The sequence below is a fragment of the Periplaneta americana genome, chromosome 4, assembly GCF_040183065.1.
Source record: "Periplaneta americana isolate PAMFEO1 chromosome 4, P.americana_PAMFEO1_priV1, whole genome shotgun sequence".
Taxonomy (NCBI): Eukaryota; Metazoa; Arthropoda; class Insecta; order Blattodea; family Blattidae; genus Periplaneta; species Periplaneta americana.
This window is the reverse complement of record NC_091120.1, coordinates 120,938,599-121,010,687: the sequence shown is the minus strand read 5'-3', so window position 1 is coordinate 121,010,687 and position 72,089 is coordinate 120,938,599. Positions and strand designations below refer to the sequence as shown.

The 72,089-nt window shown below is 35.3% G+C and overlaps 1 protein-coding gene across 2 annotated transcripts; it reads right to left on the bottom strand.

Moving 5' to 3' along the window:
- Window positions 1-22,987: 22,987 nt before the first annotated feature.
- Window positions 22,988-57,957, bottom strand: LOC138698161 (alpha-tocopherol transfer protein-like). Of its 2 annotated transcripts, XM_069823911.1 has the most exons (6): window positions 57,771-57,956; window positions 53,939-54,095; window positions 44,247-44,499; window positions 31,886-31,996; window positions 25,608-25,710; window positions 23,070-24,518 (listed from the first exon to the last, which is right to left on the bottom strand). In XM_069823911.1, the coding sequence occupies exons 1-6, from the start codon at window positions 57,883-57,885 to the stop codon at window positions 24,364-24,366; spliced, it is 894 nt and encodes a 297-aa protein (XP_069680012.1). In that variant the 5' UTR covers window positions 57,886-57,956; the 3' UTR covers window positions 23,070-24,363. The 2 variants fall into 2 exon arrangements, with proteins under 2 accessions (XP_069680013.1, XP_069680012.1); XM_069823912.1 differs by lacking the exon at window positions 31,886-31,996 and having other exon boundaries at window positions 22,988-24,518; window positions 57,771-57,957.
- Window positions 57,958-72,089: the final 14,132 nt, after the last annotated feature.

Sequence of the window (72,089 nt, the reverse complement as noted above, 5' to 3'; positions counted from 1 at the left end):
TTTGATTGTGTTTGTGTGACTATTGTGTATTAATTTATGATGTATGGTACGGAAAGCTGCATATTGGTATTCTAGATGTGTTACGTATTTGTGTTGTTAATATTTTTTTATGTTTCAAATTGATAACTGATATTTGTTTTGCAATCGCAATGCCTAATTTACGGATTGTTTATGTTTTGTTTACATCGCGTAAGTTAATTTAATTTTCTTTTCCATTTCTCTTTATGCTTATCTTTTTTGTGTATAAAACTATAGCCATAACATACATATGTAAAATAGGGCTAACCCCCATTGGAGATAGAATAATAATTATTATTATTCATATCGTTATAAAACGATAACAGAATAGAAATGATGACTTGAATTTTATTCATATCTCTAAAGAACGATAACAAAATGTAGATAACGTGATATCCATAAAGAACGATAACTGGATATAAATGATAATTTGAATATCATTTACATCGCTAAAGATCGATTAAAAAATAAAATGAAAACTTGAATAAGGCCCGAACCCACGACCTTTGAATCATTAAACAAGCACTCTACCGCTGGTCTACGAGGCGCAGAAATGGAACACTTTCATAGTTCCGGAACTGCTTGTACAAGCACATGCATCGTGTAACATCGCCGCGACCCGAAGTGGACTTTTAAAATATTCGCTGTTCACGAGTGCGGCCACTTTTTTTTTAGACAACTGTACGTTGCATTACTGTCTGCTGGAAAATAACTTGATTTAGGTCAAAATTACATAAATTGTTACTTAACAGATTGATTACTGATTAATATTTGTTACTTATAATGAAACTAACACCTGTCCTTTCTTATTATTACCATTAATTTCTCTAAATAGATTACAAAACCTCTAATGGCAATATTCTCATTATATATATATATATATATATATATATATATATATATATATATATATATATTAGTTTTACATTTTTTTCTCCCTGTAATTTAGTTCTAGTAAACTTATATTAAATTGACTTTCATTATTTTACTAGCTATTTCAAATTAATTATAATTGATTGAATTAAATTAGCTCATAATTTAAGTTAACACTTTATCTTATAGGTTTATCTAAATTTAAATAAACATGTACTAGTCGTTAAATCTTAACTGAAGAATATTGCTGGAGAATCTTTTAAATGTAGTGTAAATATTCGTAATTTAAATATGTATTGTATTGATTAAGGCTGGTTGAGTGGAAGAGAATGCCTTATGGCGTTAACTCTAGCCAGCGAAAATTAATCATTCTATTCTATTCTATTCTATTCTATTCTATTCTATTCTATTCTATTCTATTCTATTCTATTCTATTCTTCATAAAATGCCGTATGCTCATTTGAGATGTAGGGCCTACTGTTTCAGTTTTATTAATTCTTGCACTTCTTTCTGTTTTATTGGGACTTTTCCTGCTGGGCTTGTTTGTGGAGGAACAGGTTCTCGCAGAAGTGTCATGAAGAATGCATAGCTTAGGCTAATTCATTGATACTAATAGATACTTTGATGTACCCAATTCTGTCATTTGTATAATCAAATTGGAATAGGATACACATTGCAAAATGTATTATCTCACTTCTTTGTTTGTTCCTTCTTTCTACAGAAACAGCAGTCTTTCTATGATATTTATTCTGTTTTCAGCTGTTCGTACTTAGTCACCGCTGCCAATTGAAGAGTTTTAAAGCGATGAATTTCATTGACTATTAACCAATTAAAACAAATTGTGATTTTAACTTACTTCTAATAAGCCAACGAACAATGTTATTGGTATCCTCTTAAGCAAAAGCGATGGATTTATCAATGTACTTTCGAAACTACGATAGTAATGAAAGCCACCGGCGTGGCTCAGTCGGTTAAGGCGCTTGCCTGCCGGTTTGAAGTTGCTTTCGGGCGCGGATTCGATCCTCGCTTGGGCTGATTACCTGGTTGGGTTTTTCCCGAAGTTTTCCCCAACAGTAAGGCGAATCCTCGACCTTATCTCGCCAAAATACCATCTCGCTATCACCAATCTGATCGACGCTAAATAACCTCTTTGTTGATATAGCGTCGTTAAATAACCAAATTAAAAAAAAATAAAAAATAATAATGAAAATATCACAAATGATGACTTAAAAAATTCAGTTGAAATGAACGTTTGGGCTAACTTAAAACAACACTTTATTTTGAACTCTTTTATCACTGCTTATCTATAATTTTGAAGGTGTTCAATATTATTGGAAAGCATTTTACTTTTAATTAGGGCCCGGATATTTATGATTCTAAAAATAAAAAACACCTCTATAAAATTCAGAGAAAAGGAAGATGTAAAGCTCATTAAGGATAATGAGAAGACCATAAATAAGGCACTCATACCAAAGCAGCCACGCTTCCCAGCGGACATCGCGATGGAAACATGGGAGAAACACATGACGGGTGTTTTAGCATCCAAAGAGACTAGGCCAGAGTTAGATGAGAAAACGGCGGTAGAACATGCTATAAGCATCACCATTGAGGAAGTGAGGAAGATCATCATAACAGGCAAGGCAAAGAGGACTCCGGATGTGGACGGACTCTGCAATGAACATTTGAAAATATCGTTACCCTATCTTGAACCCATCTGGACAAAGCTAATGAATAAGTGCATAGAGACTGGAAATATCACCAGCATATGGCGCAAGTCAATTATTAAGCTATTTTATAAGGGTAAGGATGATGTGAGTAGACCCGAATCGTATAGGGGTATAGCTCTTGAATCCGTGGCGTTCAAATTACTTACCAAGCTCCTAACTCAGAGGATAGGTGCTGGTAGAGTAACTGCTGCTCTCTGAAAAGCAATTCGGTTTTTGGAAGGACAGATCAACTCTGATAGCTGCAGAATGTCTCTTAAAGGATATACAAGAGAAGCTATAAGCTCGCGGAAAGAAATATGTAATCTTCATCCATTACACTATAGCTTTTCACACTGTCAATAGAAGGAAATTAATTGGAAAACTGGAAAGCCTCATTGGATACTATGACATGACGGGGTTCATATATAATATTCTGACAGACAACCAAATACAGGTCTGTGACGGAATATCACAATCGGACTGGATAGGCCGAACAATAGGAGTGTTATAAGGAGACTCTTTGAGCTCGATAATTTTTAATATCTTGATATATCATGTTTCCACCAAAATCAAGGAGGGAGTAAAGAACCTAAATGTGTACATATTATATACAGACGATAAGGCCCTAACCTCCGATAACATAAATCATAAGGGATCTGCAGAAGGGAATGCATCTCATTACCCAATCGAAAGATGAAAACGAACTAGTCGTGAATGTATTGAACACCGAACTAATGATGTTTAGGAGAGGAGGACGAATGACTAAAGATGATTACATCGTCTGCGGAGGACATACGCTGACGCCGAAACGAAAATTTAAGCTACCTAAGGATTACAATGCAAGTAATCGTGTCAACATTCCCAGGCCATCTAAAGGAAAGACTTGCAGCCGTAATCAGAAGCATAAGCATCAGACATTTACAAAGAATGTCAATAAATATCGCTATGGAAATCTTTCGGGTTAAAGTACTCTCCTCACTTACATATGGGTTATAAGTCATATGGAAATAACTATCAAGCAGACAGCTACAAGAGCTCGAAAGCCTGAACTCAAGTTACAGTTCCCCTTAAAAAGAATGAGACGACTCTTGGTCGTCAGAAGCCAAAGTTCTACAGCGCTGTTCACTCGATATCGACGTAGCCAGGAAGACATTTGGTCGTGCATGCGTAGGCCTATTTTCACCCTACTCCAAAGTGCACATCAGTGCAAAATGTTATCAATTATCTGTGTATGTCTGGTGTAGGTCTCTTTTTACGTCCTTGTTCGTTTAATTTAACAAAAGGTTGAAATAAACCGTGTAACACGAAAGTTATTCGTCAAAGTGCAAAAACAATATTAATTTTGAAATGACAAATGTAGACATAGGGTATAGGAACATTGTAAGGACCACGACAAAGGCAACGACCACGACAAGGATAAAGATCAGAACCATGTTACCTACAAGAAACACGACAAACACCACGACAAGGGTTATGCCACGACATAGACCATCATAAGGATTAAAAGGACCAGGACCACGAAAAGGACTATTAGAAAGACAACAAGGACCGCGATAAGGACCAAAATCAGTACCATGATAATATACTACGATAAGAAACACGAAAAACACCTCGACAAGGATTACGATAAATACCATGACATGGACCATGATAAGGACTTCGAAATTTACCAAGATAAGGATTATGACAAAGACAATAATACATATTAAGGACCATGACAAAAGCAGCAAGGAGGACGATAAGGACTATTACAATGCCAACAATGAAACACAACATAGATCACGATAAGGGACATGTCAAATACAACAAGGACCACGACTAAGTAATAAGGATCACGATAAGGACCATGACAAGGAAAACAAGAACCAATATAAGAAACGCGATATGGATAAAGACAAGGGCCACCATAATAATTACGAATTAGACCACGATAAGGACAAGGTTCATGATAAGAGTCACGACATGAACCACGATAAGGACCAAGACCATGATAAGGATCATAACAAAGACAACAAATACCACGATGAGGACCACAACAAATACAAGGATTATAATAAGAAACATGACAAATACAATAGTGACCACGTTAAGGACCGTGGCAAAGACAACAAGGATCATTACAAGATCACAATGAAGACCATGACATACACCCGGAGTAATAACCATAAAGACTTTGTCAAAGACAAGGACGATATTAAGAACCATGACAACAACAAAACAAAGACAAGGACCACGATAAGAATAACGACGTGGGTCACGACAAATACTATGATAAGTATCACGATAAAGACCATGACAAACACTATGATAAGGTTCATGAAGACCAAGACAGCGATAAGAACTATGCGAAGAAGAATACGGACCACTATAAAAATCACGATAATGATAAGGACGAGGACTACGATAAGGATCACGACATGGTCCATGACACACACCACAAGGTTTAGGATGATAAGAACCATAATATGAACCACTTTAAGGACCGCGACACTGACTACGATAAGGATCACGACAAGGACTACGATAAGCACCAAGACCATGACAAAGACAAGGTGTAAGATAAGGGCTATTACAATGACAACAAAGATCACGACAAAGGCAAAAATTATCACGATAAATATACATGACAAAAAGAATGAGGATCACGATAAGGACTATTCTGGAGACAACAAGGTCCAATGTAAGAAGCGTCACATGGACTAAGACAAGAACCACGATAATAATCGCGACATGGACCACGATGAGCACCATGAAAAAACAGAAAGAATGATAAGGGCCATTATAATGACAACTAGGGCCACGACAAAGACGACAATGTTCACGATAGAAAAATACGACAAAGACAACAATTGTCACGACAAGAACCATATTAGAGACAACTAGGACCAATATAAGGACGCGAAATTGACAAAGATAGAGAAAACTATAATAATCACGACATGGATCACGATAAGGACCAAGGCCATAATAGGGACCATGACAAAAAAGGCCATTACAATGGCAACAATCATTGTGATAATTACCCCAACAAAGCAGAGAATAACCACAACAGGACAACAATGACCACGATAAAGACCATGGCAAAGACATCAAGGACTACTATAAGGACGTCGATAAGGACAAGGAACACGATAAATATCATGACATGCACCACGACAATGATCGCAATAAAACACCATGACTTGAACAACAATAATGACCACGACAAGTATTACGACAAAGAAACAACGACCATTATAGGACCACGAAACAAACACAAAGACAAGAATAACAACCGCAGTAAGGATCAGAACAAGCATCGCGATACGGATAACCATCAGGACTACGACATGGACACAAGGACAATGACAGGCATTACGACAAGCACCAAGGCCACGATTAGAACCATGACAAAGACAACAAGGACCATGATTAGGACCACAACAAAGACAACAAGATAACGATAAGAATCACGAGAAAAACGATAAGGACTACCATAATGATGACGACATGGACAACGGAAAGCACCACGACATTACAATAACGACTACGATATTGTTTAGAAATACGAAAGAACCACGATAAGTACCATGACAAATACAACAAGAATTGTTACAAGGACCACAACAACGACAAGGACCAGAAGAATGATCACGTAGAAGAAGCAATTTAAGGCCACGATTTCACAACATAGCTCGGGTCACAAAGTATCATTGCTTCTCTGTACCGAATGGCAAATGCCTGCTGTGGGATCTAAACTCTGGACTACTGCTAATGTCACTGTCTTGTCTCGGTAGCTCATACAGTAGCTTGTCGGTTCCGCTGTATAACCAAAACGTCTCGTGTTTTTAACGTCTTATAGTATATATTACATAAATATTATTGACAACTTACACATTCAAGATTTTGCAAAAGATACTGCAATTCGTTATTTAACAGATTCATTTAATAATTAGTGTTAATATATCTAATTAGTCAGTAACTGCAACAGTGCTTTTTCATTCAATCATAACATGAATACAATGGAATGCACATTAAATGAAACACTATTGCAAACACGTAGATAAAATATTTAAAATCAACTGAAGGGGTGAGAATGAAATAGTCCAAAGCCACACTTTTTAACAATAATTGTTTCGTGCGAGTGCATTTCTTACACATATGGGAAAGCTACTTATAAAATATTGTAATAATTACTCAACAAATGGCATAGGCCTAAGGACTCTAAACCTGTGGAAAAGTTTGTCTGTGTGGCTTAGGAATATTTTTTTTAATTTCATTCTAATTGTTAATCTTTAATATATATATATATATATATATATATATATATATATATATATATATATATATGGTGTAAATACATTCATTACCTAGAGTAACGTTTATAATATTACAATTAATTGTAATTTTGTATTGTTTGCGATCATTAACACTTAATCACAGGACTTTTTGAAACTCTATTTCAACGTTATTTATGTAGCTATTTCAACGTTATTTAGACAAAAAAGTCGTTGTGTAGACTAAGAATCAAACTCGCATTCTTCTACACAACACGCAGAAATCTTAGCGTTTGAGCTATTGAAACGACATGAAAGCTTTTCTTTCTATGCGGAGTGTCGATCTAGTCATGAAGGTACAATGTCGATTTAAGTACACGATTTATGTAAATAATTATCATTTACGTCATATTCCCATATTTTTTTGCAGTTTCTGAAGTGAATTTCGGAACGATGCTAGTAACAAACCAAATAACCTGAATTCAAGTAACTCAATATTCGTTATCTTGTGTATCAGTGCTCTGGTCTCCAATCATGCGCAGTGTCTTACATAATATTCAATTGTCTCATTCTTTTCTAGGGAAACTGTACCTGTAAAGGGTGCTTGGGGTTTCAAAACTCACTTTATCAAGATACGCATATTATGTTTTAGCTAGGTAAACTTTCTTGGTTGAAGACCTCAGACTGCGAATGCACCTGCCATCTACACCAGCATGTGAGGAACTGTTACAATACTGATGACACGGTAAATAGGGAATGGATGCGAGCCAGGGGCGGTTATTCAGGTGAAGTAGGTGAAGTGCCACTTCACCTATTTACGTGTAAAACACAATTTTATCTCATATTAATAATTAATTCTAGTTATTACTGATACCGTATTTCTAAAATAAAAAAAATGTTTTCTTTTCAGTCTTTATGAACAGTATTTAGTTGTATAAATAGTACCTGTAACCGTCCGCTGAATAGAATGTCAACTGTTACGAGCGCCGAGCGATGTCTATTGGAACTTACAATATTGTAGAGGTGAAATTATTATAGCACTTGGTGTCCATGCTAACGTGACGTCACGCACTAAAGAAAGATTGTATGAATGAAGTGCGTTTCTGAGATTTTTAGTTACGGAGAACTGCCAGACTTGTTTAAGTGGAGTACTCAGTTTCCAGATCTAACGATAGAGAAGGGTTGAAGCTGGTCTCCAAGGTCGGGGGTTATTGTTTAACGGCTGTAAAATTTTACAGTGTGTACTACCTGACTCGAGAATAGCATCCTCATTCCTTGTATCCAAGCAGCCACTCCTGCAGTGGTAAATTAGCTGGCTATATGTCATTTTATCAGGAATACACCCCATATACATTCGCAAAGTTTAAAAGTTGTTTTCCGCGCCATGTATTACTTTTTATCGTAAGCTCATGACCTTGCCAATTTTGTTCCAACTCTTGTATTTGAAAGTTTAACGCGCGCGTAAATGTACACATGTAGTTTAATATTGTGTACGTATATATTAACTTATTATTTAATGTATTTAGAGTGTATTAGTGATAAGTGTATATAATCCTACATCATAGTGTATATTATATGTTTAATCACTATAGTGCTATTATACAAATACTTGGGTACCAATACATAGGAAATGTTGATAAATGAGTGCGAAATATGTATCCCGAAAATTACACGGTTTGTAATTTATTATAAATGCATTTTTGTAGACTTAAATATGAGTATAAAAAAGGTGTTTTAAATTCTGGACGACCTACAGTTTCATTTGTTATTTGTTTTACAAAGTGCTAAAAAAATAGAGAAGTTGTATATAATAACTTTGAAAAATTCTTCCGATGAAAGAAGCTTTTCTGTTTGAAAAGATTGAAAATTTCTCTCTGAATGCTACATCACAGGAGAAATTTTCATCATTAGTCCTATAGGTTTGCATAGATATTCTGCCCACCCTCAGTTAAACTCAGACATCATCGACAGGTTTGCTGCTTTAAAATATAGGAGGATTCACTTGGTATGCAAGAAATTGGGAATCCGGAAATAAATTGATTTTCCTTTTTGCATGTATTCTAGAACTAGTAAAATTGTACGTAGTTTACGAATAGTAGGCCCTACTCATATATTGGTAATACTGTTCATGCATTTGTGTATCTCAATCCCACACCACATGCTTCTGCAGTCGTTTCTTGCCCGTTGGCAACGTTGCAGTCAGCATCAAGATGGCTGGCAGCGTTCTGCTCGTCAACGTTTGTAAAATAATTATATACCTTGAACACTATTTTCCACGCCTGTCTTTGCAATAATTGTCTCTTTTTTTACAGTCTCTTCTTCCATTTATTTATCCTACACATACACAGTAAATGTTGAGTTTTACTTATTCAAAGTATTGAAACACTCACACGTGAACAAACGAACTCTGGAAGTAGTTATTATAGACTGATTCTGATTGATTCTACTGTACAAGTTTGTGACGTCACATACCAGAAATTCTACGGCCCATGTAGCAACTGACCGCCTTCTGAAATGCCGTCTAGTCTAGAGTTATATAGACATTCTTCCCAGTGTATTGTTTAGTGAACAGTATGACACGTATTGTATCTCTAACTCAACTTTGTCCAGACTAGAGTCATATAGACTTTCGCCCAGTGGCGGCTCCTGCATATTTCTTAAGAGGAGGAAAGAAATTAACAGCAGTAAATGACACCTTCTTGAATGAAACATTCTACAAATTAGCCTACATGCATTCATGTAAGACCAGGTAGTGTTGGGGTTGGCCTTCCCTTCTGTATAGGAATAATCTGTCTTGTAAACTGAGTTTCCTAAATTGTCCAAAATATATTATGATTTCACTTCCATTCATTGTTGAATAATTGCACAAATTAACAATTACAAGGAAATTCACAACCTCGTAGCATTTTTCGAGCACACTACAGCATCACACGGGTTGGAAGAGACTAGCTACTAACTCGTAACCGGAACCGTTTTACGAAAAATGGAAATGGGAATGGGAAATAATCTGAGGAAAGCGAGAACACTGCGTCCACCCACGTGGTCTATGTTGCCACATGTACATTTTACAAGTTCAGTATCACATACTTTTGAAGAATGTCAGTTCTTGTAAAGTCATACCATCATTATTGTTCAAAGCTGCTGGTGGCCGATTAATATTTTATGTTAAAAATGATGTAGTTTGGAGTACCTACTTTCAGTTTCAAATATATTTGTGCAAACCTGACAAATTTGCTGTTGCCCTGTCTAGTAAACTATGAATAAAAGTGAATTTCAGGGGTCAACTACGTAAAACTACTTCCTCTTTGTTTTACATAAAGCCGACTTTAACTTTCAAATATCCACGAAAGTTTCAAACCATGAATAGTAGCCTATATAATGTGCAATGTATAATATTTTTTATTTATAATTTCAAAAAAAAGTTTACATGGTGTCTTTCATAGCGTTGCGTTAAAACTGTTTTTATTTTGCCTCCTCCTAGATGTGTTATAGTCCGGTGAATGCAACATCGTTAAGTGGCAGCGGTAGCGAGCTTGCTGCACGACCAGTCGGTTTCTATTTCCCGCCCATATACTGTTTCGGAGGAGGATCTCCTCCCTCTCCGTTCATTTACTTGCTTTAAAACTCTGCTTCTTTCTCTGGCCGCTAGTGCGCTGTTGTCTATGTGTGTTAACTGCAGTAGAGGAGGAATGGAGTGCCTTTCCTCTACACAGACAATCTCGCATCTTTGTCACAGTTTTCTACAGCATATAAGCGTGCGTCGTTTAAAACTCGATCAACCGAGTTTTTCTTATAGCTGTGAACTTAAAAACTATCGAATCTTCCTCGAATTTCAAGGCACATATTTTATTTGGTATTTACTTTCAAAAGAAGAAAATGTGAGGAGGACGTTCCTCCCTTCCCTCCCCCGAGGAACCGCCACTATTTTCGCCCATTAGTCGCTTTACATATTACTCCGAGTATCATTATTATTATTATTATTATTATTATTATTATTATTATTATTATTATTATTATTATTATAAAATTCCCCTAAAATCTCTTAAAATAATCGAAACCAGTAACAAAATGACCGATTAAAAATTATTATCAATAACTAGTAACTGTATTGTAAAACAAGCTTTTGTAGTATTATTTATTGAAATAATAACAATCTCTAGGCCACTTCTATTAAAATAAAATGAAACAATAAATAACTAACACACCACAGTTAGCATTGCAATACACCATCATAGTTATTTTTAAAAAATGTCGGCGGTTGTATGCCAATACTGTTTTGTACTTAAGAAACTTCTTTCTACTTCCACAGGTGTAATGGGAGGATATTTAAAAAAACACTATGTCACTGGCTGTTAAGTCCTTTTCAAAAATGTCAATTCTGAAGTCTTCTCATGACAAAATACTCACTGTTTGGCACAAGGTATGACACTCTTTATTTTTATCCAACACATGTTTTATTTTCTGTCTCACTATGTCTCCAATGTCACTTTTTACGTTTTTTTGTATAAAATCTTCAGAGTTCCTTACTAACTCTATCGATTTGTCCAATGCGATGGCACTTTCGTCTGGTCGGGTTACGATTTTTAGCACAAAAATGCCATAATTGATTTAATGCAAGTCAATTTACCTTTCATTTGAGTAGCTATCAGAAAACAGGTCCTGTGCACTCCCTATTGCCTTAACACCTGCCTTATCGAAGTTATTCACTATTTCCCTCACTATCTGAAAATTGCCACAGTGCCGCAGTGGACTAGAATGCGTTCTAGCGAGAAAAAATTAATTTACATAAAATGTTAACTCAATAGGCGACAAAATAATTAAACAATGAAAATTAAACATAATAGATTACAGAAACGCCAAAAGAATGTCCATGAACTCAGTGGAGGCTAGATAGATACCACAAACAAATATTTTAGTAATATTAGAGCTTACCTATTCGGAATTGTAATCAGCGTTTGATGAGATACTAGAATCATATGTAGAATTATCAACGCATTCATCCGTGTCGTCTTCATCATCATCGTCACCATCACCTCGGAAGTTTGCTTTCCTTTTCATAAGAAGCTCCAGTTACTCTTGGTTCCAAGAGCAAACAACTATCATCTAAGGATAATGGTCCCTTCTTTTTATTCCTCGATGCTGTATTCAACTGAACAATCACAGGGTCCGAAGTTACGAGTAAGAGATTAAAAACATCCTTTATAGTAGCCCTACGAGAAAACTTTCTAGCATGGCTTTCCCTATATTTTCTTAAGTGCTTATTAATCTTGCTTCTAGGCCCTCTTCTGATAACATTCCAATTGGCAAGATAGCGGACTGTATAATTTTTGCACCATGAACTAGTATCTTATGGGCAGAAGGAGGCATCAAATTTCATGAATACAGATCCATACACAATTTCGCTGTATTCAGTGCATATTTGTCGAAAGCATCAACATTTATTTCATAGTCACTTGAAATAATCCGCAGTATTGTGAAAAAGCGTTTGATTAATTCTTCACTGACACCTGTAATTTCAGAAGAAAACGCATGCTTCTCGAAAAAACGACGAGCCGTTTCGCCGTCGTTCGAGGTTCCACTGCCTCCTGACCGTGGTTCATCAATTAAGAGTCTCATTTCTGAACGAAACTTGTGTTTAATAGTACCTTTCCTTTCTGCGACCATTAATTTTTCTTCGGGTTTTCTGGCTTGCCACTTTTTAACGACAATCCTGTATACAACATGGAAGATACATTCAAAAAATCTGATCCAGGCATTCAATGAAGAAAGTCCAAAAGAATACCTCATTGAGTCATGGTTACTGCTGTCCACTACTGTCAGTCCACCATCGTCATTACTAAATGATGACCTATTTCTGTTTCGTTATTATCTATCACCACTTTTGTAGGAATGCGATTTTCTATCTGCCTTTCCATCAAATTAACTTCTGTTCCATCCAATGAATTTCTCTCCTTACAGAACAGTAAATTAATAGGTCTACAAATTTTACGGGATGAAGGCGTTAAATTTTGCCAAAAGATTTTCTTGATCTCGTCACTTTGAGAAATATAGTATAACTGTAGTGACACTATGAAGTTGGAAAAATATCCGAATCACTGTATGGACCTGAAAATGTCTGTTTATAATTTATTGTGTCCTTCATGCATACTTTGCTTAATTCTCATTATTATTATTATTATTATTATTATTATTATTATTATTATTATTATTATTATTATTATTGTTATTACTATTATTATTATTATTATTCTATTGTGCCCACTGCTGCCGTCACGACTCCACTTATAACTCATGTAAATAGGTTGAAGAATGTCTTAGTAATGCTTAAAAACACTTTTTTTCTGGACTAACAAAAGTCGTTCAATTATGTGATATAACAATGACTGTAAATCTACTTTGGCGGAATATTCTGTAATTTTTATACTTTCTTTTGGTGGATAACATCTTAATTTTGCTTCTCTGATAATATTATGTGATGGATATATATTACTGTGAATTGCTTAGCTCCCATCGTATATTATTATATTGAATTTTAGATAAATTATTGTCTACAAGAAATGAAAAATATTCTTCTGGAGAATATAGAATGGGTAATGGGTGAGATGACTCGTATCTAGTAGCTCTGCGAGGGGTAGTTTCGGTAATGTTCTTAATAATTTTTGCTACGTCCCTTTTACCGGAAGCTCGAAGGGAGATTTGAGCAGCCACTGTCAATTCTTGTTGCGATCGCTGTTTAATTTAAGCTTCTAACCTTTTCTGTTTAGTTTTCATTCCGTTTTCTTCAAAGAATATTAAAAAATTTCTTTAAAGAGTTTTCTAGCACGAAGTGTTATGGGAGGTCGCGGCGAAACGCGCGCCTCTGCAGAGAAAATAAAATTTCTAATAATTGGGCAAATTTGGGCACATACTGAAACTTTACCCTCAATCGTTATGAGTCTCTTTACATTTTGGTATTCAAAGGTAAAGGGATACATTTGTATACATTTTGAAATTACTGTGTACATTTGGAAAATGAGATTACATCAGCTTGTTAACAACTTCAGTACAAATGATTGATGAAAAAATGAGAATTTTAACAAAACTGATTTGCAAATACATACCTGTAGCTTTCTTTTGCATACTTCACATATTCACAATAATGCACTGACACCAAACTAACAACCAAGAAAATTCACTCCTAACACACAACTAGCGATGAGACGAAACGCTCCCTCAAAGAAGTGCAAATGAGAGTTGTTATATGTAAACACGTCCGTTTGTTTCGTCTCTAGGGTTGATTTTCTTAAGCTATGATTATCTGTTAACAAATCCAGAAGGAAAAGAATGGGGAATAGAGTAAGTTGAGTTTTTATTTTTTTCCTGATAGATTCGAATTGTGGCCCCACTGTGAGTCAAAGGTATATGCATGCAGTCAACCACATACCCCAACGTGTTAAAACGGATACTGGGGGCAAAGCTATGTCTGGGGCTTTGCCTTTGGAATGTTTAATTCGGGACAGAGCTTTCACAAAGTTTTCTTTACTGTAGAAATTAATCTATCTACTTCTGAAAATTTATTCTCACCTCCTCCACGATTCGATGAAACACCTCCTCCGCTATTTGATGAAGGACGTAAGCCAGACAAGTAACATACACCTTCTTAATGTAAAATTATTTGATAGATTTCTCTCTGTTAAGAAGAGGAGTACGTTCTTATGTTTTACTTCATTAGGCCAAAGTAATGACATGGATTTGCCGAACATTTTGCATATCTGAATATGATAATCGGCTTCAAAACTTGTGAGATTACAAGAAAAATTTGTCCGGGATTCTTTGTTTCTAGGGTCCCTAACACTACATTAGCTACATAATGGTCCCCTGAATCAGCAGTCTCGTCAATTGATACAAATTTTCCCCCGTTCATACATTCACGTAGGGGAGAGTTGCCGAATTTGGACCGTTGCCTAAATTGGACCGCAGTTGTATGTCCATATATATATAAGTATTTCTAACATTTCAGTTGGCACCACTGCTTACTGACGCTGCCTAAGGTACTCATCTTGAAGTTCAGTGAGCTGCAACCATCTTAGCAAATAGGGTTGCCGTTAATGTGTTTTGGTGTTTTCTCTTACAATTTTGACGCTACGGATCTTAAGCTTCTGTATACAATAGGAGTAAGTAATACCAATTTATATACTATACGTTACAAGTATTTTTCATTAGCTACTATCTGCGTGTTTTAAAACTAGTTTTTAATTTCATGTGTTTGTTTAGTGTCGTCTGTTTTCATAAGTGAACAAGTTGCCTAGGTTGGACCTCTGCGCGTTGTCTGGATTGGACTGTTCCAATTTAGGAAACTGTTAGTATTTTTTTTCAACATGAATATAAAGCATTATATTATGGTCAACGTTAAGAAAAAGTAGTATATTGGGGGATTCTGTGCCTTTATGTTTTCAAGATGTCAAAAAAGGAAAACCTACCACAAATGAAATGGTACTTTGAAGATGGCGGTAGTAGCATAAAGGAATGGTGACTATGGACTCAACGAGTGTGCTCGCGTACATGGAGTGCCATAGACTACAGCAAAGATAGGCCTATATGCTGATTGCAAAAATGCTTTCCAATGAAGTCCTTCGGAAAGCAAACAACCTTAAATTGAGATATGGAAACAATTATTACCGACCACATTCTCTTGTTTGAAGAAAGGTTTTATGGGTTCACAATCAAAGATAGTATGCATATGCTTGCTTTTGATGTCGCAGGAAAATATTATGCTCCCTACACTTTTAACAAGGAGAAAAAAATGGCCGGAAGGAAGTGGTTCTGTGCTTCTATGAAGCGAAACTCAAAACTTTCTTTCCGTCACCCAGAAGGGACATAAATGGCCCAAGCTAAGGGGTTCAATAGGGACAGTGTTATCCAGTTTTCCGACCTGCTGAAAAAAAAACTATGTCGGTGAGAATGGTATCACAGCAAATACTGTGTTCAACGTTGACGAATTTGGATTTACAACGGTGCAAAAGAGGCAACAGAAAGTTATAGCTCAGAAAAACACCAAGTTGGAGCCGTAAGTGGTGAAAGAGGTTTAAACACCACAGTAGTCTGTGTTGTCAATGCGGCGGGGTTCTTTATACTGCCACTGGTAACTTTCAAACGCAAGAGGAAATCATGTCATCTTTTTATTTTTTATGTCTACGTTTTCTTATTCACAGGAGTTTCGTAGCCAAACAGGGACTTTCCAATTCTATGTAACATTTTTTCTCTTTTTTTTTATTTTTATTTTTTTTTTAACTTTTCTATGAGTCTTCCTGTAATTTCGAAATAGGCTGTGTAACCGAGACAAGCAACTAATATAAAACTAATTCAATTGAAAGAGAAATATTCTGAGTGTAACAATCAGATTGAATGCAATAGTGTTTCTGTAATTAATTTATCTTGTTTTTCTTTAACTTTTCATCAAAGTTCAGGGAATTGTGTAACTTCTTTCACCAAATGTTAATATCTGATACATTTTAAAGTAAAATTTGGTGAATTAAAGATATTTATAATTAATAACCTTCTTCTACTTATTTGTTTACTATTACAAATGTATTTTTGCGAGGTCTAAATTGGGACACTATGAGTCAAAACTAGGCAACCGTTTTCCCAATTTGGACCATTTCCATGATTTTGGTTTTACCTTTTTATATTTATTAGGAATTGTGTAATTTAAACTATAACACTATAGGATGAGAGTACATAGAATGTAGAATGTACTAGAACATATTTTGATTTAATTTAATCATTATTAAAGACGTGGGATTAAAACACAAAAAACTGGTCCAAAATAGGCAACCTTGCCCTATTCGGTTTAATGTGTCTTCATAACACTTTACAGGTAGTTTTTACGCAATGCTGATTCGTCTGGAATAGTATGACCAATGTGGTGCCAAGGAAATAATGTAATTTAAACTTGCTTAGTTTTTACTAGCAGAATATTCGCACTAAAATACTAGATCTATAAGGAAAATGCTAACTTATAAATATAGATGACTACACTACAACTAAATAAAATAGATACTTAAAAATGAAAACTTAACCACAGATAACATAAAAATGATCTTTAAATCTGCAAAGTGAAGAAAATAACCTAAACTGCACCTTGTGTTAAAAATGATTTTAATCTCGAAAACAGGGAAGAATGCATTTTGATGACCTATAAAAACTCCATAGATCGAATAAATTTCTTGGCGAATGCACTTAATTTCCACTATGCATCGTTTACGACTACTCACAAAAAAAGACGACTTTTCATCAAATCGGGACCCTACTTATAACACTCGTGCAAATATTGTAATTAATTATTGTTGCATGTTGAGACAGCGAGTCTGACGTAATCGTTTGATTGCTGACATATTGAAGCAGACTATACAAATAAAACAAATTGAACGTAGGAAGGAAAAAACTATCACGCATTAATTTTTAGCAGCATAATTTTAACTATCAATGTAATTCGATTCTCAGTGATCCGTCTAGCGTCAAGGAACTTGTTCATTGGGTTACCAAACGTTCACGTGGAATTATCGTTGAAGTAATATCCTGTAACACATTGATTTCCCAAGGGTAATTTATCTGTATGGTATTGACTACTCTATTGAAAATTAGATACCTAATTACTTCTGTATTTCGGAGAGAGCTAATTGCATTCATTTAAAATGCAAGATTATGAACCCACCCATTCATAGAAGTACACCACTGTTACAAAAACACTCAGTATCTCCAAAAACATGGTTACAGACTTTAACGGTAGATTATTATTTATCAAAATAAATAACTTTGGAAATCAAAATTGGTAAATATCAGTGTTTGATGTGCACAATAAAAAAAATTCACGAAAAATACAAACACAAACAATATTGAAATTTCATAAAACAATGGCATTCCAGTGTTGACATATGAAGAGTTCGCGGGAAAAACGATGAATGTCACATTTCTGTTAAGGATTAGATAATGATCTAATTGAGTCTATAACTGCAAGATGTAGTGCTGTTTCTATAGAAAATAAAGGAAAGGATTACTGCATTCGTGGTGATAATTCTCCTTTTTACATTTTTCTTAAGAACAACATTAAATTTCGCAGTGATCCATTGAATTAGATAATGACATCAACCTTAAGAAAACTGTGACATTCATCGTTTTACCTGCGAAATCTTCATATGGTTCTGAAATTTGGACATTAGCTAATCAGAAATTAAAACGATGGGAAACAACAGAAATGAAATTACTTCGCCATTTGGTTGGCTACAGTTTATCAGGTCATCAGACAAACGAAAGCATACGAAATAAATTAAATATGAATGATATACTGTACATCTTTCAGAACTGGTTGTTGCCGGTCTTGGCGCCTTTTGTTTGTGTTTCCTGTGGGGTTGTGCTTGTGTAGTGTAATGTGGAGTCAATGAGTGTGTGTGTGTGTGTTCTGAAATTGAGTTGCGCGTTGAGAATTTCATTTCGATGTGTTTTTGTGTGTCTATATAGGCCTACTTCGTATTTTTCTAGTGTGTTTAGTTTCTGGCTTTTTTGTTGCCTGTGTAGAATTTCCATGTCTGTGTTGTGTAGGTGTGGTTAGCATTTGTGATATGTTCCGCATATGTGAAGTGTTTCGTAGTTTTGTAGTGGTTGTGATGTGTTCTTTGTAACGTGTTTGAAATGATCTGCCTGTCTGTCCTATGTAGAAGTTGTTGCATTTGAGTTTGTATACGCTGTGTGGTTGTATTTGTTTGTTTGTTTTTTTTTTTTTTTGTGTTGAGATGTTTTTGTATACTATTATTTTTTCTGTATGCGATATTGTAATTTAATTTCTTGAATGAGGTTACAATCTTGTGTGTGTTTTTGCTTTCGTATGTTAGTGTGATGTATTTTTTGTGTTTTTGTGTTTGTGTTGTATTCTTATGCTTTCTGTGATAATGTTTTGTCTTTCTTATTATGTTGTCTTTTATGTTGGGGTTGTATCCGTTTTCTTGTGCTATGTATTTGATTGTGTTTAGCTCTTCTTTGTAGTCATATTGGTTCATTGGTATGGTTCATTGGTATTGGTTGAGAAATCTGTGTACGATTGTCCGGAATGAAGTTTGTTTGTGTTGTGTTTGGTGATTGAATGTGTTGTGTATGTATATTGTTGTTGTAGGTTTTCTGTAGACTTTGAATGTGTGTTTGTTGTCGACTTTGGTTATTGTGATGTCTAGAAAATTTATGGATTTGTTGTTTTCAATTCCTTACGTGTAGTGTAGCTTTGGGTGTATTTTGTTTATGTGTTGATGCAGGTTTTGGATATGTCTTTTGTTTCCTTTGTATAGTATTAGTACGTCACCTATGTATCTGTGCCAATATATGATGATGTCTGCGTGTTTGTTGTTATCTTTCTTTAGTATACATGTCTGTTCTATGTGGTGTATGAATATTTATGCTAGTATGTTGGAAATGGGTGATCCCATGGGTACACCTACTTTTGAGTATAATATTTGTTATTGTATGTGAAGTAGTTTTGTTTTGTGATGGTGTCTGTGATGTGGATGATTTTTGAATGTGTTCTTGTGGTGTGCTGTTGTTTTTAAGCATCTATTCTAATGTCTGTAGTGCATCTGAAGGTCAGCGCTATATTGACTTCGCTACCCAGATCGAAATTATGGAAGAAAAACGCCTCTGTTGCTAATAATCTTTCAAGAGTTCCACGTGTAGGCATTAAAACAGCTAAAGTGAAAGATGTCACTGATTTGCTAAAATATGTAAATGATGATGACCGTGATAGCTAAATGGGTATTTTCAGGGAAGCACAGTCTGTCGACGCGTCAGGAAGTGAAACAGACTTCGAAGTGGATTGATATTGTCCATTCATTTATATTTATTTTTTATGTATGAGAAGGCCAATTATGTCAATATTTTTCTATAGGTCTACTAGAAGAATTATTTTTTTTTGTTTTTAGTTATAATTTGTGTAACACATTTCTATTATCAGTATTCCGGTATTGAACCATGAATTTTTAGAATATGGACGTAACTTCAATTTTTTTTAATAATCTAAGATTAAGTGTATCTAATATATTCATAGGACCCATATACAAGGTAATTCAAAAAGGATGGTACAAAAGTAAACTTGATTTATTCATAACTGAATGAACTTAACACAACTATATGAACATGAAAAGACGTGTTAACTTCCAAGTTTTACCTGTGCACTACAAAAGCTCGATATGAGCCCTGTTGATGACGGTAGATGTCGAGACAGTACTTCAGTTCTGTCCACACTCATGCCAGCATGTCCTCTGATATTGACTCCACTGTTTTTGTGATGCATCACCTCAGGTATTTGGTATACTCCCACATAAAGAAGTCGCAGGTTAAGTCTGGCGATCGCGGGGGTCAGAGTGACATTGGCGATTCGTTGTATTCTGCATGGCCGATCCAACTTCTAGAAGGATATTATTACGCTTCCATAAGATACTCTATACCGTGGGCTATGGTATCTGTAGTTCCCTACTAGTCCGCCTCGTTGACTTGCTAGGATTAGTTCGTACACGGCTCGTATGGTGTTTACTGTATCTTCCGAAGTCTGGTCTGTCCACAGACATTTCCTAGGACATAAATAGCAACTCGTTTCGAATTACGTCACAGAGCGCGCAATGAAGTTCCTATGTGCTGCATTCTTATGAAATTCAATTCTAAAGTTTCACTGTCCTGTTACAAAGGCGAATTCTATTACGCAAAACTCCTCTTGCTTGCTTTGATGCCACTATCTTCTATATAGCACTACGCTACGTCTCTGGTGGTGATGACATGAACTAGCAAATAAACACACAATAACTTGAAACCTGTCGCTTTCGCTATTTTGAATAATTTACCGTTTACCATTGTTGTCACTCTCGCTAAAGGTCCATACTTTTGCACCATCCTTTTTAAATTACGGTGTACAATATAAGAATATATACTTAAGTTGAGAATGTATCTGCAACATACAAATTTATTTCAGTCGTAATACAACATGTGTGATGTACAGATAGTTTTTCTTCTTTACCTCAAAACAAAACTTTTTTAATTATGTCCGTCTTCCAACCACCCTCTCAATTGTGATTCCGGAAAGGGTAATCAGGCCGAAGTTGTGTACAATATGATGATGATTGAATTTCGACACTTAGTAAACAACTCTGCAGATCAAAATGTCGTTAAACAAAATACTACTACTACTACTGATGCTGCTGCTGCTTCTGCTGCTGCTACTGCTCCTGCTACTGCTGCTGCTACTACTACTACTACTACTACTACTACTACTACTACTACTACTACTACTACTACTACTACGTTGATATTGATCTTTAATACACCAGAATCTTTAAAAATCTGGTTAAAACCAGGGATCCGTGTAGGTAAATAGGGTAGAGTAGCGTAAATCGCACCGCTTTCTAAATGGCACCACTGCTAGTTTAAAACAAGTTACTGTAGTATTGTGGCATCTAGTGGTATTGTTACAATCTACCATATGAACTACCACCATGCCATTTGATTTCTGCCACTTCTTTGTGCTAGCAACGTGGTGATAGAGTATTTAATATAATCGCTCCGGTGTATGAATATTTAGCTAACATTTTGTAACTAAATAACGGATTTGTATGCAAAGGAATCCATAATCTTAAGATGTTATTGATTAAAAGAAATATTAAAGAACATTTAACTTAGTACGATTTTTGAACATGTGGTGATTATAGGCTAGAATGTAGGAAATAATTACTTATGACGTAGTTTCTTAATTTGCACCACTTTGTAGGTGCCTAATTCGCACCGGTGCGATATGAGCAACTGTAACAATTCTAGCCGTACAAAAGAAGGCCAAACAATTTTAACTGAACGAGGAATGCATCAGGTGGGTGCAATATCAAGTGGTGAAAAGGGCATTAATACATTAAGTGTGTGTTGTACAAGCGCACCAGATATTTTGTGCCACCTATGAAAATTTTTAAACGTCAAACAGTGCATCCTACATTATCAGCTGGTGTTCTTCCAGGATAGTTATTTGTTTGCTCTGATTCAGGTTACATCAACAGTGAACTACTTGTCGAATAGCTCAAACATTTTACTGTATTTGCCACTCAAACCTACCATAGACAAAAGTGCTGTTTCTGTATGTCCACCTATGCGAACCGTTCCAAAAATTTAGAAGCTAGATTATCTCGGGAAAATGATGTGCTCCTATTTCAGCTTCCTCGTCATAATACTCAGAGGCCCAGCCTTTAGATGTTTCTATCTTCAAACCATTTCAGACAGCTAAATAATGAAGCTTCGAGATAATCGTGGAGAAAAGGTGACGCAGTTTACAGTCTGAACTGCCTGGCGAAGCACATGACAAATGTGTAACAAGAAAAAACGCATTCAGGAAGTTTAAATGTTAGGTAATTTATGCTCTATTTTTCAATTTCATTTGAAGATGAGTTACTCTCTTTCATTAATTTCAATAAACTTGTAATTTGCATTTATTACATTATTCGTATTAAATGCTGTTCAATATGTTCAATATTAAAAGCTTTCCTTCATCCTGTTCCCTGCAGCTAAAGAGGTGCAATTTAAGAAACCGCAGGTGCTATTTAGGAAACTAGTTGCCTAAATGGCACCACTGACAAGTGTTTCAAAAATGTCATTCTACTTAAAAAATATTAAATCAAATCCAAGGGTTCTTTTTTACATGAAAGGTAAATGTTCTGGAAATGTATTTCTGTAAAGGAATGCAGAAAATAAAAACTGTATTGTGCAATAAAAATTATAAATGCTAAAGTGGTGCGATATACGCAACCTTATCCTATTGACTGAATCTCTCTAACGTGAGGCACTCCGAAGAGATTGCAAGATTGCTACAGGTACCTTTGGAAAGATGAGAAATGGAGTCCAAAGGCTTCTTCTGTCAATAGAGTGAAATGTAAGCACATTTTCTAACATTTTTTTTTTGTTCTATAAATATATTAAAACTTTGGTGACAAACGGCAGCCTTCTTACGTTTATTATGTAATTCAAATTTGCTAAGTTAATGTATTTGTAACACTCTTGAGGCATTGTATAATGTTTTATATATCCAATGAAATATAACTAAAAAGCAACACACATCAGTTAATAGTGATGTAAGAATAACAGAAATGCGTTCTTCACAATTTTATAACACTATTTTATTCAATGCACCTGATGATTAGAACATGTCAACTAGAAGTCAAACCCAATAGAACATACAGCAGCCCTCCTTTATTGGAATCTTATATAGCCTATTAGTTACAAACAGTAGAGCTAGAAGTTAAATAGACGCGAAGGTGGTAATATGGCACAGTCTTTTTCCGCAGTCTCTAATTTGAAAACAACGAAGTTAAAAATGCGATTTGAGGTGATCCGTTATAGGAATATCATTTCTCCTTATGTGTGCAAAGTCATAAGATGGTTATATCAAGAAATGACGTGCTATGTTTTAGAAAGTTCTCATGCCGCATAATTGGAATTCCACAAATTAAGGCTGCAATATGCGACAAAAAAACTGCCGGCATAAGTTATAAAAATTAATCCTCGAATCATATATACTGTCTAAGACATGAAAACTGGTAACACATTAGACACAGAATTCATATGGAAATCAATTTCTTAATAGTTGTGTCAAAAATATGAAGTTGTCCGTTTTCCATAGGTACATTTCATGCACGTTTATCAGTAGACCTACCTTACACACAAATTAGAAGGTTCTAAGACAAGTTTTGTCCTGAACATCTATTTTCCTCATAAGAATGTGATTTATAATATGGAACAACCCTGTCCCATAATAACATTAGCGCCACCGGCATAGCTCTGTCAGCTAAGGCGTTTGCCTGCAGCGTTCGGGCATCGGTTCGATTCCCACTTGGGCTCATTATTTGGTTGAGTTTTTTTCCGAGGTTTTCTCCAACCTTAAGACAAATGTCAGGTAATCTATGGCGAATCCTCGGCCTCACCGAGCCAAATATCATCTCGCGATCACCAATCCCATCGACGCTAAATAACCTCGTAGTTCATACAGCGTCGTTAAATAACCAAGTAAAAAAATAGTAATAATACCACTACTCATACCGTAGCATAAAACGTTGAATATATTTAATTTACAATGGCACTTGATTTCCATGATGCTGGTCATTACAAATCTATACCTCCTAATTTGTTAATTTGTTACTGCGTAACAGCCGAGAAAAGCAACCTCTGCAAAAACTTTTATGAACATGATCCCCTGTCATGCACTCTTACTCGAGACAAAGACTAACCGAGGAGGAAAATATGCCGCTGTACGTAACAGATAGCGTCACTAATTTCAGAAAAACAGCCAAATTTCATTTTACAACCCCGTCCCATATTACCAACTTCTCCTCTATATGTATTTGAGAGTTTTAAATTTTAATTGATGCTTAACCAATTACTTGGTATACAAATTAAGGGAGTGTCATTAGAGATTTGCAGACAATTTTTTATAGCTATCTTCCATTGAATGTAGCTTACAGACAAAATTAGTCAATGTCCAGTTTACGAAATGAACCTTCAGCACCACCCATTGTTTCAGAAAACGGATGCTTTTTACCCTGACGCTTGCTTTCATCCACCTTCAATTCTTCCTCTTCTTGAAACCAAGCGGAGTATTCAGTCATCAGTGCCTTTACTTTAGCTGAAAAGGAAACATTTTTGTTACATATGAGAGAGTCAAAAGCAAAGGGATACAGTGACATTTCTAAGAACATGAGTTAAGTGCATCCAAGTTAAGTTAAAGCATCTAAAATTTTAATGGCGAAGAGATATATCTGTTAATCATATCACATACTAAAACTGAAAAAAAAGCATGAATTTACGAGAGTTTAAGTGCTTTCAACCACATATTCTCAAAAATAACTTAAGTGCTCTTATATCGTTTTGCTTCTGACCCTCTCATATGTGATAAGAAAACATTTAGCGAACTGAATGATTGACCCTAAATGCAGAGTATTTCAGTGACAAAAGAGATACCAAGAAATTTTGTGAACCGCCAGGTCTTGTTGCAGTATTTCACTATCCGTTTCAAGAACATGTAGGAAAAATGTTAACTGTGCATATAATTAATTATTAAGGACTTTTATGTTGAAAGTTTGTAATTTTAACTATGTAATATAGGTTCGTTTCGTAAAAAAATTTAGTCTCATTATTTAGAAAGCATATTGTGTACACTTTTCCGAAGACGAAAGTAATATCGTATTTGTCTTGTAATGTAAGTAAATGTCTCAGTTTATATACAGTGTATCTTTGAACACACTGCTTGTATTATACATAAATCTTAGAAAAAAACTAATTTTACTAACAAAGAACACATCCTTGTGAAACTCCTGTCGGGAAGTTTGGCCGGTTCAAGTGGCCGAATATTAGATTAATACAGACCCCGGGACACTTACTGATTAACTTTTTGGATAATTTATCAGTTTATCTTATTTATTTATACGTAAAAAGATATATTAGGCTAGACAATGTAGTTAAGGTGTTCAGATAGGACTACTATTATTACCGTTCTCATTCAGCCTCTGCGACATTACACAATTATTTTTACTACATTAGTAAAAGGTTAATAGACGCTAGATCTTCCTGGAAATAATATTTCAGACGATAATATTGCACTATGTACGGAAATTCACAGGTAAGCGTCACTTTCCTGGTTTCAATTAATGTCATACCCCAACCTGTACCGTTTAATTGTTCTCTATCATAATGTAAATGTAGCCTACTTGCTTACCATGAGCAGTACCTGCACTTTCTGTCTTCCCTCCACATTCCTCGGGAAGAATTTCTAGAGGTATGAACTTTGCAATTTCTTCAGGTGGACCATGAAAATGTAGCTGAAAAAGGGGGATTCAGTATACAATAAAATATAATATGCAGTTTCATAATATCCATATTAATTTATTTCAGTATATTTAAATCATCTCTGTATAATATATATTATATATATTTTTAATATATATATTTATATATATAAAAATATATATAAATATATATAAAATATATAATATATAAAATATATAAAAATATATATGATATGCATAATAAATCACTTTGTGATTTAAGACGGCGCCCATACCGTCGGATCCCGGCCAACCAGTCACTCATTCGAGTGCACCTCAACACATGTATGGACTTCGGTCCTGCGTTCATAGACATCTATGACGTAGTGGAGAGGGCGGCCACTAGAGGGAACCCAAGAGATGGAGCTTAATCTGAGACGATTCTAACCGGCGTCGGGGTTGTATCCGGCGTGGCTTAGTGGATAAAGCATCAGCACGTAGAGCTGAAAACCCGGGTTCAAATCCCGGCGCCGGAGAGAATTTTTCTCCGTTCCATCACTCTTTCATCTCTGTATAAATTTCTAAATGATGCCTCTACGTCAAGGGTAATAAGTATATGTGTGTACACGTCCGTGTACATATAGGCTATATTGTATTTATGTACTAGTATTTATGTGTAATCTAATGAGAAAGCATTATACTTGATTTGAATATATGTGGGCCATGGGAACCGACGATCTTAACATACAAAATTAACAATACAAGATACAAATTAAAATTTTAATGCTATTATATAGCATAGTTATTGAATATCATTTGGGAACATGACCTCATTTTCTAAATAATATACCTCTTAAATGGCCCTCATCACTTAAGGTACATTTTTCTGCAGTCTGTCACGCAGATTCTGCATCGCTGATTGCACCATGTTGTTTGGTATGGCTGTGATTTCCTCCTGTATAGCATCCGTGAATCCATTAATGTCCCTTGAGATCGATTCCACGATAATGTAGCTCTGGAGTAAGAAAGTCCCCTAACATCTTTATGTGTCGATCAGAAGTCACTGTGACAGCTCTATCATTCTATTCAAAGAAATAAGGACCTATAATTCCAAAACTGACAACACACCAAACTACTACTATACATGTGGACTATGAAGAGGGTGCATATGAAACTGCTGTGGATTTTTATCAGACCAATCGCGGGCTCAGAATGACAAGGTTCTATCTGACATTTTTAACAAAATTGAAATTTTTGTTGCAATGAATACTGCTACTTCACAGCTATCTACCATATGAATTGTATGTTGATATCTCAATTATTGTTTGTGACAAAGTTAGTTTGAAAAGGTTCTAATCACGCACCGAGTTCTTTCATGAGAGTGACAAGATTCTATTTGCATGTTTCTGCTTGAATTAGGTGAACCAACATAATCGAAATTATACTTTTAAAATATTATGTAATGGTCAAGTATGAAATTTATCATTCATTACCGTCAATCAATTTTGATTGTTATGTGATGGTATTTGGGTAATTACACAATATAAATATAGACTAGGTATACTTTGAAACCACAATATTGTTGTATGAATAATTTTATTGATTTTGATTGTCCTGGTACTGGTACATTTCGTCGTGTTACGTTACCTGCTACTCTTTTTTTTTATTGTTTATTAACGTACCAGGCCATTTCTTTATAACGTGTATATGTTATTTTCTCGTCATAACAATAACATGTCGAGAGGTAAGTGCAGAAATGGTGTTATCGAACCATTGCAATAATTCAAATTCAGACGAGATTATGTACCAGAATACAGTGATTTATCAAGCAACAATATAGATATTCCAGAGCATTTTTCTGTAAGCATGAGTTCCAAAAGAGAAGATCAGGAAGGTCTCAGCAATTTATTATCAAATACAGTAATTCAGCGGATATATTAATTCTTAATTTTCATCCTGGTTGTCAAAAAAACAGAATGATCCTAGTTTTAGCCTGTTTTAAGGTTATGAGAGACATCATGGCTAGTCGTGTAAATATAACACAAATTGGCTTTGCAGCACATTGGTGAATAATATGAATTTTTCTTAAGAGGATAATAATAATAATAATAATAATAATAATAATAATAATAGTGTTATTTTCGTGAATAAATCTTTTTACATTGCTTTTAGCTTATTTGCAGAGAATGATCAAGGTCATTCTTTCCCCTCCGCTTCTGGCCTAAACAATATAGAAACTATGGGAAATAATACTGTTACTCAATACCGGTATGTAGGAGATGCCGGTGTTCAACTTGTTCTAAACACCCACTAAAAACCAAGAACAAAGAAGACTCAATCAATTGATTTTCGAACAAGATTTCCCATTCAAAATTTGGTATAAGCTTTCTCATGGAGATTCTGAATTTCATGTTGTTAATTTGGCGTATGCAGTAAAACACGTCAACCAAATGTGGTTAAAATTACACAGATACACAATCTATTAACAGGTCTAAACTTTTGAAAGGAAAACTAGCTGACATTCAGTCAATGTGTAAGTGGATGTCAGATTGACAAAAATATTTAAAAAACCTCTTCAAACAGTAATAATTTTCTCTACAAGGAAATGCTATCCAGCATTAAGAAGAACATGTGACAGCGTTTTATGTTAATATTAATGCTACGAGTTATTAAAAAAATATATATGAAATTAAAACAGAAATAATAGAAACATTAATGCTAATATTGTACTGAATGCAAATTGTTTAACGTTGGAAGAATTTAGCCTCTTAGAAAACAGTGGTTAGCATTGAACTTGTTAATCCTTATTCTGTTTTATTCCTATACTAGCCGTACCCGCGCGCTTCGCTGCACTTGTTATAAATAAATATCATTGAATTAAATCTGTTATATTTCCAAATACAGCTTTGTTATTGTTAGGTAATAATTAATTTATTATCAATTATAAATCGTTTGCTCCTGAATTAATTTCAAAGTTATATTTGGAATTATGAATGTAACTGTTATTACAATGCAATATATTCTGGAGTTGTTCGATTAATTCTACTTTTAAGCTTGGTATTATGTTAGACCTAACAGCGTCTGAAATATAATATATTTGTAAGAACTGAAAGTTGTTACTCTCAGCTGGAAGAAGACTTTGTCACCAAACGATACCATTTGAAATAAGGTTTTGATAACGGATGTACTTCTATAAGTACCTACCTAAGTTTCTAATTGTTTGTGGAAGCTCTTAAACCTCAGGAAGACTAATTTACAAACATGTTAAAGGAATTATTCTTGCAACGAAAACGGATGCTCCCTAGACCAAATAATCGTATTTAAATTATGTAATTACTTCATAGTTTCATCTGGTATTGTATGACGTTATGAATGAAATACCTATGCTGTTAATTGTTTTTATTGTAATATTCGGCCATAACTGACCGAGTATATAAGATCTCGCGCTGAGAGGGGTGGAGTTTCGGGTTTGAGTTGGCCTATAAACCACAAGTCATGCTAAAGATGTTGGTTTGTTAATTATTCAATATGGAATATTGTGCACTACATAGAACTGTTACCTATTAAGTATATATTACCGTAGCTCAACCAAATACGTAATTAAGCACTAAATATATGTAGTTATGTTACTGAATAATTAATACTTAATATGTGTCACGTGTATATCTGTAAAATTATTCCATCTCTGACTTTCAATCTTTCATAAAAAAAAAACGCAACGCAAATCAGACATCTAATTTCAGCACGGTACCTCCAAATAGCATTAAATTTAACTCCAGTACATAAAGCTAATTATCATTTTCGATATTATATAAAGTTTTCTGTCCGTAAGGTTCTGTCTAGTCCTACCTTATATGCATTTGTGCCCAGTCCTCGATTCACTCATGAGCTTCTGTAATGACATAAAGCCTACGCCCATCTAAAGGAACTACACTTTCAAATGAGGAAAGATTTAAATCTATTTAATAGTTTCTTGAGATTGCCTCATACAAACACACAAACATTATCTCTTTATAAATTTAAGAAGACATTAACAGTAAATGTAACTGTGTAAAAAATATATGCTGATCTCTTTTGTTTTGTGTGATAATGAAACTAGAAAAATCAGTTTGGAAGCACAAGTTTCTATTTGAGAATAAATAATAACAATTTGGAAACACAAGATTCTATTTGAGAAAAATCATTTTCTTTTTATATCATTTCAGAGTAAATAATTTAATTATAAACATTTTACTATCAGTATATGTTAAACAATGACTTTAACTACCTAGAAGTCCAGAAATCTTTTTAAAATTTATTTTCTTTTACTTTATTAACAACCAAACGTTTGAAATGCTCCCCTTTAAAATTTACTAAAAGCTAGATAGAACCTTGTCATTCTGAACCAGCACAATAACGAAAATGTTGTTTGTTCACTATGCCATTTAAATTCAAGTGTTCTTCATCATTCAATAACAGGACTGTTTCATCAATAAATGTGTTCAGAAAGTTTTCACAGAATGTCATTCAAGATGATTTAACTCTTGAACCACTACTATCTTGTAGGGATGAAAATTTAAATCTTTATGCAGAATTCTTCTCAAACTGGTACGTGATAAACCTAAGGCAGTAGCGTGTTCTCTCGTTGAGCGACAAGGACTCCATACCATTGCCTGACTGATTCTTACGATATTTCCCGTTATTCTTACAGTGTACAGGACCTGGTAATTTCTTCTATGTTGCAGAAACAGTTGATCTGAAATTCTAAATCCATAACTTTATAGTGTACCTGCTATGAACGGCACCATGACAACAGCCAGCTTTTTTTAATACTTCCACCAGAAAAGCACGATATTCAGCATTCCATAGCGCCATTTTTACAACAATGGCACACATTACGCGTGCGCATAATAATTCACGTGCTCAATTTGTCATTGTTACCAAATTATTGTATGTTATAGTCAGATTCCCATGTTCCACTCTTTATATGAAGACACAAGAAGAATTCCATTCCAAATAAAAGTGAAATTAAGATGTATACAACTCTCTTTTTTTTTTTTTCGTTGTTGGTAACTCTATTGAATCTATTAGTTGCTTTATGGTTGTACTAACAGATGGAGTTACTTGTCAACAATGTGACTCTGAAACGTGTGTTCAGGTTACTGCCCAGCGACAGTCCTGATGTTTATACAAATTTACACTCATTATTATGGAACAGGTATTATCTCAATTTTAAATATATCATACTGCCTAAAAGAGGAGATTGAAATAAAATTTACAAGAGCAGACTGAAATAAAATTAAGTAATTTTGAAAGAAAATATGTAAAATTTTATAAGGTGTTTCTGGAGACTGTCGACTTATGCAACGAAAATTTGACATTAAATTGAACAAATAAGTAAAAAATCAAGAGAATGAAGCAAAACTGTCATGGTATACACACATCTAATTGAAGGGAGAAGTTTAAGTGTACAAGTATAAACGGAACTGGCATATTCAACTTAATGGAGAAGACGGAAAAGGGGAATTAAGATTGGTACGAATACATTTAAGAACATTAACAGAGTGACTCTGCAATATAAAACTACGCTTAAATGAACAAATCAAATGATACCGAGATTTTTTACCCTTTTGGCAAGATGGGAGAATGATCTCCATTGAAGCTGGAAAAAAATCAACAGATATAGAGTGAATGGCAAAATGTTTATTTTACTGTCTCTCATTAAACCAAAGTTTAGCCGCATCTGTGGCTCAGCGCTAGCTTACTTATTTTGCGGACCGAGTTCGATCTCTGGGCTGATTGTAATTAAATTTGTGGTAGACGTTGCAGGTGGTTTTTGTTTGGATATTCCATCTTTCATTGCATTAATACTCTCTACTTTGTCCTCATTTCATCTATCATCTGGAATAATTAAAAAAAGACTGGGGTAAAGGGTATCTGATGCTGTAGAGGATTTGGGGTTTTGGGCCCTGGATTTATCAGCTACCCATCTGTTCTATCAGGATTAAGGCTGAATTGCCACCTGTCAACATCGCATTCATGAATGTCACTCAGGTGACCAGTCGAAATCATTCATCACATAGGATACGAATGTAAACCTACGTGCATGGATCCACCTCTAGTGCGGGCCTGTAAAGGCCAGTCAGGCAACCCACATTTGCTTGCGCACATTTGCATATTGTATACTAAGAGGAAAATTGAACAACTTTTGTTGAATATTGTACATGTCTTTGAAGAAACATACACTTACCAGTTGTTTGAGTTCACTTTTCAAAAATGGTTTTACTAGAAGCATCACTTTGTCTATGAATGAAACAGTGTTGATGATATGAACAGCTTTCAATGCTGCAGGTTGACAGTCCTTGAAACAGATTGAATGTTAATTAATTTCTACAGACTTTTTAAAATCGATTACTGGCGGTATATCAAGACTAGTTGGTTCAATAAATAACCATAAAATTAATTATGCAATCAAATCTTGGAACAGTTTACAGAAAAAAATACAATAAATGAAATTCCTATGGAAAACACATTTGAGGGGTCCAGTCAGAGAAAGAAACAAGTCACAAATCCTGATATATAGAATACCTTCTTATTTGACTGGACTGTGAAGAATTAATATCTTCAGAATAAACTCTATGACGACATAGTATTCCAATGATTTAATTAAAATCTGTAAAATTTTGGATTTATGACCACAGATGGCAGAACATTCCCATCTATATAGGTATTTTAATTATGGCTTAACCCCTGATCTGACTGGATCCCTCATTAAGTGAGAATCGAAGATAGCAGATTTTGGAGAGAGCCTGGAATTATACAGAAAATGCAAACGTGATCGAGGAAGACTAGAAAGACAGACGCCGAAGCAGCCAGCTAGTTTTATTAGAGTTAAAGAGAAGATGAAAACCAAGAGAGAATGGTTGTCCTCAAGATAACACATACAGCCCCTATCAAAAATTTAAGGACAATCCTTCATAAATGACGTTTCACTCATGTCGTAGGCCTACTTATATGAAACACTCTGATGTTTATAAAAGGACCAAATGTCTGTGAAAAGTGTAGTTTTTACTGAAATCCCATTCTATCTATCTTCCAAACTGTAGATTATATAGCATTTTCTTCTGTTATTGAAAAATTACATATTTTGAAGGAAAAAAATTAATTACTTCAGAATGGGTTGACTTAGATCAGTAACTTTTGGGAGAGAGTTAGACTTATCTGAAAGACTTCTTGTGCAATTACTATTTTTTGTTTAGAAAAATCTGTGACAGCTCGTACAGCTATTGTAATCCAGATTGCTTTTTTTTTCTCTAGGAAAAATTACCATTATCTAAAAATTTTTTTGAGCTTGAAATTCGTGACAAATGGACCCGGGTCAGCCAATGTCACTTACATAATACCATTAGGAGTTGGTAACATTAGTAAATCAGCTTATTTTCTTCATGTTTTAGTAATCAGCTCTGTAGTTTTGTTTACTACAAGTGTGGAAAGGTTGGATTTCATCCTTAAAAAAATTAAAATATTTCGAAATTCAGTGAGTGTAAACGTGAAGTTGCAGATTTTTGGGATTTGGAAGAATGACTGGAGATAATATCTAATTGCAAAATTCATTGATTTAAGCCAACCCATTCTGAAGTAATTAATTTTTTCTACAAAATATGTAACTTTTCATTAATTTTCATAACAGTAAATCTGGTCAACATGATTTTTATCTCACGAGTACCAATAGTTGTACTTAATGCAGTTTTTTTATCGTGTTTCCAAATATGTATTCGGAATTTCTCCATCACCCACAGATTTTTTTATTTCAACTTCAATTTTGTAAAATAAACGTTTTTTCGTCAATTTGTCCATTGTCAAATAAAATCTCCTAGAGCATTATAAATATGATGGAACCAATGGTACCGTTGCTGCTCTTGTACAGGTTCAGACATATAAAGACATGTACAGACAACCGCCTGCAGAATACGCATCCACAGACATTTACAGACATGCAAAAAAGTGAACTAGTGTAGCACGCTTTCATCAGAACGATGCCAGTTGTGAGATAGCAGAGAACCAGTAAATACGTCATTGTGAGTGCTTTGTGTGTCTGAATTATTGTGTATTACGTATTTACATATTTATTTCTTTAATTAGTCGTTAGTTACAAAATGCCTAGAGTTAGAGTTTGTTTAAATCATCTTAACAACTTTTGTTATATATGTGGTAAAATGACGCTCAACTCCCAAAGGCGAAACTTACTCCATTACTCTGGGTGTAAAGTGGGGGACCAAACACGATAAACAACAGGTATGTGGGACCCACCACATACCTGTTGTTTATCGTGTTCTAGGCTTCTCACTGCATGGAAGGATTTCACATGTCATATGCCATTTGCTATTCCTATGATTTGGAGGGAACCCAAAGATCATTCCTCTGACTGTTATTTCTGCTTAACAAACATTAAAGGGATTATGTCAAAATCAAAGCATACAGTGGTGTACTGTAACTTGCAATCTGCAATGAGACCAGTTCCACATTGCGAAGAATTGCCCATACGAAAACATACAGAACATGTGACATTATATGAAGAGAACTCAGGTTCTGATGAAAGTAAGGTAGGAAAAGAAACAGACTTTAGTGATACAACTTTTGAACAAGCTGTTCATCTGAGCCTCATTTATTGTCTCAAGAAGATCTTAACGATCACATACGAGATTTACAGTTATCCAAATCATAGTCTGAAATGCTTGCTTCCCGGCTAAAGGGATGGAATCTTCTTCATAAGAATACAAAGATATGTAGGCCTATATGTATCGTAATTGTCATTCTAAATTTAAAGACCATTTTAGTTTAAAAGCTGTGCTTCTGCATAATGGTAATAAATTCCCATCAGTACCTGTGGCTCACTCTGCTAGTTTGAAAGAAACATACGAAAACTTTAAATTCATATTGGAAAAGTTTCACTATGCAGTGTACGAATGGCATATTTTTGGTGATTTGAAGGTAATTGCACTTATTCTTTGTCTGCACTGGGTTATACAAAGTACTGTTCTTTTTGTGTCACTGACATAGTGCCTAAACGCGAACCATTCATTCCTGGACATAAAAATGTGAAACATGACGCATTGTGTAATCCTAAAAATGGTTATCTATCTCCATTACATATCAAACTAGGATAATGAAGAATTTCGTCAAAGCTATGGACAATACTCCTGGTTTCATGTGCTCAAAACAGAAGTTTTCTAAAATTACTGAAGCAAAAATTGAATAAGAAATATTGGTGGGTCCACAAATACGATTACTAATGCGTGAAGAAAAGTTTGAGGAACTATTGAATACACTGGAGAAAGCTGCTTGACAAGCATTCAAAAAATTTACTCAGTTTTTTTGGGAAATTGAAGGACGGAAAATTACCGTAATATTGTCAACGATCTTATAATATCTTATAAATATTTGGGTTGTAATATGTCCTTAAAATTACACTTTCTGCACTCGCATCTAGATTTCATTCCGGAAAATCTTTGTGCAGTGAACGATGAGCACGGGGAATACTTTCATCTGGAGATTTCAGCTATGGAAAAGAGGTATAAAGGCAAATGAAATCCTATATGCTAGCCGATTGTTGTTGGACTATCAAGAGGGATGCGCCACAGGCGAAATGTAGCAGAAAACAGGAAATACTGCACATCCAACCAAAAAGCCAGAAACTCAACACACTAGAACAATATGAAATATACAGACACACGAAAACACACCCCAACGATATTCTCAACACAACTCAATTTCAAAATACATACACTCTTTGACTCTACACTACGAACGCACCCATACAGAAAACAAGAGGCGCCAAGACCAACAATGACCAGTTCCGAAGATGACCGAAAATAGGTCGAAACATGTTAATAAGGTACGTTAGTAATATTTATCACAAAAAAGTTCTTAACATACATATTCCGAAGAAAATCGTCATTTCTTACTTTATAGGTGAGTTACAATGTTTGAATATTGTGTAGTTAAGAATGTAGAAAATATTAAAGTGTTTGGAATTATAGGTAAACGCCTGCCTCTCGGAAACCTTGTGTGATAGGGAAAAACCGATATCATTTTGAATTCAGGAGAAAAAATACTTTCAGAATCGTATATTTTTCTTTCTGAGACAGAAAAAAAAACATTTTTTGTTCCTCAGTGAAGATAGACGGATTGGATTTGCAGTAAACACTTCACTTTTCACAGGCATTTGGTCCCAGTATAAGCATCAGGTGGTTTCATATACGTAGGTGTAAGGACAAGAGTGAAACTTCACTTATGGAGCGGTGTCCTTAAACTTGTGGTAGGCGTTGTAGTTTATTTTACTTTACTTTGACAACTTAGGAACGAAAAAAATTGCCTCTTTAGTATTCATTGCAGATTTATTTGTAATTTATTTCATAAAATATAATGTCGAGAGGTAATTAATCAGAATCTTACTCGAATAATAATAATAATAATAATAATAATAATAATAATAATAATAATAATAATAATAATAATAGTGGATCTATTCCGCTTACCCTATATCTAAGCACATTTCCAACTACACCAGCTGCCTGTACGAAGGATCACTGAGTATTGAGATTTCGAGCAGGCAATCCCACTCATCCCTAGACCACCCTTTCTGTGCGTTGCTAATTGCGATCAAGGAATGCTATGCGATGGTAATACAACGAATAGTGCAATCCAAAAGCGTAAAAAGCATAAATACTATAACAGTACTTTAAACATGTGGTTGCTACACCAAACATGATTTTGGTTATCAAACTGTCTCGATGAAACAAAAGTTAGAAGCACAATAAAGCATAAGTAAGAAAAATAAAGCATAAAAGCTTAATATTTAAAATAGAGCATAATTCTTGGAAAATGAACTGCCTGCTTCAATGCACTATTTTTAACAATTATGACCAACAATTAATATTGAAAATACTCACATTAACAATGAGAAGCTAGTTTTTATACAATGGAAATTTCAAACTTCAAAATTTAAGTTAAATTTTAAATTCTTACCTACTGTATAGTTATATTTGTAGTTCAGTGAGGAACAGGACAATAATTAAATCATTACAGATTACACTCTGTATGGCCAGTTCACACTCTGAATCAGAAGGGTTCATATCTATTTGATACTAGCATGCCGAAAATATCTGTAACTGCGATACAAAGGGTTCGCGAATTTCCTACAGACAATTTTGTGGCTCAATAGGGGAAAATTTGTGTAACTTATATTCAGAGTGTATTAATTTCGAAAGAAAAACCCATTGTGCGGAAACATGTAGAAAGTTTTAAGCATAGGTCTCGGAAACAGAGTGATGGACAGGGTTCAATTTCTGGTGGTCCTAGCAGCATACGTGCCAGTACGATACATCAAGTATGGCAGTGTATGGAAAATTCCAAGGATAATATGAAAGATCTTGTGAAAGTATTCACTTCCGCTGATATTCCATTGCATGTCTTTCCTAACCAACGATTTCGTCAGTGGATAGCAACAGCGACATGTATGTAGCCGGCTCCCAATGAAACCCCCTAAGAAGGTATCTTGCAAAGTGTGCTGAAGACGACTTTTAGGAAACTAAATGCGAGGGAAATTCTGTCTATCTAGTGGTTGATGAAGCAACAGATATAAAGAATCGTAAGGTGGTGAATGTACTTGTTGCTCCAATGGGTGTTGTGAATGAAAAACCCCGTCTTGTGAAAACCAAAATTGCTGAATGCCAATGTTATAGTAAATTTAATACTTGATACACTAGATCTTACTGGTATTCACAGAAGCAAATGTATTGTTTTAATGTCAGACATTGCACCATATATGCTTTCTGCTGGCAGATGATTGGCTGGAGTTGCAACTCAGCTTTTACATTCTACTTGTGGGGCTCACGTATTGCATCTTTGTGATGAACAGATTAGATTTTCATTAAAAATTGCTGATGAATTCATTGCAGTTGTTAAAGCTGCTTTAGCGAAAACTCCAGCCAGAAGAGAGAGACTGCTGGACTGCCTAAAAGAAGCAGATACATTTATTCTACCTTCAGTTCCTGTAATAACTCGCTGGGGGACATGGCTGAAGGCAGGAAAATATCATTGCATCAATTATAATGTAGTCAAACATTCAATTGATTTGAAAGATGGTGAAGGTAGTGCTGCTGTAACAAACTTGAAACGACTGGTTGAAAATAAAAAACTTGTACTTCAACTCAGAGCTATATCTAAAATTTCTGATGGACTCTGCAATCAAATGCAGGTTTTGGAATCTGATAATCAAGATGCAACAAAGGTCTGGCTTCTTCTATCATCAGTTCTTCAGATGGTTCAAAGTTCAGGTGCAACGTATAAAAAATTGACAGTATATATGAATGAACGTCATCCTGTTCTAAATTTTTGGAAGGAAGTTCAGATTTTAGATCCAACATTAGCTGTTCCTGAGAAGATTTCTTCGGTTTTTACTTCAGGTGAACTGAAACGTTTCTCTGTCATTGAGGTTCCAGTGGAAGAAATATCAACATATGCAGTAATTGTACATGAAGAAAATTTGTTTTCAACTTCCGACTTATTCTTCTGGCAGAAACATTCCACCAACATGCCTATCCTAAATAAGCTAGCAATGAAGGCAATTATGGTTCCTCCATCATCTGCTTCAGTTGAGAGAAGCTTTTCTATTTGTCTGACAGAAGAAAATTTACAGTCTCACTTACAACTTGCAATTAATCAAAATCAACTTCAACAGGGTGTTGTTCATCTGGAGAGTGCGAGTGACAGTGACAAGGATGACTAGATTTTCATTCATTTGAACCATTATAACTGGTTACCATGTACAAATACCAATTTTGTACTACTCGTGAGATCGTAAACGTGCATTGAGCCGATCGGTGGGCGCAGTGGAAGCTAAGTACATAGGGCAATCGAATAATTACAATAATAAATGCATATTTTCGGTAACGAACAATATAATTGACTGAATGGTGAATCTTTAGACAAATTACAAATGAATAGATAAGGTATAACTAACAATAATGAGGTTAACATAAAAGGACGATTACAAAGAAAATCTGAAATACAAATAAAGATATGTGTTGAAAATCTGCATATAACAAATAGTTAAAGTCAATCCCGCATGCTATCTCTGCTATATGATACAATCAAAATTAAGTGTCATCCCCTAACAAATATCTCAATCACTTCAAATGTACCCATACATAAATGTCATAGAAAATGTTCCATTAAACCTCAGATTTAACTGAACATTAATCCCTATTGCAGAAGGCAATATGCGGCACGCCAACACAGAATTACTTTAATACAGAATTCAAACGCAGATTGAATTAAACCCAGCTACTATATCACAATAAAACATAATTAATGAATTACAATATGAAACTCAAACATCAAACACACATCCACACAACATATCAGCACACTAATAATAATAATTAACGCAGAGACGGAGAAAGAAAGAGAAACACTATCATGGAAATAAACTAGGCAAGAAGTCAATTTAACGTTACTGAACTTAATGGTAGATGTGATACGATAACCAACTAGTCGCAATGTTTCTCAAGTAAACCCCCAAATATTACGACGTTCTGTAAACACGGATGTATAACCCACGCAATCCGACATAACTAACTTCAAAACTCGCGTATCCTCATACACGTGAACGCGTAGCCTAACTCAAATCCATTCTCAAAATCCCATAGAACCACAGGCGGAGTTATGGGATGCATGGGGAGCACTGCCCCCCTCCAAACTTGCCGAAATCTTTTTTTTTTTCTATTAACGTTAGAAAGTATTGAATTCAAAAGATTTTTCTTGCTTTTGTTTATGATTAACTTTCTGTGCTTAAATTGACAAATTAATGTTCAGATCATTTATCTGGACTATAATATTTATAATAAAATTTTTGAATGTATAAGAATTTCTATACCTCATTTGAGGAATGGACGCACTTTAATGTCTTTATAACAGCCTATACTGATGTGTTAAAACTCTGCAAGTGTTCAAGCAGCCACTTGGAGAAATATTAATGACATACTGCACAACAATGTAGAAAATATAAAAGTGACCCCGGTATAATATGTAGAATTTACATTTCATATATCTTGCTTTTTTAAATAAACAGATAAAGTAAATGTAAAATTGGTCCACCGCTAAGTCTGGCCATGAAACGAGCGGGCCCAGGTTCAAATCTTGGTTGGGACAAGTTACCTGGTTGGGGTTTTTCCTCAACAGACTGGAGCAGAACTGCTGAGTAATTTTCGGTGTTGGATTTTTTTTTATTTTAGTAGGTTATTTTACGACGCTTTATCAACAGCTCAGGTTATTTAGCGTCTGAATGAAATGAAGGTGATAATGTCGGTGATATTAGTCCGGGGTTCAACACCGAAAGTTACCCAGCATTTGCTCATATTGGATTGAGGGAAAACCTCGTAAAAAACCTCAACCAGGTAACTTGTTCCGGCCAGGAATCGAACCCGGGCCACCTGGTTTCGCGGCTAGACGCGCTAACCGTTACTCCACAGGTGTGGACTCGGTGTTGGACCTCGACCTCATTTCGCCATCATTAATTCACATTCCATTATCCATACAAAGCCCGGGTTAATTTCATGGTGCGGCGTGCTGTACTTGTACAAAAGCGCGGTCTTTCGACTACCCACTCTTTCACAGAATAGGAGTGGTAAGCACAATAGGCCTCAGGCTGCAGTGCAAGCCTTCGGGTCCCTCCTCTGTACAAGAGGAAAGAAAAAAAGTAAAATTGCCCGTATATTTTGTTGCTATTTTATTTTACACACGTTATCATTTCTTTTCTTAATAATAAAGAATTATTGTATCTAAAATGCAAAGTAAAATTATTAAAAATATTAAACCATCTCGAGAACTTAACGCTTCATAAATAAATAAGGAATATTCCTCATATAAACGATAGGTAAAGAATAAAATGTTCAATGTATGCAACTTCAAATGATTTTTTTCTTAACATGGCGTGAAGCGTTCCAATCACGGAATTTGGGGTGCAAAGATAAAATGTATCTTCTTCCAGTCCAGTTACCAAGGAATCAATCCTTCAACAAGCTACGGATATGAAATGGAACCTACGTATACATTGAAACAGAATTGTGAGATAAAACGCGGCTCGTTTGACAGAGCGTAATGGTAACAAGCCTAAACATGTTACTTTTTATGGGTATACATTACATGAAAAATTATAGTTATAAGTAGTGTTAGCATAGACTTGTCTTAATGTACAATAATTTCGTGAACTTTGTACATTAGTCGCAATTTTTTGTGTAACTAAATCACATCTGGGGCTTCTTTTCATGAAAGTTACAAAACTACAAGCAACAAATTAATAGTGTAAGGGATACAAGCAACAAGTCCCTATGATTTCTGTTTCATAAAAATTCACATAAACTTGTATGACTAGAGCCGTCTCACAACTCCCGTGACGTCATTTGACAAGTAAGCAGCAGTTATTAGTAGTTTCATTAATTTTATACTGACATTATGGCTAATACATAAGGTGCAGTCAAATGAAAAAGGGTCATCATGCCTATATCTCACGGCAGACAAGTTGGTACCACTGGAATTGGATTGCTGAACTGACATCTGGTGGTGACTCCCGTAAGCACAGATACAACCTCTGCTTATATACTAGTCGTTCGTTTATTGTGCTGGAAGTGAGGTTACAGATACGTGTGTTCGTCCAACATCACTAAAGGAGGCAGATAAAGCAGAACAGCGAGGTGTAATGAGATTTTTGACTACTGAAGGAGTAGGAGGATGACAGATCCATCGTCGAATGCTGCTGTTCACGGCGAACACGCACGTTATGTTCGTATGTACTGGAATGGCACACGAGATTCCGAGAGGGACGCGTGCAACTGCAAGACGATGCTCGCCTAGGACAGGCTCATTGTCCCATGACTCCTAGTGTTATTTCTGGGGTTGATGATCTTATACGGGGAAATCGACGGATCACTGTGGAAGAATTTCATCGTTTGGTGGGAATAAGTCACGGTTCCGTACACGTCATTCCGACGAAGCACCTACATTTCTGAAAAATCTGCGCGCAATGAGTTCCACATCACTTCGCGTAGGAACAAAAACAAACAGAATGGCTGCATCACTGGATCACTTGCAACGATGCCACGAGGAAGAGTATGCATTTCTGTCCCGTATTGTCACTGGGGACGAATCATGGTATCACCATTTTGAGCCGGAGAGCAAACGGCAGACCCAACAATGGAAACACATAGATTCTTCCCCACCGAAAAAAAGTCCAAAGCAGTATACATATGTTCCGGTAAAGTCATGTTGACATTCTTCTTCGATTCTATTGGACCTATGCTTCTTGAATTTCTCGAGCATGGGACCACAATTAATGCACAGAGTTATGAAGAAACTTTACAGAAACTGAGACGTGCCATTAGGTCAGAACACCCTGGAGTGCTATCGAACGGTGTTATCCTTCTTCATGATAATGCCCGTCCACATACTGCCAACTCCGCGAGGAATACGATTCAGAGATTTGGTTGGCAAACGCTTCAACAACCCCCTACAGCCCAGATCCCTCCACATGCTATTTTCATAGTTTTGGAGAGTTGAAGAAAGACATTCATGGACTTCGTTTTGAATCTGACGAAGACGAGTGAGACTGTGTAAAGAACTGATTTGTTAAAAACATAAAATTTACTTTGTCATACGTCAAAAGTGTTAAAATTGTTAAAAAAAAAAAGGTATATACCTTCGACAGACGGCCAGTTTCGACGCTATGTGTTGTCGTCCTCAGTGTCTCTTGAACCACTGGTGATCTTGACTCTGCGATGTGCAGTTGTCGATGGTAGGGGTGGGGGTGTGTTGCTCCTATGGTGGGGGTTGGCTGTTTGTATGTTATGATGTATTATGACGTCAAATAATGTGTGCGTATCGAACTGCAGTTGTGTGTTAATTATATATTGTGGGTATGCTATTGTATTCTTATATATTTCGTACTGTTCTAGGATGTTTAACTGTGAACTTTTTGGTGTGATGTGTAAAATTTCCATATCCGTTTCTATATTATTGTAGTCATGATTATTGGTGATAATGTGATCTGCATAATTTGATGTGATGTAGGGCTTGGTTATAGCTTTAATATGTTCATTATACCTTGACAGGAAGATCCTTTCATACAAGATATTGTTGATAATGTGATCTGCATAATTTGATGTGATGTAGGGTTTGGTTATAGCTTTAATATGTTCATTATATCTTGACAGGAAGATCCTTTCATACAACCTCCGTTCCTCACTCAAAGTCAGATTCCAAATTTCACAATCATACGGAACAACCGGTAATATAACTGTTTCATAAATTCTAACTTCCAGCTTTTTGAAGAGCAGACTGGATGATAAAAGCTTCTCAATATTATAACAGACATTATTCATTCTGCATTTAATTTCCTTTCGAGTATCATTTATATTACTTATTGTTGCTGCAAGATACTTGAATTGTTCCATCTTTGCAAAGGATGCATTTCCAATTTTTATATTTCCATTTCGTACTATGTTCTGGTCACGATATATCATCATACTTTTTTTTGACGGGGAGGTTTAATTCCACGTCTATCTCCTTACTTGCTTCAAGTAAAATTCCCGTATTTTCCTAATCGTTTGTGGATTTTCTCCTAACATATTCACGTCCACAAATACACATACAAATTGAAAATAAAAAATGGTAGTTGCTTATAAGTTTTTAATTCATTGCTTATTTGCTGCAATTGCAATCTGTATAATGTCGAAACACATTTTCTTAAATTACAAGAATTCATTTTTCTCACTTCAAGGGTCTGCTGCAAACATTTTACACTTCACTTTTTATATAACATACTCTATATCTGGCAGTATTACGTTAACAGTTGCAATCCTTATAACTGAATATAAATTATTGTCTATCAGTCGAATCCTTAGCCTAGATTTGTTAAGGTTCACGAAAAAAAAAAACTGTTTATGTCTGTACATACTGCAGAACACTGATATTATTTCTGAGGCAATTTTTTATTTTATTATTTAATATAAAAATATAAATTGAACTAGCTGAGAATATTGTGACGATCAGAGAGTGAATTTTCGGTCCCTACACAGCGACAGGACGTTACGTCCCTTGGCATATGGAGGAAGTGTATCGATGGGTTCAATGCTTTCCCTGCAACTGACGGACAACTAAAGTTCAGTATCAAGACCGAAAATCCGCTGTCTGGTATTGATGACTTAAATGCTTTTTACTCTTTGGCATGAGATCGAGTGATGCACTCTGTTATATTTGTACTCCCCTATGACGTCTAGCATAAGACTGCAGGTAGGAAAGGGATATTAGGGGAGGTAAGGTTTGAACGCGTGCTGTAGCTAGAACGAAATGAAGAACAGAACGGGATGACGTCGCTGGAGTACGATCTCCGCTCTTTACCCCACTCCAGTGGCCCTTATTTTGCCACAATTTGCTATTTCAGTAACACAGCTTTTGTTCCTGAGTATTAAATTCCAGAAATGGTTCAGTATTTTTAACAACTCTCTAGTGTGTCGTACTTATTTATTAATATTAATGTAAGTATTTTTAAATACCTGAATATAATTCATAAATGTCTTAACAGCAGATATGCTTGCTCTAGCAAGGTGACCTAAGGTTGCACCTTTCATGTCGAATACTGCAATGTAGCCAGGACGTAATCCATCTTCTGCTAGATACATGTCAAGGAACATGAACATCATTTTGAGAGCTTCTACGAAGTGGAACTTTGATGCATCAAAATCTACCAGTCGAAAGAGTACTACTTTGTATCCTTCAGGTGAAGTCCAGTTAATTGGAACCATATTGCTGCAGTGAAATATTCGTATTTATTACAAGTATGTTACTATACAATGTGCAGACAGAATATATTGGAAAACGGTTTATGACCTGCGATTCTATCATTAAACCTCAGCATGAGTCACAGAAAGTTATCGAGTTATTTTTTTCAATTCTAGTCGTACTTTCAAATATGAAAAAACTACAGATTTCATTTAACATGTCATAAAATTTGTATTCATAAATTCAATAATAAAGTTGCAGCGTTATATTATTAAGGCTTCGAAGTTGAAGCACATTTACTCTGAAGTTAAGTACACACAGAATAACACAGCACTTACAAAACAGCTGACAACGTAGTTCTCTACGTCATATACATATCATATCAGTTCAATGGAGCTGTTGCAAAAAATTTAATGTTCGCATTGTATTATCATCTCTCGGGTCAAGAAACATAATATTTTTCTTAGAACTATAAACAGGTAGGCCTATATAGGGTAATACTATTTACAAAGATACTTTGCAACAGTTTTTATTACAACAATAATAATACTTTATTATTAGATTATCAGAACACATATTTTGTAGTTGTATATAAATTACAATATAAAGTCAAGAAGAGACATAAATACAATAATTATAAAATATAGATCACCGAAATACACTTGTCTGAAAATATTAAGGTTACTACAAAAGAAATAATGTTTAGATCAATATTTAGATAAAACATTTATAAAATATGTTCTATTTAATATAAATCTAACCCCCGTATGAGTAAAACTCGTGTTCGTAGCAAGAACTGAGCATTGATTAGCTTAGAGTTAATAAATCATTACCAAAAAACGAAGATAATATTATGATTAAAATGAAATTAACTCAAATGTAATATTTAAGAAAAATGTATATTAGTAAGATGTCAGAATGAAAGTTTAGCAAGTTAACTTGATAACAAACTAGAGTAAATTGATAATCAAATAATGAAATTGAATTACTCGTAGCCTATCACAAATTTAGAAAATACTTATTAGAACATACAGTAGCCTATGTTAAATATAATATATTAATACTAATTTAAATTACCTATTCCAAGTATCTCATATTTCTTATTTCAATTTATATGTTTCATATTTTTATAATGGTTACCGGTACTTCAAAATCATTTCATTATAAAAAATTTTGGTTCATACTTAAGGATGCAATAATTGTGACGTGTTTTGCCTTTTCAAATAAAATGTACTTATTTCTAATTGTAAAGCTTTTTTAGATGACATTTATTATGTATATTTAATAATTTGTTCCAATTCAATTTCGTTTTCGACATCGCAATGACTGCGTTGTCTCAGTTTCAGTAGTACATACTAAACCTTAGATCGGACCTATTCTTCGTCCCATAATGTTTGACAGGAGAATTAAACATTGTCGACATCGGAGGAGAGGAGTATAATACTATTCAAACAATGGCATAGGTCTCAGTCCAAGCTTGTCTTAAAGTTGGGCGAGGGTAGACCGGTTTAGAGCACCCATCTTCAAGACAAGCGTGGAATGAGACCTCTGCCATTGGTTCAATAGCAACTATACATCTCTCCTCCTCTGCCGGCAATGTTTATGTCTCCTGTTAGACATTATGGAACAAAGTATAAACAGACAGAGTGATGGATAGATCCGACAAATAGTAAAAGTAAACAAGCCCTAGACTTTTTTCCCACCTGCGTGAGGCCCCGTCTATGTATCAGGACTGAAGGGTTTATTGGTGACGTCACAATACACAGCCGACTGAGATTGATGTCAGCTCGCGATACAATACGTCAAGAAACAAATTGTCACTCAAACACATGCAAATTAATAAACATTAAAATAATAAAAACTATGAAAACTCTTAATTATTTCTTAATTCAACTTTTTTGTTACTTAAAATATTGGGATGTATTGTATGTTATTCCGTCTAGCATATGATAGTGGTTTTATTCAATGAATACATTCTAAATTGGAAATAATTTTCCCTAATCTAATTATTTTAAAAATTACAAATGGACATTATTTAGAAATTATCTGCATCCCTTTCTAATTGTAAGTATGTAATTTCCTCATCTTCTTTCCTGCACTTTCACTGGAAATTCATTTTTGTAGAGGTTTAGTTCAAATAATATTTGTCGCAAATTTTACATTTATTTTCACAAGAAGTTTGCTTGCACAACAAACATCACACTTACAGAAAATATTTTTAATTGCACAAAATTCTAACCCCACTGAGATAATGAATGAGCTTCGATTCGTAATACGTTCCTTTTTTCATGAATTTTGGAAATGAGAAATTGAAAAGATAGTATGTATTTAAAGACAGTGACGAAATAAAATCTTTGGCCATCTGAGATGCTCTCTATATACCTTCGTAAATAATGATTACCTTCTTGAGTTTCGGTTTCTACTTCAAGTTAATTTACAAGACAATGTTTAGTTTTACGATAACTATAATTTGTAATTCACTTATTTGCTTACACATGCAGCTACATACACTAATTTCAACCGCTTGACATTATGAAAGTACAGTCAATTCTGGATATAGTGAACCTCTGCGGACTTGCATATTTCGTTCACTTTATCCGAAGTTCACTAATTCCGAAGTGACTCTCCCCTAATCTTAAATGACAGGAACGAATGAAATTGTGAACAAGAAAATAGAATATTTTATAGTAATTAAAATGTTTCATTTTTGAATACTGTATACTGTTACTCAAAGTTGATTTACTTAAACTATGCTGTCGACCCACGTCCGCTTGCAAAAGACCACATTCAGTATCACTTATATACGCCTTATCTTCCAAAGTAAACACTTTACGCTTCGACATTTTTATGCAATGCATTCACTGTTCGAACACTAGAAACAGACTGATCAGGCAGAAATGATAAACACTGTTACGATGTGACTGCACACTAAGCCTTGGAATTTCCCGGGTCACTTAATGGAAACTGGGAGGGGTTTGATGGAGTTTGAAACCCATCGGAATCTTACCTTCATTTATGCTCTGGGCATAACGTCCGTCTCCTTTAAATAAAAGAAGGGAATTTCATTTTCCGTTGTTTCGATTCTATCCGTCATAATGGAAATGTTTTTGAGAACAAAAGACAACACTTTGACGGTGAAGGATTAGAAATAACAGTAGAGTAGTGTATCTGAGAACAGAATGGCAACCCTTCGATGGTAGAGTGAGGCAAGGTCGTCACGTATTGTCTGGATTTACAGCAAAGCTCATTCTCTAGGAATCGCTAATCCTACCTTTGTCCTTTCACTAAAGGAGTAAGAAACGTAGAATGTTGTTCTAAACCCATTCTTTCAATTTTATACAGGAAGATCTGACTTCAAATAAGAATTTGTCAGGGAAACAACTCTTGTAACTTCAATTTTCAAGGTTCGCTATAACCGAAGCCGGGGTTCACTATAAAAGAAAATATTAATGGACTTCTTAATGTATGCAGGTCGGGACCAACGATTTAGGTTCACTATAGCCGAATATTCACTATAACCGAGTTCATTATATCCAGATTTGACTGTACATCGGAAAACTTACTTTTTGACCCGGAGTTCATATCTTCTCTGTCTTCGGCATCTATTTCTTTATCACAATATCCGAAATCTCTGATATTGAAAATACAGCGTGTTGCCTATTTAATTGATGGAAAGTCAATAATTTAATATTCTTTCCAGATTGCAATATTTGGGGCTCTGAGTGCAATAACAGCTTAATTCTACGTAAGTCGTTTCCCGGCGATGGCATTTTCATAAAATTATATGTCTTTTCTATGGATTGTAAAAGTTTAATTTCATTTCGTTAACTCTAAATGGCAGGAGAGTTCATTATGCGAAGTGCTGTCCTAAGTCAAGAGGTTCAAAACTCGCAGTACAAAAATATGTTACACTCATGTTTAATACATTACGGTCTTTGGCAGTGTCGTGTACTTAAAATACCGTTTTCCAATCATTCACTTTTTCAGTAGGACATAATATACCAGCAAAGGAAGAGTTTAATCTAAAATATCCCCCTCGTCCTGGCTTAAGATTATCAAAGATTATCATCATTATCATCATTAAAATTCTTCAAACCTGAAAATGCATGTTCTTTTCAAAATATTTTTAATTCTGAACCAGTTTTGGATGTAAATCATCCTGATGTTGAAACAAATGATCCTGAACATGAATAGAAATATATGACACTGTAGTGGAGGAGTTCTCATCTGTAGCATATGTAGTTTCAGAACTGATTTTCTTAACACATGTTCTATTTCTCTTGTTAAAAATTTAAAACAAATGTCATTTTGTTTGTACAGCATATTTCCATAAAAAATGTAAGGGCTTAACGGCTGAAGTTCTTATTGTGCATTATTTTGACTATTGCATTTTTACTACCAATAAAACGGTACGAAAGGAGTCTTTTAACCAATCATGGCTGCTTATCGCACAATTTTATCGCGTCTCTAGCATTTGTTTATTTTTATCACTACCCTAGCATTTGTTTCTTTGTTTGCCAACATTTCAAACTGCACTGGTCTGGACGTCAAAAAACAGAAAATTACAAACCACTCCAGTCGATGCACAGCACTTTCAAATATGACTCGCATTAGCATTCAAGAACAAGAATTAATAAAGATCACTGGTAATAGCTATGCATCTTCCCTCAAACCCCATTTACAAATAAATGAAGAGCACCATTCGGAAATCCTGACTAAATTGAGGGATACACCATGTACATCAACGAGTTCACTTCTTTTACGCACATGTCCAATATAACATCAACTGAACTACCAACTACTTAAACATTCAAATTTGAAAATTGTGCTTTCAATAAATTGTTTCTTTTAAAATTATCCATGTTTATTTTTTATTTCATCATCGTTAATTAAAACGTTTCTTGTTTATTTCATCATCCTTAATTAAAACTTTTCTAACACTCGTTTATATTATTTAGGTTATGTTTGTTATAGCTTCTGCTATATGATATTATGGATAGTCATGTATCAGAGATTGTTTAATACCAAGATTTATTGAAAATCATCTGTCAAGTGACGTTGATTACTGGGATCCGGATGATTGAAGTGGAATGCAAATATGTTAATAAAAATGAAACTGAATCAAAAAAGGCTTCTTGACTAGTAACCGTCCACAGAGTTCATTGAAGATTCTATAATTGGCACAATTGATAATAAGAAAACAGCTAGCGTAATGTTGAGATGGTACAATAATATATTTGAAGACAGTTGTATTTTCGTAAGTCAATTAATATTTTATTTTATTGGAGTACTTTGTTACTTCTAACCATTATATACTTTCTTCTAATCGTGTAATAGTCAATTAAATCCCACTCGAGTTTTGATTTTCTCTAGATAAATCAAAACCTCTAGTGAGATTACTGTTGATGAACTAAAGCCTTAATGTACTATTATTTCTTAATATCCATTCAATAAAGTTCGCGCATGTTAATAAAATAACATATTTCTACTGGTTTTAATGCCTAGGTACTCAAATTTAAGAAGTTTCAGACTTTGTATGCAATAATGATTTAACTTTTTCCATAATTTATTTACAAATATTTAAAAATGGGTTCTGTTTAAATTATGACTTATATTAGATTTCAATAATGTATACACTCTAAAAATAATATTGTACAAAACAAATAATGCGAGTATAATCTACTAATAAAATGTCTACATTGTTCTAAAACTTTGACATTGTTTCTTTCAAAACGTGGGTTTTCAACTTAAGGTGTTATTGCACCCAGCGCCTCATTTGAGTGAAAGAAATATGACAATGCCCCTACTCATCTGCCTGTACTGTCCAAATCTAGCCTATAAATGATCCGTCAGAAATTTACCGAGAGAATTGTATTTAAATCCCATGTCAGATAAAAGAAATTTCACAATATTAAAAATTAAAGTTTTCAACTATAGTATAGAGTAAATTTTGTATAATTTTAAATTTTTTAGATTTATTTTTCGGCGATTCCTTTGTTTCCAATCCTTCTTATTTTTAACCTAATTCCAATAATTTTGTAGCAACCCCATACTTTTATTAAATATATAATATCTAATGTGTGCTTGAAGTTCTACATTAACAGATTTCCATCAATCAGAAATACACTGCAAATATGGCATAATTCCTTTATCATAATTTAAGCTAACTCTGAAAGCTGCTATATTTTGTTTGGTCTAAAAAGACTCGAATTTTGTCCATCGAAGAAGAATAATTCCTTTACCGAGTATTCACTTGAATCTAGAATTTGGAATGGAAATATTGTTGTATGAAACTTGGATGAAAAATTGACTATTTTTAGAGATATTATTACATTCCGAATATATCTTAGCTTGTATCATTTTTAACAGTTCTGTATTGTGCAGTTACATTTTAAATTTTTATGAACCGAATTTCCGCATTACGGATAGTATGTTTGTATTCCTCAAAATATTTTTTCACACCATTTTCTAATGTTTTACTCGTCCCTACAAACTGATTTTTCTCTCTTCTTCTCCGGATTTTGGTGGTGATTCAAAGGGAAAGTGTGTTGATTGAGAAATAAGTAGAGCAAGCATCTGCCTTCGTATAACAAGCTCACTGCCATCGTTTCTTGTAGCTCGTTTTTTCCTAATTAAATACTGTTTTACGAGTACTGAGGGCATTTATTATCTATCATACTTTGATCTGCATCCTGGTATACAGCACTTTCAAGGCATATTTACACATCCACTACACTTTTGCTATAGACATATTAATGTTTCATAACAATCACTATCGTTTACTTTACTTCACTATTGTGTAGTAACTTATAGTGTACATAGAAATGTAACTTCTTCACACTAACAATTCTATTTCAAGACAGATCTGACGAGTGTATTCGACCGAGACCTCAATACTGTTCTCCAACCAGGAGATAAACCGTGAAAGGAATGTGCTTACTATTGCGTCATCTATTGGAGCGAAGTAGATAGATAATATTACCGTTATATTATCTATCTACTATCTTTAACGAATGATACCTTCAGGCCTGAACGTACCGGGGGTCTCGACCTGCTCCCAATACTCCGCTATCAGTTAACCTGTATCTCCACGCCCGGGACCTGAACTTCGAAGTCTAATTATAATTATTATAGAAGTGAGATAATGAAACAGGATGTTATATGGAATGGGATTTCTGGAGGGAGCACTACGACCAAGTACTGCGATCTTTCACGATATATTGCGCTAATCGTCAAACTAGCGCATTCCCAAGCCCACTTATTAAGGTTCGCTGCATACCTAGGTTTCGAGCAGACAAACCAAGTCGTCCCTAGGTCAGTCCACTAGGTCGCCAGTCGGCGTTCGAGGAATGCTATGGAACGATAACGAAATAGAGAAATGTTGACGGAAAGATGTAGATATCTAAGATGGGAGAAACGGTAGAATCCCGAGAAAACCCTCAACTGCGACATTGTCCACCACAAGTGTCACTATGTATTTTCAAATGAGAAATCTAAAAATCTCAGGAGTGACCGAGAATTGAAAGCGGACCGCCTGCGTGACAGACTGAAAGTCTGACTACTCAGCCATCACAGGAACCACAGGATGTTAAGCTACAGATCACCTGGTACTAGCCTATACCTGATTGGTATACGATTGTAACACAATTTCATACAGAACTTGTTATTATGCTCATGCAGCCTGTTATGAAGAAGTGTGTTTGTTTGACTTGTCAAGAGCAAAACAAAATTATTTATATTATCTGAGTGTCAGAATAGTAATATGCGTTACAAGAGCGGTATGTTGAAGTTTTCATGTTCGAGGAAAAGTTTGAAAAAGCGAAACGTAGTTGAGCTTTTTTAATTTCCGAGAATTGAAAGAAAACATACCGTTCGTGTATCGTACATTATTTTGTGCGAAGATCGTTTATTACATACCTGAAAGAGGAATTTCTAATTAGTTGCAATAAAATCTCCATCTTGGTTTCTGTTCAATGACGGCAAATTTGCAAAACAAAAATATCTGTCTTCAACATTGTTGCTTTAAAATGTTTTCTGTGTTTACTATACTCCAGCAGGCCGTGATATACGTCTGTCTTTTTTTCCCCCCAGTCTATAAATGCGAACTTAAATGGAATCTTGTTGATTTTTTCACGGCTTCCTTAAGGTTACTTGCATAACGAATGCAGTAACTTTAGTGGAGTTGTATAGTTTACTTAATTTTTGCAAATATTTAAAAACAATAATTAAGAATGCAATTTTGGTGAAATTGCAGTGGTAAGTTTCCAATTTATAATTATTACTATATTGAACGTCTCTAAAAATAATATGTTAAAAGCCTAAAGCACTAAAATCAATATATCACTTAAGCGGTAAGAAGAGGGAAATTGTTATGTGTGTTAGGTTGGAAATACTGAATGTGGAATTTTAGACTTTCCGCGGATTGGTTTTGTGCGGAAACCAAGCAAATACGCACGATCTCGCACAAAAAATAATAAATGATAGAAACTATCCAGCAACATGTACCAAAAAAGAGAAAGCAATATTAAGCATGCTTGTTTGGCTTCTTTAAGATGGTACAAGATAAAGTAACAGATTCTTATATCGTATAACTAAGTTATCGCTCCAAAGGAAACCTCAAAAACCGCCAAAAAAATTAATGAATAGCCTAATAATAAATGAGGATATAAGGTGCGCTCATTACTTTCAGACGGGTATATCAATAGGTGGGCAGTGTCTTTATCGTTAGTCAAAACCCAATGGAATATATGGTATACTACGCAACAAAATGTTTATACAAAGATCTACATATTAGTCACAAGACGATCCCTTACACAATGTGAAAATCAGAGTTTCCTTCATGATTGGTGCGCATAGAATTTTTGGGCCAAAGTTTCACGAAAAGGCAGTGAATTTCGGAAGATATAGCAACGAAATATTGGAAGTAGAGTTATTATATAATTACCAGGGGGAACACGGGTCTCTTCATCCCTAATAGGCGTTTTGTGCACTGGTAATGAAATGGGTTGCGTACCGATTGTGTTGCCATATTATTCTATAGCCATCAAATTCGCATACCATATCTCTGAAGGTGGTCTGCCGTATCTCACAGATGTACCTGAGTCGTGATATTGCAGTCAGGGATGCGATTCTGTGGAGTCTCGGTGCCATCAATGTAGGTCTGAATTTATTATTCGTATCGAATCCACCACTGTCACCTACAAATCTTTAAAGAAACTACGAGAAACACCTGCAATGGCGGATGATCGATTCGACGTCACATAAACACATGTAGTGGTAGTGGAAAGGAAATTTTAGTGAGAGGATTCGCGAGATGGAAAACAAATTGACAACATTGATTTTGTACACTTTAAATAAAACTCAGCCATCGCCAAAATTTGAATTCGGTCCGCTGTGATAATGACATGTTTTTCCAGTAACTCAACATATTTTTATTATCCGAAGTTCGTAATTGTGATTTACTTACCATATATTCAGAACAACTTGGATCAGGGGTGAGGATGGATCTCTCTTGCAAAATATATCGGGTGAATGTGTTCGTATTGTGTAGTAATTTTCCATTGTTTCCTTACACTTTGTCAATTGATAATCGCAGGAGTTCAGGAACAAGTACAGATGTTCATCTGTAGGTTGGAAATAAAATATAAATACAGAATTTAATAGAATGTATTGCTGCTACACAGCTGTATTACCCATAAGAATAATTATGTACATGTATGTATGTGTGGGTGTGTATGCAGTGCGGCCCAACGTTTTTCTAGCTTGAGGAGCAATCTTCATGTATTGAAGTTTCGGGCCGCGGAATAAATTTACAAAATTAATAAGTAAAACAAACAAATTTTAGTTAATAACATTACACAGTTTTTCTTTTTAAACTAGCGTGTTCACAGTGTATGTGGTTGAGATTTGTTCAAATGATTAGAAATACAATGACATAATATTTCAAAAATGCCTTTATAATTAAATAAAACAACTACTGTAATATGAGACTGTCATTGCAGTGACGATTGACACTTTTCTTAAGACAAACAGTTGAGAGTCAATTTTCAATCCATTACAGAAAGTGACATGCATGGTTATAGAACGGAGTTAATATGTATGCATGCATGCATGTATGTATGTATGTATGTACGTATGTATCCAATGCCTACCCACTTCTCTTTACGTGATTCATATTTCACATATTGCGGATAGATTGTAGGACTGTGACCCATTTTCTAGTTGCACACCACTTCGGCAGGCCACGCTGTACATGATGTGTATTTGTGGAGTGTTATGTCTTGTTCTAGGGTGAGAGTAGGCCTATATGAAAGTGTCGTGTATGGAATGAGTCATGATGATGATAATGATGAGTAGGAGGAGGAAGGGAGAAGGGGAAACCCGGTGCCGACACGTAGCCTACTCCTGTCAAATAGCACCAAGGGGGCGGCCAGGCTTAACGTCCCCGTTTGATTTTTATCCAGCAAATTTAATGCATCATGATTGGGATGTTGATCTAATCGGTGCAGGTATTTTTTTACTGAATTTAGAGATTTCTTCTTTCATAGTTGAAATGTTGAGGTCACGATGAATGACATCATTACGGACATACCATGGTGCAGTGACAATGGAACGTAAAGTTTTAGACTGATACCTCTGCAGTATTTCAATGTTTGAGTTGCTAGCAGTTCCCCATAGTTGGATGCCGCATGTCCAGATTGGTTTTAGTATGACTTTATAAATAAGAAGTTCATTTTCTAATGACAGAACTCAAGCATATTGGTGCACAATCTAGTAATTAGGAGTTGTGGACTGTCATCTCTTCTAGTTCCGAGGTAGAAATTTTACATGAAAATTTCTGACCACGCCGGGGATTGAACCCGGGACGGCTGGTCTGCAGGCAGACACGCTACCACAGAGGTAACTCGGCGGACAGGAGTTATTAATACTGTATTATTTCTTGTTTTCGATTTCATTAATTTTAATGTCAAAAGAAAAACACTCTCACACACATTCAATGCTGCCAATAAAAACAACTTGGGAGTATAATAATTTCGAAGTTTGAGGTATCACTTTTCTAAAAAAATCTTCCACATTTATTCTGAGGATTTAATTCTTTTCCTAATAAATTGATTTCATTGAAGTTCATTCAAATTTATCTGAATGTATGGTGGTGCCGATTCATTCAGCGCTTATACATTTATTGAAAATATGAAGTTTAGGATGCAAGAAGTGAAAATAACTAAATATTTGTTGGTATTACTCAGAAACTAAGCATATAACCCTTTGAATTTCATAGAATCTACTTTATTATCTAATTCCTTTAATGTTTTATGTTACGGAAAATGTGTTTGACGACTAGATGAATCTTGCTCAGCATAGGGACCGATGGCGGGCTTATGTGAGGGCGGCAATAAACCTCCGGATTTCTTAAAAGCCAGAAGTAAGTAAGTAAGTAGGCCTAAGTAAGTAAGTATGGAAGATGTATTGTAATATATTGACTCAAATCATTTTTATATAGATTAAACTTCTTCTATATGTCTAACTAAGAAGCTGAAAAAGCTGTTCAAACTTGTACTTTCAGTATACCGACATTTCCCATAACTATGGTCCTGGAACACAACTATGGTCCACGATACAACTATTCAAAGAACATTGTAGAAGTAACATAGACCGTTCGTAGATAGCTGCAGTGACTTGACTTCAAACTACAGTACAGCAAAAATATAGATAAACGAGGTAATACGTTATGGAGTACAAAATTTGAATGGACCATAGTTGTGTTTCAGGACCATAGTTATGGGAAATGATGGTACAGTATTCAGATGAAATATAATATTGTTAAGAAATGCAATTGAACTATGTTTTGCAGCTCACTTTGGAATTCTTTTCTAAAAATCTCATTAGGACAAAGAAATTACTCTCTATTTAATTTAGTAGTCGGTCCTCAAACTATTTCTTTAGGAAAAAGAAAACTTGGAGGACTCTAGAAGAACTGAGTAGAAATAGAAAAAACAAGTGAAGCTAAGAGGTGTGCCCTAGTATCAATTGACTGATAGAGTAGCGGAGTTGGAAAATCGGAACACGTGAAATGTTATGTAGTCGATATCTATAGTGCAATACGTATGGAACTATCTACTGTATAACGTTGTCTTTAAAACATTACTGGCACCTCAAACCCGGAAGTTCAGGTATTGATTTTAGTTAAAGTAGACAGGCAGGTCGGCACTTAAAAATTCAGAAAACGGGCAATAAAGGAATGAAAATAAGATTTAAAATTATGAACTAAAAAGTATATAACGAAAATAGCAACTTAATAACCTCTATATCACATTTCAGCATTTACTCTTCTTCTCAATTCTCACAGTCAGCCGCTTGCGAGAGAAAACATTTTTTATCACGGAAAAAGATCGTTTTACTTCCACTGAAGTGATTGGAGAATTGTCAAACATGCTGTTTTTGATGGACTCATACTCATATTACCAACGTCGCATCTACCAGTCCTAAGGCTCCTATCTATATCGATCAAATTTACGTCTACTCCGATCCGTTTCCCCACCTCCATGGCTAATATGTTGATGTTTTCGGACTCCTGGAACTCTTTATAGAACATAGAAAATATTAGCAAAATTTCAGGGTAGGTTTCGATATGAGGACAATGTTAGTTCTCTTGTCTGTAGAGATTTGCGTGATAGCTACGAAACTGTCGCTTGACTTATATAAATGTTCTACATTTATAAAATAAGAATTAAATTATTCTTTTTTATTTTCTTCAATACGTTGAATTTAAACATTTATATTTTATTTGTAGCTAATTATTTTAATTTGTAAATAAACATCTCTAAGAAAGCAAAAGGAAGCAAAATAATGCATTACACTTCCAAATGGGCGAAAAGACAAAATAGCAACTGGTCCAACAGTCTCCAAATGCGCAGAAACATATTTATCTCTGTTTAACTCTTTCACATTTCTACCTACAGTCCAAGAGGGAAGAAAACACTAGGAAGACTTTTGGAAAGATGGCTTGAGACCGTAACGGGCCATTTGGTCCAATACTTGTTAGGACGATGATGATGATGATGATGATGATGATGATGATGATGATGATGACGACGACGATGATGAACTGTTTGATATAGCAACCAAGTTAAAAAAAATATATATATATATTTTATCGAACTTCCTGACTCTTGCGACAGCAAATGAAGGAAGAAGATCAAACAATTTGCGTTATAAGTATTGCAATCTCTACTTTGTAACTGTGGAAAGTATAACCCACTTATTGAGACTTCTTATATTATAATTTAAAGCAGAGTTACCTGATACTGCCGGTAAATGTGGCTGACCTTTCAGCCAGTCTCGTAAATGTTTCACATCTGCCTCACGGCCTTTGGGAGCTTGAAATGATCCGGGTTTGAAATAGTGTGTTGCCATATTTCTAACAAATGGTTCCTTCTGATCTGGATATAACACACTGATGAACTGTAATGATTCAGTAATCACACGTTCTCAATAAGATGTATTTCTTTAATCTTTTATTGATTAGACTTTGGCTATTATCTAAGAACTCGATAAGTAAATTAACAAGATAAGGTGTAATAAACAACTTTGATCCTCAAAAACACTTCAATTAGGGTTTTATTTTATGCAGTGTTTATTATTTGAGTACAGTAGAGGTATTACTAATACATCACACTGTCATTATTTGATAGATGATTGGTTGAGTACGATCAAATTGAATAGACAGAAGGCCAAGTATATTCTCAGCATCAGCGTTAGATAGTAGTTAGCTGTACATCTTTTCACATTTTCATTGCACAAAATATAAAAAATTAATGTTATGATAAAATCAAAAGTATATTGGAAATATTTCACAAAACTTTACGCTATCGAAAAAAATGCTTCTGTTTTTAAGTGTTTATGTTTGTGTATCTGTTTGCCATTCTGTCCACTGATTTGCTCTTCTCTGGAGTATATTTTTCTGGACCATTGAGTTAACTAATTGTATGTAAGGTAGGTGTCCCTGATATGGCCATGCTAAGGTTTGAGAATTTTTCTAGCCGCCATTTTGAAAAAAAAATGTAAACCACTTTGTTCTTACTCGTTCTCAGTCTAATGGACTTTCTTAAAACAATTTCCTTTCCCCATAAAAATAGCTTTAATTGTCCAAAAATTCCAAAATTTCAAAAGTCTACCTAGTGGCCATATCAGGAACACCTGCACATGATATGGCCACCCTTGTTCCATGTTCTACAAATCGTGATTGTTTTCAGTTTGATAGCGCAGTTGTGTTAAACTTAAATATTTTGGTGTAAAATGAATAAAAATGACACTTAATAATCTTTTGTATAATTCAAAAGTGTAGTCAAAACAGGTATCTCCGTAAAAAAAAATTAAATTTTTTTTCTTAAAATACAAAATTTTTGCGTAATCCCAGCTATAAGGCATGTAAATTTGTCAGGTGAAAAAATAAAAGTGAAATGAAATTGATATGGCCATGGTGCATTTGATATGGCCATATCACGAGCAGGTAAGCTTTCACGAAAATCGTGTGATTATGAACAACTCATAAAATATACGCCATCAACTACAACACCAATCAACAGAACATTAAAAACTGAATGGAGTACGATGGTTTTCATGAAATAAGTCTTTGAAAAACATTCATAAAACAAAGGAGACTTACCAGAGAAAAATTAGAAGAGGCCACATGAAAACCGCAAAACAGGCAACTGACGCCATATTGCTCAACCTGACTGGATGGAAAACGATCAAGTGGCATACCAGGATGCCCTTTCACTGGCTGCTTCTGCAATTTAGCGGATTTTTTGGTTAATTAACTCACAATAGGGTGTGGCCATATCAGGAACATGGCCATAACAGGATCATCCACCTTATGTATGTATGTATGTATGTATGTATGTATGTATGTATGTATGTATGTATGTATGTATGTATGTATGTATGTATGTATGTATGTATGTATTTATTTATTCACACTGCAATGGGTATTTACCCGGTGGCAGTGGTAACTACTTACACTCAATAATGACAATAATAAACACAATTAATAAAAAATACAATTAATAATAATACTAATAATTAAAACTAACAATAATAATAATAATAATAATAATAATAATAATAATAATAATAATAGGGAACATCCTAAATTAAATGAAGCACGATCACTTAAAATAACATTTAAAGTAAATCTAACAAGACATGTAGCCTACAGCTGTCAAAAGAAAAAGTGATCTCTCTCTAGAAGCTAAATTCCCTTCGCGTATCTTCGCTACAATTAGAAGACAGGTGATGTTACATGTTGTTGTACCACGTGGCCCGATATCTTCTTCTTCTTCTTATTTCTCTTAGTTTAACCTCTCCCTTTTAGGTGCATTCACACGACCCACGCCACTCGGGCCTTACAGGGCTGCGACCTGGTGGCCCGATATCTACAATTATAATTGAACTGTTCTGGATGTTGCTATTGTAGCGTAGTGGTAGCGTTCCTGGTTGGTGTTCCTGGAGTCGTGCAGTATAACACTATCTAGTGCTTTATATATATATATATTTTTTTTTTTTTTAATTTTGTTTTTAAGAGAGAGAGAAAATATAATTGTTCCTGTCTCTTTTATCGCCGTTAACATCAGGTTCATGAATGTATTATGACATGACTTTATCACTATTTATTATGATATTATGGCTGCAAATGGAAAAAATATCTTCCGAGGCATAAACAAAACAAACTTACAGACATAGGCCTTAGAAAATTCAAACAATTAAAAGTTGTTTTTTTAACAAAAAGTCACGATTCAATATTTAGTCCATTTTCCTCCCATCTTGAGTACATCTTGCAGTCGATCATAAATTGAAAGCCGGCGATGCCAACTGATGAGTAACTTTTGCTTAACCGGTTTTAGCAAAATGTGAGGAAGATCAATATCCATCGCTGCATTACGACAGCTCTTTGGAGAGCGTCTCATGTCGAAGAACGACAACATGGACTAGCCCGCGTGATCGTCTGACCTAACCTGCGATTTTTGGTAGGATTTTTAAAGGATCGTGAGTGTGCTAGTCGTCCTCACACCCTATATGAGCTAAAGGCTAGGATTCGTGACAACATTGCATCGATCAACGAAATTCTCGTCGTGCAGCTTCACAGCCATCATTGTTTTTACTGCAAATTCGCGATGTCCTTCCGTCCGCTGCCTCATAGCAACTGAAATAGCAATGCCTAAGGAACAGTATGACGGTATCACAGTCTCACCTACTTCAAGTGTGACTTTGCGTTAATCGATTCAAAATCTCCCATTCCCGCGTGCCATTCTGTACGTCATGAACCCTTCGGTTGTTAAGACTATGTAATTTAGGAATTAAAATTGATTAGAGGCAAAAATAGGAAAGTAGGCCTATATATAAATATTAAGAATAATTAAACTTACACATAAACCACTCATGGCAAAGGAATGGAAACATAGGTTAGTCTTTTCCGCATGGCTTGAGTCAAATTCTCACATATGTTAGGTGGTATCCCGTTTCGATAACGCTGATAGATTGTTCAGCACAATAGGTCACGAGAAAAGTCATCGCTTTGGTCAGACGAGAATTTAGTCATAGTCTGATACTTATCGAGACTGGTGGATGACATTTTCTTCACCGTGACACCTGTCGCATCTGCAATTAATTCATTATTTAAACTTCTTGTTTATGAAGACGCCCTCATTGTCAACTGTAGAACACTTAACATTTTAGCTTTTTTCACCATCTACATAGTCCGTAATTTCGCTCCTTTTCAAATGGCGAGGTATTTTTTTTTTTATGGAGTCTTCTGAAACGAAGGATCAGGGTTTAAACTATTGTTTGTAAGAGTTAGATCTATTTGAGACGAAGGCAAAGGATTTGAATTTTCGTCTTCATTTCTTGCCTCGCAAACTTTCACACCATTTAACCATCGCCGATAAACATAAAACATTTTTCAGTCTATCACTGCACTGCACATATGAACATTGAAACAGTCCGAGACAAGCTGAGGGATTTGTCTTTCGGTTAGAATCTTAGATACTTCCCAACACTGCATTTTTCTTTAATGAGAGTTTGGGCCCTATTCCACAAAAGTATGATCTAATACATTATTAGTTACTGTATGAGTAGAGGTAGGAAGTTCGTATCAGAACTTAAATTTCAGGTTGTGTTCAGCCACACATATAGATCACCTCGGTTCTATTACACTAGCTATCTTCTATGTATACTATACTCTGTTCACACAAACAATTCACAGTATATACTCAAATGTGGATGGATGGCTTTCGCAGTTACATACAGCATTATGCACAGTTTTAATAGGTGCTACTCGTAACATTTACATTGGAGCTGTGAAGTTTAGTTAGCGGCTTTTAAGATGGCAGAATTTAAATCTTCTAATCACACGCAGTTGAATACAATACTTGAAAATTTACGGATAATCGTCTAAGACTGTCAGCAAATGGAGAAACATATTACCTGGAAATTGTATTATGTGTATATGTAATATATAGAACGAATATTACTTCTGGAACACTGTGCTACGAAATATTTATATAGAATACTTTTCTGTGCATAGGGGATGCAGCAATCAAGGGAAACATTCTGCTTCAAAATTCGACTCAAAATAGACATAATTTTGTGCCTTCTGAACCTATATATGATGTTGGTGTGTTTCTATATCCCTTCAAACGGCAGTGAATGCTGCAGTCCATAAATATAAAAATGACTAACGCCGCGAGGTGTGGAAGAATAATATTATTGTTTAAATAATATACAAGTTGGGGCAGAATGAACTCATTATTTTGATTTACGTAATACTCATCCGATATTTCGGGTAGATTGAAACTAGGCATGGCATAATATTGGTCAAGGTATGCCATTTAAGATTATAGTATCAGCTCTTTATGTTTACATGACAACGATTTGTGCTTTATTACACATCTAAATTAGCCTATTTCAGTAAATGTACTGATCAAACATGTCTCGTTGGTCAGCAGAACATCGGACTTTCACTATTGAAACAATTTTTTAAAACGGTACTGGTGATAACCAACTTAGCGATTATTCAGGCGGAATTTCAACGTTGCAAGTCATAGAAGAATTCCGGATCGCAACACAATCAATTACTGGATTGAGGAATTACGAACGACAGCTTCTGCAAGAGATGACAAACCTGCAGGCAGAACTCGAACTGTGCGTACGCCAGAAAATATCGAAAGAGTGCGTGCTGCTGTCATTCACAGTTCAAAACTATCTGCACGTCGACAAGCTGTTCCCCTTAATATATTCAACAGATCTCTTCGTCGGATATTGCACATAGACTTAAATTGCCATCCGTACAAAATTCAAATAATGCGAGAGTTGTCGGACCGTGACTTCATATCAAAAATGGAATTTTGCAATATCTTTATTAATTTAATGAACGAAGATACCAAGATTATTCGTCACTTAATAATGCCAGACGAAGTCCACTTTGAATTGTATGGTAGTGTAAATAAACACAACCTGAGATACTGCTTGCGACTTTTTTGTGAGGTTATTTAAAGAGCAAAGTGTACGGCGTACGAAGCTCATCCAGCAGATTTAAATACTCTGAAGCAGAGAGTTAGGGAACAAATTTATGAAATTCCTCCAGACATGCTACTGCGCGTCATGGAAAATATCATAACTCGGATGAGAGAGTGCATCAGTAGCAATGGATGACACTGGCGTGTGTTATTTTTAAGAATTAATTTTGAATTTTTATTCTGCAAAAGTGGCAAACTTGTGCCTCCTAATTGATAGGTCTTTCAAGAAATGTTAATTGCAGGTTACTGAGTACTAAATATTTCAAAATCATGAGTTCATTTTGCTTCACCTTGTATATACCAAACCGCAGAAGTACCAATAGTCGTTAAAGCAAAAATGAAAAGTGTTCTTGAAGCGAATTATGGGTTCAATGTGATGTGCCACATACGAAATGCACGATTAGATTCACAAAGCTGTTGTTCACTTGGTGATATAGTAAGGAATACTATATCATAATTCAGATTTGCTCCATTTAGGTCTTGTGACATAGAAAGAACATTTTTAGGGCAAACATTTATTTTTTTCTGAACATAGGAAAATATATTGTTGATAAACTGAAAATTTACATTATTATTAATTTCAACAAGGCCAGATACATATTATTAACATTAAATCCAGAGGTTTGAGATGGGCAGAACATGTAACACGCATGGGCGAATCCAGAAATGCATATAGAGTGTTAGTTGTGAGGCCGGAGGGAAAAAGACCTTTGGGGAGGCGGAGACGTACATGAGAGGACAATATTAAGATGGAATTGAGGGAGGTGGGATATGATGATAGAGACTGGATTGATCTTGCACAGGATAGGGACCGATGGTGGGCTTATGTGAGGGCGGCAATGAACCTGCGGGTTCATTAAAAGCCATTCGTAAGTAAGTAAGTTGTAAGATACATATTATTACGAATTTTGTTTCTTATTCTATGTGTTGGGGCCCTGGTAGCTCGATTGATGAATAAAACACACGTGGACTGTAGAAAATATGTGTTTTATTGTCCGTGATCTCCTAGCCGCAACAGTACTCCATCATCATATATAGAGACGCCCTCCTAATGGAGGATTACCAAACAATGAAGTATCAAATTATGGCAGAGTGCCAACCTTTTAAGTCCCAAACGTACTGCCCACCTTAAATGTATAACATTTAACACAAATAGTTACTAAAAAACACTGAAAATCTGACGGCCTTTGAAAACATTTCTAAGTTAACATGAATTAACATTTGGCAACGAACATAATTTGCTGATAGGCCGTTTGAATGTTCCGTCTTTAGTTCGAGTGACTGCTACCCTAATCAGTCCATCCCTTCCTGGAATCACTTCTTGAATCACGGCTAGCTTCCACAGCATAGGTGGAAGTTTGTCTTCCTTCAGCAACACTACTGCACCTGGCTGGATTTTGCCTTCCTTCGTACACCACTTGAATCGCTGCTGCAAGCCATTTAGATAGTCACATGACCATCTCCTCCAGAAATCTTGATGCATCTTCTGGATGTGTTCCCAACGAGACAGGTAATTGATTGGTGACGAGGATAAGTCTGATTCAGGATAGGACATTAAAGAAGTGCCTATAACAAAATGACCTGGACTAAGCTAAGAGGGATCATCAGGATCATTGGATATGGACGTGATGGGTCTGGAATTGAGAACTGCTTCTACTTGACATATTAAGGTATGCAGCTCGTCGTATGTCAAGCAGTTGGCTCCAATGACACGTCTTAGGTGATGTTTCATGGATTTGACTCCGCCTCCCAGAGTTCCCCGAAATGTTGAGAGTTGGGTGGAATGAAGTGCCAGTTGACTTCTTCCTTAGCAGCAAATTCTTCGAACTCCTTGCTCCCTTCTCTAGACTTCAATAATTGATGCAATCTCGTAGTTCGCTCTTGGCTCCTACGAAGTTTGTACCGTTGTCACTGTATATATATGCACATTTCCCTCATCTAACTGTGAATCGTCGTAAGGCGGCGATAAATGCTTCTGTCGTCAAGTCTCTGACGAGCTCCAAATGTATTGCCTTGGTACTAAGGCATATGAACAATGCGATATAGCATTTATCCTTGACCTTGCTTCTTGTTTAACCATGTTTTATAAAATAAGGTCCGGCAAAATCCACTCCAGAATTTGTGAACGGGCGAGAAGCTGTCACCCGTGGAATAGGTAGCTGTCCCATAAATTGTTCGGATATGCTGACCCTTTGTTTGAAGCATGGTAGACATTTATGAATAATGGGTCTTACCACACGTCGAATGTTTACAATCCAATATCTTTGCCATAAAGATGCTGTTAAAAGCTGTGAACCCTTATGTAGTAGTCTTAAATGTTCTGCTTCTACTATCACCCTTGTTGTATTTTGCTTCGGTGGAAGAATAACTTGGTGCTTATGTTCACAAGACTTAGAAGAGTTATTCAGTCTTCCACCCACCTTGAGAATGTTTTCAGAATCCAAGAATGGATTCAGATCCTTCAATTTACTCTTCATTGACACTGTGGAAAGAGTATTTAAATCTTTGATTTCGGTCGAGTATTCTTGAAGCTGTGGTTGTTTGATACATGACACCAGTGTGTACCGCAATTTTTCCTTTGTCAATGTGACAGTTCCCTTCTTTGCTCCTCTTCTACAATTGTGAACAAATCTGAGACAATAAGAGAGTAACCCGTTGTAGTCTGTGTAGTGAAGAGAATCTGAGTGTAATATCCTCTTGCTCTGTGATGTCTCTTTGCACTGCTTAGTAGAGTTCGTTGTTCTGGCATTGTTTTGAGTACTCTTTACAGCTCACTGCAACCACTAAGATGATCGTCCATGTAGAAATCTCTCTGCAGATCTCTTGAAGTTAATGGGTATCTTTGTGATACTTCTTCAGCCGGCATTTGTAAGCATTGTGTAGATTGAAATGGTGCTGATGATGTGCCCTCCGTTGTCTTACATGATGCGTCAACCACTCTAGTTGTCCGCTCTTCTTCCGAGTTCTTGAAGACTGCATGATGTGGAAGGTGACAACTTTCCTTGTCTTCTTCCTCTTTCTTTGTATCTATTTTACTCATATGTCCTAACTGCTCTTGATTAGGACGTCGAGGAAGTTGTACCACAAATCTTCCAGTTTGATCTCTTGTTGTTGTTGCTTGAATCCTACCAGATAATATCCACCCTAGTTTTTTGTTGTGCATGGATAGCGAGTCGTTTACGTCCACCAATGCTTCTGGTCGCAGTATTCGGAAGAATAGTTCAGCTCCTATCAGTAGATCAATCTTCCCTGGTTTGTTAAAAGTAGGATCCGCTAGTTCCATTCCAAATGGGATATCTTCGTTCTTGTATTTCACATAGACTGCAGGCATATTCCCCGTGATCTTAGAAACCAATGAGAACTTTGTATCAGTTGTGAACTTTCCATCTATTGATGATAAACTGAGTATACACGCAATGCGTAGTTCTTAATGGTGTTCTATTTATTCCTTGTATAGGAATTCTTTCCACTGACTTTCGTAATCTCAATCTCTGTGCTAATTCTTCAGTCATAAAATTGCATTGTGAACCACTATCAAGAACACATCTACATTGTTGTAAGTCTCCTTGAGCATTCTTCACCATTACGATGGCTGTCGACAACAATACATGTGACTTTACTTCATTCTTGATGCTGTGACATGTTTGTTGTGTAGTCATGAAATCCTTCTGTTGTGTCTCTGCTGTCTGGTTTGGATGTAGGAGTGTATGGTGCTTCGCTCCACACTGTTTGCAGGTCACGGCTCGACAATCCTTCACTAAATGTTGGCTTCGCAATCAGTTCCAACAGAGTCTGTGCTTAAGAATGCAGTTCTTTCTCTCCTGCATACTGCTACATGAAAAGGCTTGGCAATTGTACAGAGAATGTGACTGCTTACAAAAATAACATCTAGGTCGCGTCATTATCAATGCTTTACTCGCTTGCTTTCCTCTATCAAACTGTACTCTGTATTCAGATATAGGAGTCGCACCCTTTATTGTTTCTAATGCCTGAGATTTATGTTCAAGAAAATCCAATAACTCCTTGAGTGTTGACATGTTTCGATCTGTGCAACTTAATTCCCATTCGCGCCTACTCTGAGTGTCTATTTTCTCCAGTATCAATTGTAACAATAGTTGAACTCCCAGCTCATTTCCTGGCTTGTGGACACCCTGCACTATACGCCCGCTCGGTTCGACCTGACTGCCCACGTCAACACGACCTCCACATCTATACCGACGGATCACGTTTCGTCAGAAATGAAGAGTCATGTACACTTGTTGGTTGCGCTTTCGTTGTTTATGATAGAGACTCTGAAATATCCTACAAACAGTATGGTCTCTCACCAGCGTGCACAATATTCCAGGCGGAACTCCTAGCACTGAAGAAAGCAACAGAATGGAGTGTAAATAGACCGTGTAATGTACGAATTTTATGTGATTCTCAAGCAGCACTCGCAGCAATTGACGATAAATATAACCTCAATCCAATTGCGGTTGGTATTAGGGAAACTTTGTTACTATGTAAGCAACATGTATGTTTCGATTGGGTACGTGGTCATGTAGGGAACACAGGAAACGAAAGAGCAGATCATCTAGCCAAGATGGCCGCAATTTCGGAAACAACACACATACTCTAAACAACCCTTCTCTTATGTAAAAATGCAAATGAAGGTGGACATTTTAAATGACTGGAATGCAATGTGGTTAAATAGTATACAAATGGTCAAATCACAAAATCACTATATTTTCCCACAGTTAAAGATAGACTAACCGTAAAGAATTATGAACAATCTTACATATCCACGCAATTTATGACTGGACACGGAAAATTTAATTCATATTTTGAACGTTTCAAAATTGACAACCCAAATGGCTCTTCATGTCCCTGTGAACACCCCATACAAACAGTCGACCACCTGTTATTTCAGTACCCACTACAGGAACGCAAGAGATACCGACTAGAAACCCACCTTAGCATGTGCGATACAACTTTCTCACCACCAATTACAAAAGTTCTTCTGAAGCAATGTTGCATAAAGGAATTTCACATATTTATTACAGGTGTATTTAAGACCTTGTAGAAATAACAGTATTTAGTAACAGTGTCCTATATATTCTTTTGCAGCCAAATTTGTAACTTTTAAATGTATGGTTATTATGTTGAAGTGTATGTATTGTAGAGGATGCTTGATTTGTTCTGTATGTGAGTCATAGTAATGGGATGCTTGATTGTGTTTGTGTGACTATTGTGTATTAATTTATGATGTATGTTAGGGAAAGTTGCTTAATTATGTTATAGATTACCGCTATAAGAAATGTTTTGTTTATGTGTTGTAACTGTTTTCTGAATGTCTCAATTGATGACTGATGTTTGATTTGCAATCGCATTGTTTAAATTACGGATTGTTTAGGTTTTATTTCCATTGTGTAAGCTAATTTATTTTTCTTTTCAATTTGTTTCATGGTTAGGAATATTTTTTGTGTAAAACTATAGCCCTAGCATACATATGTAAAATAGGGCTACCCCCCATTGGAGATACAATAATAATATTTCATGTAATGGAACCTCTAAAGATAGCGCTTCTAACTCATTCATATTGCTCTTTACTTGACTCACTAATGACCGTAAATCTCCATGTGATTCCTTGTTGATTGTTGGAAGTGACAAGATTGCTATCGCATGTTTCGATGCAATAAATTCTTCATGTAGTATCTCTGATAAACCATGTCCCAAGCAATTCTAAAATTTGCATCATATTGTTAGATTTTCTACTAGTTTATATGGTTCTCCCTTTAGTGCAGATAACAAATAATGCATTTTTTTAGCTTCTGCTAAATCACTATTCTTTACTATTAGACTGCTAAACGTATACCTAAAGTTGAGCCAAGTGCTATAGTCTCCATTGAAACTAGGTAAACTGATAATCGGCAACTTTATTTTCCCTTCAACAACGGGTTGATTACTCTCTTGTGCTTTCCATTATTGTTAAAAATCTTGATTTTACTCTATCAAACCGCTCTTCAAATTCTAACCTGTCCTCTGAATTTTCTTCGTCTCCTATCATTTCTAATTGACTTTGACTTTCTTCATATTTCATTTGTATGCTGTCTAGTCTTTCATATTTTACCTTGATCAAACCCGGTTCTGTTACTTCATGAACCCTTCCAAGAAATGTTTCAAGTCTGGCTGAACTAGCCTTAGCTAAACCTCTCTGATGTATTAGTATCTTTGAATCACTCATGTTGTAATTTATTTTCCTACCTTGTTGATGACAATAGTTCGAATTTCACTGTAAAGCTGATTCTTAGAAATACTGGCTTCAGCTGTTTCCTTGGTCAACGACCTTACGTTGTCTGACGTCTTGATTGGGGTACTGGATTGCAGCCCTTGAAGTTCAGTGCAAAGCCGCTAGGTGGAAATTCTGAGTTGTAGCTTCGGTAGCCTTTCACTTTACGCGATCTCTGCTGGAGCTAGTTGACTGTCAAGCCGCTAGATGACTCTCACAGAACTTGCCTTTCCTTGTACAATTCACAGCATTCATCCTTAACCATCTTGAATTTCACCGCAAATAGCACTTTTATATTTCTCTGATTTTTGCACTGTTACCTGTGTTTCCAATGTCACTAATACTCACCCGGTTCGTGAGGACCAATGTTGGGGCTCTGGTATCTCGATTGATGAATAAAATACACGTGGACTGTAGAAAATATGTGTTTTATTGTCCGCGATCTTCTAGCCGCAACAGTAGTCCATCATCATATATAGAGACGCCCTCCTAATTGAGGATTACCATCCTTGATGTACCAAACTATGGCAGAGTGCCGACCTTTGAAGTCCCAAACAGCATGGATAAATTATTTTACATTGAAAGTTTTACCAGGAATGTAATTGCCAATTATTGGTTTTACACAATGCTAATTGTTTCCTATGTTAAGGCCATGAATCATTGGTACAAAGATAAGTCTGGTTACTACACTACTGTACAGGTTTGTTTCGCTGGTTTGTTGACGTTGAGAACTGCGTCAATACTATTCATTCGGCAGATATATAGTCCAACCTCACACAACTCAACTGTTTCAGTACGAAATTCTTACCTCTGGTTATGACTAAAAGTTCTTGTATAATATGGAGTTGTAACTTTCTGTTCCACGAAATAATGTAAAACAGTTGTATAGTATCAGTAAAAAGTTATTAGTGATGTCATAAAAGTGTATGGTGAAAGATTTTTTCACGCTTTTTTCCACATGATGCCACACTTTGAATTAAGTTATACCTATCTTCTTGGCAATACATTCGTATTTCAGGATGCAAAAAACTGTTTATTATCATTCCTATAATATTTGTCTTAATTATTTTATCAGGAATAATGATAATTTAAATACTTTATCATGTCAATATTGAAACGTAATCTTCCTCTTTAAGAGGACTGTCGTAATTTTTCGTGCGAAATAGTATATCAATTTGTCGAGAGATAATGCAAGTATCGATTTTCCCGTATGCGCTCGTTAATGTTTGTTTATTGCGCAAACAATGAAAATTCGTGAAAATGGTGTTAAAAGAGAAGAAATTGTTTATTTTAAATGAGCTATAGTCAAGGAAGACATTCTGTTCACTATATTCAGCGAAAGTTTAAATTAAAAGACAGAACAGGGAGATATACTGAAATTTTATATAACTTAAAGCTGCTATCACAGAGTGAATTCATCTACACTGAAAACTTTGATATTCCATGCATATGTGCTGTGTTATGATATTAACTATCATTACCAACCAGTCAAGTATATTATAATAACTGATGGTTAACTGATAATGATGTACTTCGATTCGTTGGATGTTCTAATCTATGGAGGCTATAATATTAATGAAAAGTCATTCTACTTCAAGTGCACTTGACCTAAAACATTTATTATACTCGAACAGAGAGTTAAAATGGAAATTTATTCTTCCTTTGCAAACATGGACAATCTCATTTTCATTATCATCGCTTTCACTACTTCTAGACTTCATTTTTCAGTCAACTATTTCCTTCAAATGCACAAAAAGTTCATCGGTATTTGAAGTTATTAGTATTCCTTCAGTCGTAGAAAAAAATCTGTACAAATTACAACTGACTGATTAATATTAATACTTACATGAAACAGAACAATAAAAAATCACTTCTATTGTTATAAGTATGGAGTAATAAAGTACAAAAAATGCACAAGAAACCTTTGTGGAACACAACTCCACTAAAAACTATTAGTTACAGTTGAGAATACTTATAATGTGTTAGACAATACTTTTGTGGAATGGCACTTTGGTCGCTATTGTTCCTTTGTCAGTCTGAGAAAGAAGTGCCCACAAACGATCAATTTAGTTTGGTATAAGTTACTTCTCTTTACTATATTCCACCAGTGACCAGTCCAGTCCCTTTAAATGAATGACTGGAAAGGCGAGGCTTCTTGGCCATTATTTGGAAGAAAGGCCGTCAAGACTTGTCTCGAATTATACTACTGTTGTCTGTCGATCTCGTCTTCTCATATCGCAAGCGGCTAAAATTTTCGCTAAAAGTTCTTCATGTTATTCACTGGTATTTCACAGATTAGGATTCTCACGAGGTCCTAGAGGAAAAACGTAGAAGGTTCAGGACTGTTGTAGCCATCCATGGTTCAGAATAAGGTTTATTTAGGTGAACTAATTAAGACCATGCACTATGCAGCATTTTATAGAAGCGGCACGTCGCTACGCCACGCCGGGAATGAATTTCTTAACGAAACCTTTTCTTCAGACATCTCCTATTATCTCTTTTTCCTCATAGTTTGTAACAAATCCATCTGAACGCTGCCTATTAATTTTGACCTCATACAAGTTTAGGAATATACGAGTATAAAATCATCACAGAATATAGGATTATTTGAAGTTGACTACAATTGAAGCGTTGGGGCGAATAACGGTCTATGTTACAATCTGCTAACTGTACAGAAGGACCTAAAATATTACATCGTAGTTCCGCTCGTATATTTACTATCGGAAGGGCGACGTAGACTGTTATTCCATCAATATGCTTTGTACACTAAGCGAAGT

What these genes read in the sequence shown, in the direction of transcription:
- LOC138698161 (XM_069823911.1), bottom strand. Translation starts at nt 57,885, where the DNA reads ATGGCAACACACTATTTCAAACCCGGATCATTTCAAGCTCCCAAAGGC. An exon ending in CAAGTTGTTCTGAATATATG is followed by an intron (nt 44,500 to 53,938) that starts GTAAGTAAATCA and finishes ATTTCACTGCAG; the next exon opens with CAATATGGTTCCAATTAACT. An exon ending in CATTTATGAATTATATTCAG is followed by an intron (nt 31,997 to 44,246) that starts GTATTTAAAAAT and finishes ATCTGTTTCAAG; the next exon opens with GACTGTCAACCTGCAGCATT.